This window comes from Schistocerca serialis, chromosome 11 (assembly GCF_023864345.2).
Source record: "Schistocerca serialis cubense isolate TAMUIC-IGC-003099 chromosome 11, iqSchSeri2.2, whole genome shotgun sequence".
Classification (NCBI taxonomy): Eukaryota; Metazoa; Arthropoda; class Insecta; order Orthoptera; family Acrididae; genus Schistocerca; species Schistocerca serialis.
The window spans coordinates 74,973,174-75,037,782 of NC_064648.1; the positions used below are offsets into that span (position 1 = coordinate 74,973,174).

Below are 64,609 nucleotides of genomic sequence, written 5' to 3' on the forward strand. Positions count from 1 at the left end.
ACACCATTTGCAAAGTATCTGAAATCCATTAATATTACATTGCTTTCCAAGTGAGGAGCGATGACTCAAAAAAAAAAGTGGCTCAAATGCCTCTGAGCACTATGGAACTTAACTTCTGAGGTCACCAGTCACTTAGAACTACTTAAACCTAACGAACCTAACGACATCACGCACATCCATGCCCGAGGCAGGATTCGAACCTGCAACCGTAGCGGTCGCGCGGTTCCACAGTGTAGCGCCTAGAACCGCTCGGCCACCCCGGGCCGGCGCGATGACCCAGTCAGGATCATCCCGACTCACGCGTAGTTGTAATATTATTGCTTTCATCAATCAAATTGCTAGAATTCTTTACAATAGATTTCATATATGACATTAGGCAAAGTGGTTGACATAAAGAATAACAGGTAAATATATTCGTACGACTGAAATTGATGGTAAATTGTTCATGCAGTAATTACATGACTATTGAGCCGGACTCCTTCTAATGTATTATACAAGGATAACAGGTGTTCATTTCTCGGTAAGAGACAATGAAATTAGGCTAAAGATACACATACATAGATACATTATACATGGCATAATAAATATTAAAATATAACAAAGAAATAAATAATTTGACTTCGCAGGAAGTCTGGGAGCAGTGTGAACTCTTGGAAAAATATATTACAAAGAACTGACATTCTTGTTATACAGTGACATTTACAGGGCCAGCTGGGGTGGCGGAGCGGTTCTAGGCGCAACAGTCTGGAACCGCGCGACCGCTACAGCGGCATGTTCGAATCCTGCCTCGGGCATGGATGTGTGTGATGGCTTTACGTTAGTTAGGTTTAAGTAGTTCTCAGTTCTAGGGGACTGATGACCTCAGAAGTTAAGTCCCATAGTGCTCAGAGCCATTTGAACCATTTATAGGAATATTTTTGTCGTGGTCTGGACGTAGATTTCTTGCGCTAAGCTCATAGCACTTTACTGATTTATGGCTTTCATGACATGCAAAAAAAAAAAAAAAGTTTCACTGCGCTTTGGGTAAGTATGACTTGCACTGGGAGTGGTAGAACTTCAGGTATAAATGGCAGCACTACACTTGAGTGAGGGAAACTGATTGCACTTTCATAGTGGAGGAAACGTAGGGCATCAGTTTCACTGTGGAGGTTGAAGTGTTTGTCTGGATATGATGGTGCGTTGGAAATTTGTCGTGGATTAGGAACTGGAAGACTGGTTCTGCAACGTGTTGAGCCGTTTGGTGGCGGTCTCTATTTCACTTGATGCATGTTCGAGCTTCCTATCATGTTCTCGTACATGAAAAATACAGAGAAAATCTGTATTAGAATGTCCTTATTTACTAATAACTTAGTCTAAAAGAAAAGTGGATTAGGTAAGGATAACAATAATGTTTATGTACATAAGGTCTCATTCTCTTAGGAGTGCTTAGTTATCGTATTAATTTATTTTTCTGGTTTTATTTGGGTCGACAAGTTTTCGTCATTACTTGGCCTGGTCTATTAGTCCGGTAGCAATTGTCAAAGTCGAGATTGAGACATTTCAGATTAGTGTCTTGGTGATTTTATAAGATATATAAGTGCTTAACTCATGGTTTTTATCAGATTTTATATTGTAAGTATTTCAAACACATTTGGAGTCCGCGATCGTTGTGCAAAGGAAACTGGATTGTTGAGCGTAGCGTACTCTGTGTTACGTCCGTTTGTCATAGTCACGTGATAGTAACTTGAAGGCTTCACAACGCTAGCAGCAGTGTTCCGAGAGAGGCAGAACGTTTGGTGCCTACTAGCCGTGTCGTCACTTTTTACAGTTTCCATCGACTCGGAATTACGGAAGCAGTCAGATGCGGCAACTCCCGTAGCTGTGTCGAAGAATGTGTCTGTGGAAAGGCGTACAATACCGGTTGCGATAAGTACAACACTTGTTCACTTGCACACTTCGGTTTTCTACATAGTGGTTTCGTGGTGCAAGTACTTATAACATTACTTCACACATGGAATTCTACACGTGTCCGTGGAGTTATCACCTTTTCAGTTCAGACGTTATTATTATTTCGTGTGCACATGTATTTCGTCGTCATGTGAAAGTCCACACGCATAAGTTTTATACGTGTCTGTTTATTGCTTGTCTATAGTCGCTTCACACGCAGCAGCATATACGTGTCCATTAACTGATGACTGCATTATTACTACAAAGTGGAGTTGTAGTTGTTGTTGTTGTGGTCTTCAGTCCTGAGACTGGTTTGATGCAGTTCTCCATTCTACTTTGTCCTGTGCAAGCTTCTTCATCTCCCAGTACCTACTGCAACCTACATCCTTCTCAATCTGCTTGGTGTATTCATCTCTTGGTCTCCCTCTACGATTTTTACCCTCCACGCTGCCCTCCAATACTAAATGGGTGATCCCTTGATGCCTCAGAACATGTCCTACCAACCGATCCCTTCTTCTAGTCAAGTTGTGCCACAAACTTCTCTTCTTCCCAACCCTATACAATACCTCCTCATTAGTTATGTGATCTACCTATCTAATCTTCAGCATTCTTCTGCAGCACCATGTTTCAAAAGCTTCTATTCTCTTCCTGTCCAAAATATTTATCGTCCATGTTTCACTTCCATACATGGCTACACTCCATACAAATACTTTCAGGAAACACTTCCTGACACTTAAATCTATACTCGGTGTTAACAAATTTCTCTTCTTCAGAAAGGCTTTCCTTGCCATTGCCAGTCTACATTTTATATCCTCTCTACTTCGGCCATCATCAGTTATTTTGCTCCCGAAATAGCAAAACTCCTTTACTACTTTAAGTGTCTCATTTCCTACTATAATTCCCTCAGCATCCACCGACTTAATTCGACCACATTCCATTATCCTCGTTTTGCTTTTGTTGATGTTCATCTTATATCCTCCCTTCAAGACACTATCCATTCCGTTGAACTGCTCTTCCAAGTCCTTTGCTGTCTCTGACAGAATTACAATGTCATCGGCGACCCTCAAAGTTTTTATTTCTTCTCCATGGATTTTAATTTTTCTTTTGTTTCCTTTACTGCTTGCTCAATATACAGATTGAATAACATCAGGGAGAGGCTACAAATCTTTCTCACTCCCTTCCAAACCACTGCCTCCCTTTCATGTCCCTCGACTCTTATAACTGCAGTCTGGTTTCTGTACAAATTGTAAAGAGCGTTTCGCTCCCCGTATTTTACCCCTGCCACCTTCAGAATTTGAAAGAGAGTATTCCAGTCAACATTGTCAAAAGCTTTCTCTAAGTCTACAAATCCTAGAAAAGTAGGTTTGCCTTTCATTAATCTAGCTTATAAGATAAGTCGTAGGGTCAGTATTGCCACACGTGTTCCAGTATTTCTACGGAATCCAAACTGATCTTCCCCGAGGTCGGCTTCTACTAGTTTTTCCATTCGTCTGTAAAGAACTCGTGTTAGTATTTTGCAGCAGTGACTTATTAATCTGACAGTTCGGTAATTTTCACATCTGTCAACACCTGCTTTCTCTGGGATTGGAATTATTACATTCTTCTTGAAGTCTGAGGGTATTTCATCTGTCTCATATATCTTGCTCATCAGATGGTAGAGTTTTGTCAGGACTGGCTCTGCCAAGGCTGTCAGTAGTTCTAAGGGAAGGTTGTCTACTCCCGGGGACTTGTTTCGACTCAGGTCTTTTGGTGCTCTGGCAAACTCTTTACGTAGAATCATATCTCCCATTTCATCTTCATCTACATCCTGTTCCATTTCCATAATATTGTCCTCAAGTACATTGCCCTTGTATAGACCGTCTATATACTCCTTCCACCTTTCTGCTTTCCCTTCTATCCTCAGAACTGGGTTTCCATCTGAGCTCTTGATATTCAAACAAGTGGTTCTTTTTCCTCCAAACGTCTCTTTACTTTTCCTGTAGGTAGTATCTATCTTACCCCCCCCCCCCCCCCCCCGAGAGATTAGCCTCTACATCCTTACACTGGTCCTCTAGCCATGTCTGCTTAGCCATTTTGCACTTCCTGTCAATCTCATTTTTTAGATGTTTGTATTCCTTTTTGGTTGCTTCATTTACTGCATTTTTATATTTTCTCGTTTCATCAATTAAATTCAATATTTCTTCTGTTAGCCAAAGATTTTTACTAGCCCTCGTCTTTTTTCCTATTTGATCCTCTGCTACCTTCACTACTTCATCCCTCAAAGCAACCCATTCTTCCTCTGCTGTATTTCTTTCCCCCATTCCTGTCAATTGTTCCCTTATGCTCTCCTTGAAACTCTGTACAACTGGTTCTTTCAGTTTATCCAGGTCCCATCTCCTTAAAGTCCCACCTTTTGGCAGTTTCCTCAGTTTTAATCTACAGTTCGTGACTAATAGATTGTGGTCAGAGTCCACATCTGGCCCTGGAAATGTCTTACACTTTGAAACCTGGTTGTTAAATCTCTGTCTTACCATTATATAATCTATCTGAAACCGATCAGTATCTCCAGGCTTCTTCCATGCATACAACCTTCTTTTATGATTGTTGAACCAATGATTAAGTTGTGCTCTGTGTAAAATTCTACCAGGCGGTTTCCTCTTTCATTTCTTACCCACAATCCATAGTCACCTACTACCGAATTAACATTCGGTATACATATTATGTCTAAATATTATTTACAAAGAAAAATTAATCTCAATGATACAAGGCCTGACGAAAAAAAGTGTCTCTTTTTCATAGTTTGTGCTTCCAAAGTACTTTAGGTTTAGGGCATACACCTTGTTCGAAAACTTGTTACTCTTCTCTTTTTACAATAATTACTCTTTTCTCAAGTTCAGCTCTTATTTTTTTTCTGTTAATTACGTCGTTTGTTTGAAGACATAGTCATTATGGCTTCGCTTATGGGATGAACAGTTCATGTTCAAGTTTCCATTAGGGAACTTGGGAAGCTTAGTGTTCTCTGTCGTGCTGTTGCACATAACAAACATCAATTGAATTCGCGGTTCGCGGAGAATAGGCATATTCTGTCAACAACTAAAGTGTCACGACCATCCATACGTACTATATAAGGTAGGAAGATAAGGATACTGATTAGAGGAAAACACAATAGACTTTTGTGGGGTGAAAAGATATTAAGACAAACTTTCAATGACGTATGAAATGATGAGCGTGACATAAATTGTGCCTCATCACGCTAGTTTTCTATGATAAGTAGTTAGCGTAATTAAATCGATACAGTAGTCTCAGTATCGTCCGATCCAGCTCTCCAAGCATTTCTCTATACATATCTAAAATTACTTATACCATGCATTAGCAGTGAACAGTGTCTGTTAGCTATCTTCTGTTCTGGGTATCGTAAAATTGGGTTCCCAAAAAAAAAAAAATTTAAAAAAATATAAAGAAATAATTCTGGTACTAAATTATTTTACTTATAATTGATCTTTGCAAGTATTTCAGCTGCACTCTGCCGTAAAATTCCTACGAGCACATACGGTTTTCTCGGTACTGTAATAAGAGTAATTGAGTTGCACACTTCTTTCCTGCTACCTGGATCGTTATTGATTTATTTGACACATATATGCTAAGCTGCGATCTGTATCAACTGATTTTCACAGGTGGTCTCATAAAAATTGTTATCAAACACTCCTTATACGTAACAAAACGTTTCCCTCCTAAGAGTAAGAGACCTTAATCAACTCTTATTTACGAGATATCATTCTGGTCCGAATGATCATTTTTATTTATTTCACTCAAGAGGAGAGAGATTTGTTATACTTAAAACTAGTGGTATCAGGTGGCACTTAGCACGTCCCTCCTATATTATTTGTTTTTCAGCTCTTTGGCTGTGGCTGCTCATGGCTCAGTTAACTTAACACTTATGTCTAAGGCAAATCTTACTGTCCTACAATAAATCTATTTTATTTCAGGCACACACATAAATAACTTCTCTTGTGGAGGCAGGTGGACAGGGTGTTAGTCCTGTGCAATATTCTTATGTACACTTATGTATGTATATATATATATATATATATATATATATATATATATATATATATATATATAAAAGTCTGCGTGATGAAACAATCCTTTTATTCATCCAGACACAGGGTCAGCTAATAGGTAGCAACCAATGTGCGGCTTTCTTAGTATAATAAATGGTCCTTCATACAAGTACTGCCACTTGCAATTCTTATGATAAGTCAAAAATGGTTTGAAGTCGGTCTTTAAAAGTACTCGTTCATTTACATGATACGATAAGACTTTCGTAATGTGTTTGTCATGCGCCTTTTTTCTTAGGTTGGCATGAGTGATTAAAGATACGAGAGCTTGTCTTAACTTGTCGTCTAATGTTACTTCAGGGTGTTGTAATTTTGTTCCGCAGCGTCCCTGTGGAGGCATAAAGAAGCTGCTACTACTTTTCCGACTTAGGTGGAGTTGAAATGTCAGTTAATTTTACTTGAGTAGTAGGCTCAAAACTTGCGTTCGTATACCATACGAAATGTGCATCACTTAATTGCGTGTCATTTGACATTGCGTTTGATGCTTGGTTCGCCTGCATGTAAAAAATTGTCGGGTTTCCTTGGCTATTGTGACTGGCGGTGTTAAGAAAAGCTTGCAACGGATTGTCCTGATTATTGTTCCTGAACTGTTGGTTGAGTTGGAGAGAAAGTGTCGCATTTCGAGGCTGCAAAGAATTCTTTTGATGTGAGAGAGTGAAGTGACTTGGCTGACAATACTGTTGTGGCCCGATATTATTGTTCCATTTCTTTCCCTTGTGACGCTTTCCATTACATTTCCAGTAGTTCGGATGCTTGTAATTACAGCTGTGATTTATTGGTGAGTTACCGTATTGTCGCTGTGTGTTTTGATAAATCAGGTTGTATCTATTCTGGTTTGGATATTTGCTATGTAGTTTTCCATTGCGTCGGTTGAAATTATTATGACTGCTGTAACGCTGAGCGTTTGGTTGTCCCCTGTTATGCTGGTACTACATTCCGTTGACACAGTTTGCTACGTGCTGTTGCGAAGCGTGTGGTCCATTATTGTAATTATTCCGCGCACTCACACGCACGTCCTCATAGATCATATCCAAATTGTCAATTTAAATGGAATTTAGCCTCGTGACTAAGCTCTAAGTGTGGAAGAGAACTGTCATCCTCCATCTTTCCAGGAACGAGATTACAGAACTCCACACGTTGTCGTTTGTTACCTTCACGAAAAGCTTGCCGTAGCAGAATTTTGTACGGTTTCGTGTGTAAACGTCTACGCAACAAACGCCAAGGCGGACATCGGGGACACGTTGAGCTGTCGTGCTGTGCGGCCAACGGATTGCTGCGGACTCCTTGTGGAACTATGGCGGATGCGCTCGACATCTTCGTCAGACACTCGGGGACCGCCCGGCGATTTGCCCTTACACACACAACCTGTTTCTTGGAATTGTTCATCCCATTGTCTAACGATCTCTGCTATAGGATGTTCCACACGAAAATCGCGCTGAACGGTTATTACTGACCCGCAGTGCGCAAAACTTTGAACACAAAGCGCTTTCTGTTGTCCCGACACCATTTTTACTGGAACTGAAACGGGCGCACACTGCTGCTGACTGGCTGAAATGGTGTAAAACTCGGGCCTGCTCTTTCCACAAGTAAGTTGTTCAAACACATATGTCAAATAACATAACAGTCACGATAGTTTTGAAATCGGATGACGCATTTTGATTCACCCTATGTTTCTTGGAGCACAGTTCCCGCCAGCACCACACTCGGAAGCACACGCTGGGGTGTCCTTAGCCGCCTGAGGTTCGTCTAGCTGGCTAACGCCATTGCTGTAGGCGAGAACTGCATACCAGGTCACCACGTAAAGACATATACTATGGTTTCATTTGAAATAGCGATGTTGATCCCCGTCTCCTGCAATTAATATGAGTATCACAACGGACTATACTCGTTCATACAGCAGTTTCTCCCAATTAATAGGGTGCAAACATTATAACGATCTTTTAAATTGTTTCGACAGTATTTGTCTTAAACAGTGGAGCTGATCAGCCAGTATACATGGTGGTTCCTGAACATACTCAAATATTTTAGTATGTTATCCTACAAGTACAACTAAAGAAAAAGTTCATATAAACATCGGTCCGCAAATGTTTAGTTACGAAGTTCTGGCTAATAAAGGATTTTGCCCGAAATCTAGCAACTTCACTAATATGAAGCCATCGCAAAACTGTACGAGGTTAAAGTAAAGCATGATTTCCATTTACTTCGTCGTCATTGATATGATGAATCTAATAAAATATTTTCCCAGCACGTCAAACTGACGAGACATACTTTTAATTCCTTCAAGAAGAAAACCCCGCTTGCTCGAAGATGTTTCACTTGCTACGCGATTGCAAATGTGTTTTCTACAGGACGGCGCGCCTCCACATTTCGCCAGCCCGTCACTACACATTTAAATGAACATTTTCGCCATAAACGGATTGGTCGAGGTGCTACACGTCTGTGGCCACTCAGATCGCCCGATTTAACACCAATGCATTTTTTTGTATGCAGATGGCTGAAAGACATAGTTTATAAGGACAAAGTCAATACACGTGAGGCATTACTTGCTCGCGTTGTGAATGCAATAGGCAAAATTAAGAACAACTCTGTGGAACTGAAACGAGCAACAGAATTAGTTCATACATGTGTAGCTAAATTCATTGAACTCAGTGGACACGGTTTTGAACATTTATTGTGAATGTATTGTGAAACTGTATGCCCACTGCACAACTTCCTTAACACTGAGCTTTGTTATATCCGCTGTAACATGAATTCACGTGTGATATGGTATTAATAATAGCAGATTATCTGACAAATTCATACAGTTTCAGTTAAAGTTATTAGCATCATTATTTCAAAGTAAAATTTTCTACAACTTCTGCTGAAAACTTTGTGCAGTCGCCTCGAATTTAAAAAACAAATTGGGCCAAGAAATAAATTAAAATTTTTACGAAATTACTTCTTTGCTTCACTGGATGTTCTGAAAAACTACTGCAGATACGCGCCTGGAGCATCTCTTATTAGTTTCACCAGATGAATAACAACGAAATAAATGGAAATCATGCTTTTCTGTAACCTCGTACAGTTTTGCGATGGCTTCATATTACCGAAGTTGGTAAATTTCAGGCCAAATCTCTCACTAGCCGTAACTCCGCAGATGAACATTTGCGGACCTGTGTTCACACGAACTTTTTTCTTTAGTTTTACTTGTAGAATAACAAATGAAAACTTTTGCATACTTTCGTGAATCACCCTGTATATTCGGAACAAAGGAGTGGCATCCATCTTGTGAAATGGTGTAATTCAGATTAATTTACGTTTCTTTATTTTCTATACAGGTAGCTGCAAAAGAAAAGTGCGTTTTGCAATTACAATTTTTCGTAAAATTTCAGGTTGTTCAGCAGACTGCAAGTTCGGTGAAGTTATTTTGAGGGAAAAGTTTTTTACTTTGCCCGACACCTGCCACCTTCCGTGATGTTCCGCAGAAACGCTTGTTGGTTCATCCGCATTTTTGTGGCGGTGGTCATATGTAGTGGCTACAGTCGCCCAGTTTCCGTTACAGGTAAAAATTAATTTTTTTTTCGATTCCTATGAGGCTGGGTATGATAATGGACAGCAATTTTTTGTGAAGTAAATGTTTAAGTTTTGCACTGAGATCTTTACGAATTTATTTTCCGGAATCGTATACAGAAGTTACCGGACATAGTTTAACAGCCGACAACTCAGGTAAGTGTTTATCCGTTACTCATGGTCCAAGTGGTACTTTTGGTGCTAGTTTATTTAATCACGGTAGCCTTATCTCTGGTTTGAAACGTCCTCGCCGGCGCAGTGGGGAGGCGAGCGCGTGCGAGCTTCCCTGCAGCTGCCTGCGCCACCTGTTCCCTGCTTGTCTTATTCAAACACACTAGACTGATAGCCTACTTGAATATATCGAGGTTCTACTTTTAGAACAGCGAGAGAAGATATAAAATAAATATACATCAATTGGTCAGAAATCTCTCTTGTCCTAGGTCACACAAACTTGTATTCAGTACAGTTCGTTGCTCCTGCATGATAGGCAATACGTACGTCAGACGTTATTGCTATGCAAGTAACATAATTGGCAGAGATGGGCGTGACCCACCCGTGGTACACACAGGCGTGAACTTGTTGGAGTAAGAGCTTTGGGTCACAGGGCAGTCATAGGAATACTGCGAGGGAACTGCGCAACATCGTTGGGTATCAGTGTATCATTGCCTTTGGTACTGTAGAAAGCTCCAGTTGGAATGCCATTTGGTCATCATGTTGCGTATACAGGGTGTTTTTTTACCACAGTGTACAAACTCTAGGGATTGATCGATTACAGCATGCGGAACAAGAAAGGTCAAACGAACTTACGTCCGGAAATGAATGATTTCCACGCTAGAGACCATTTATTCAATCACACACTGTTACGAAGACTGCAGTCTAATAGTCGCTGTACCACGCAGTGACAGTTACAGTATGTACTGAAAATGCTTTCCATGTGCCTCAATCCATGCGTGTATACGCGCCGTAGAGTGCTCTGTCTCCCACGCTCACACCGGCCAGGCTGCATACGAACAGCGTCGAGGGCAGGATGAATACGCTGCTCCAGTGTCTCCACATCTGGAATTGGCTACGTGTGCACGATACTTCTTGAGCTCGCCCCATAACCAGAAATCGCAACTGGACCACCTTCTCCAATCCATCAACCAGGGAAGACACCATTGAGATGCGTCTGGACGTCAACGGCAAAGTGTAGCAGCCACATAACCATTAGAATCATCAATAGCACTTCTTCCAGAAAGACGCCCGCAAGAAGTGCCGATAGTTCAGGCCTATTAGGCGATGTGGAAGGAAGGCTGGTCCCAAAATACGGCCGACAATTATCCCGGCCCACACATTCCGGCTGCACCGATGCTGATGATTCGCTGTCACCATACCATGGGCGTTCTGCGTACTATCCCACAGATGCCTGTTACGAGAGTTGAAGATACCACTCCACGTAAAGGTGCCGTCATCTGTGAACAGGATGGATAACACAGATCCCGGAATCGTGGTTGCCTGGTGAACAAATCAGTGACAGAACTGTTCCCTATGTGGAAAGTCTGTCGCTAGTACGCCCTGTACACACTGTAAATGATAACGGTAGTAACAATCGTCATGGAGAATGCCCCACACGGTCGTCTGGCTTACCCTGTACAGGCCGGTCCACTGCCTGCTACTGAGATGGCGGTCGCCTTCCACACTGCTGATTACATTTTCTTCCAACTGTAGTCTCTGATCATTTTGGGTACGTCCTTCACGACCTCCTGCATCCTAGGTCATGATGTGCGATAAACAGTACCACCCTCTATGAGGATATCATGCATACTGTAAATGTAGCTGCATGGTATTACACTGCAGCTTCTGTAACAAAGTATGATTGAATAAATGGTCTCTGGCATACGGATCATGCGTTTCTGGGCACCATCAGACATTTTTTGTTCCTTATTCTCTCACTGATAAATCACTAGAGTTTTTACATGGTTGAAAAAATCATCTTGTATATTCCATAGACCCTTACAGCGGTAAAAGTAATCTGTCTGTGTAACGTATCGGTAGAATTTTCGCAAAGGTTTACTTACCTGTGTTATGTTCCACACCGTAAATTTTTTTTAGAGACATACTGATGTTACAGAGTTCATCTTGGACACGCAAGTTCAAAATGTAACAACCGACTTGCTCTATTTCCTTGGTGTCCAAGTAAAATCAGATATGACAGATAAATTCTTCTCTAAGAGTCACGTCCTAAAACTTCACATGAATTTTAAACATTTTTCGTGTTAACTGTATTTAAATCCTGCTTGAATTGTAATATATTCCGTTTTCGTACGCTATGTACCATCAGGTACGTATTTTGCGCTGCAAAATCAGCTGCGATCAACATTTATCCTCCATAAAAATTATCGGAGTAGCAGCCTCATTCAAAGAAACATTTATCCAATCTTTAATTGTGTATCAAAGTGAATAGACGTAAATTTTTTAAAATTTTCCTAAGTTACCAGTGATGTGTAGTACGTGTGTCGCATAAAATCAGTGTTTCTGTAGCGCTTGTTGTAAGTAACATGTACCCAATTGTCTGCATTTACTGTAAACTAACGACAATTTTCATTTGGTTTTCGACTACAACCTCTAAAAATTTCACGAGATTAGTAGCGTTTATAGAAGATGCTACTGCACTATAAAGGAAACATCGATTTGCGAACGGACTGCTTCAGATCTTAACGGTAACTAGCTGTACTTGGAGCTTAACTGGCCCAGAACATAAGAAAGGATCTGCAGGCTTACTTCAATGATACTTGTTTACTGTTCTGAAAAACATTACACCAGCCACACTGCAGCCGTACTGTGAACACCGTCCTCGAACGTGGGAAGAGTTAGCTGACGTTCATGAGTTAAGATCAGTCGCCTGGAAGCTGCTGTATATGGGTGTTTCTGGAGAGTTACCAGCAGTAATGTATCAGATATGCCACAGATACCTGAGTTACTACCATCTCCTGCTGTCGCTTCTACACGGAGAACATGATCTGTCCCCGCTGATGCACTTGGCTGTCATCAGCTTCTACAGGAAGTACATAATGTGTCACTACTCATCCACTTGGCTGTAAGAAGCTTGTACAGGAAGTACATGATATATCACCAATCATCCACTTGGCTGTCGGCAGCTTCTACAGGGAATACATGATCCATCAAAACTCACCCACTTGGCTGTAAGAAGCTTGCACAGGAAGTTCATGATCTATCACCGCTCATCCTTCTTGGCTGTCAGCAGCTTCTACAGATAGTACATGATCTGTCACCGCCCATCCACTTGGCTGTGAGTGGTCTGCCATTGGTAGGACTAGGCTGCATGGACAGTGGAGCAGGGACCAGGGAGGACTCAGCATGCGGTACGTATCACCCTAACCAACAAATAGGAGGTGCAGGCTTCCACTGAAATCGAAACTGAGTCAGTGAGACTAACTTCAACTTCCTAACAGTAGGAAGTTCAAATTTACGGCAAGTGAATGTATCTGTTAGGTAAATGCAAGAAACGATGTGAGGGAAGACTAAGTGTACTCACTGTCTATGGCTGGAAGCCTTATTCAGCCTGCTGAAGAGGCCATTCCCTCAATTGCTGAGGGAACGTGGTGCAACCGGCAGCTGACCGCGCTCTTCCGCCACACTTGGATCATTCAACTGTCAGAGCAGGTTGATAGTGGTGGTCTCACTCATCTAACTTCAGTGAGACAACTTGCTGCAGTGCAAAACTGGTCGTGCCCCCCACGTTCTGAATCGAATGTAACTACTGACTCAGAGTTCGAAGGTTCTCTGACAAAGCAGCCTGAAATGTCTTGGACCTGCGTCAAGGGGTTGAGTAGACACCGTAAATGGGTCAGGTGTTTGGTACACATCAGAGGCTGCTGCTCAGGTAGCTGTTTGGGTTTGGAGTGGACACAACGGTTTTCAGATTAGACTACTCTTCATCCAGTCCAGATAACGACAGGGACCTGAAAGTGTCAGTAATAGTTCCAAAGAAGAGTTACATACTGGCGAGAGTATTACAGTTCAAGTGATCAACTTCTGAATCACCGATAACGACGTGCCAGGGTTTGAAGCAGGCCCAGTAGAGCTCACATAATACCCGGTACAGAAGGCTGGTGGAAACGCGGAACTGACAACAGTGACATACTGATAAAAATTACAGCGTGTATCGAAAATATACATGGAGATAGTAGGGCATTTGTCCCAGGTCACAAACAAAGTGTACCAACCAAAACAGAAACATAAACTGCGTGTGAGGCTGTCTGGAAAAGATTCAGTATCATTGGTGGGCATTAATTTGGAAACAGGTCCCTATGTCAACTTCTAGATCTACTCCAGATGCAACAAAATATTATAGAGAAAACCGAAGCACTGTTACATAAGTTTCCAAGTCACACTCTAATTGTTGAAGTTGATGTTAATTGTGCAACAATCGACTGAGAAAATGACAGTTTAGTAAGAGGTGGGGGTGACAAGACGTCTGGTGAAACACCTCTAAATGAGTTGTCTGAGAATTACCTAAAACAGGCTGTTTGGGAGCCCACTAGTGATATTGCAACTGATAGTTTCAAAATGACCATAACTCTTTGAGGAAGCTCACACAGAAACTAGTATCAATGACCATGAAGCAACAATGATTTACAACGTACAAATGGCAACTAAAACATGTAGCAGAATACATATATGTTCAGCAAACCAGATACAGAAGCAGTTGTGACCTATTTCAATACAAAACTCGAAATATTTAGCTCTGGAGAAAAACATGTAGAAGAATTGCGGTTCAGGTTTATAAGAACAGTCAACTGTGCACTTTGTACATATGTAGAGCAGTTCATGATAAGAGGGACACTCCAGAGTCTGCAGTCATTTTAAAGAAACATCTAAAGAAAAAGAGACAACTGGTCAATAAATGCTAGGCAAAACGTGGGGCTACATGTAGGAAGATGTAAATGAGATGTATTTGGCTAATGAAAGAGAATTTCGTCTAACCTACTAAGATTACCGAGTCGCAGATAGGCTCAACAAAAGGACTCATAATTAAAGCTTTCGGTCATTAAGGCTGCAGTCAACAATAGACAACAAGCACACACACACACACACACGTACTCACGCAAACGAAACTCACACACACGACTGCACTCCCAGGTAATTGAAACCACACTGCATGATGGGAGTGGCGACAGGGTGGGGGTGAAGAGGAGGTTGGGGTGGGGAGGGGTAGGGGTAGTATGTGTGGGCGGCGGACAGTGAAGTGCTGCCTGTTAGATGGTGGGAATGGGAATGGTGGGGAGGGGGAGGGAAGTAGCAGAAAAGGAGGGAAATAGAAAGACTGTCTTTGGTGGTGGAATGACGGTTATGTTGTGATGGAATGGGAATAGGGTAGGAGCTGTATGGGTGAGGGCAGTGACTGACAAAGGTTCCCACAACCCACCTGGCGTCTTCCTTTGATAGTCACTGCCCTCACGCATCCAGTAAGGTGCCCTGTTCCCATCCCAGCACTACACAGCCGTCATTCCACCACCACCCCCAGTCCTTCTATTTCTCTGCGTTTCTGCTACTTCCCCTCCCTCCTCACCTTTCCGCTGCCCTCTGTCTAACCTGTAGCACTTCACTGTCCACCACCCCACCATACCGTCGCTCCCCTCCCTGCCACAGTCTCCTCCTCTCCCCACACACAGTCGCCACTCCCACCATGCACTCGTGCTGCTGCTCACAATGTGGTTTCAGTTGCCTGAGACTTCAGTCATGTGTGTGAGTTGCGTGCGTGTGTGTGTGTGTGTGTGTGTGTGTGTGTGTGTGCGTGTCTACGGTTGACGAAGGCGTCATTGGCCAAAAGCTTTAACTCTGAGACTTTTTTGTTGTGCCTATCTGCAACTCAGCATTTCGTCTCAGTGGTGAGTTGCAACTTTCCTTTTCGTAATATTGTCACATTCCATCCTGGATTTTTCGTAATTTCACTCCTACTAAGACTACTGTAGCAGAATAGGAAGGATCTCTCACAAAACCAAGGAAATGCCAGTATTGTGTAAAGCTGGTACAAAATGTAGTGTTCAGACACTCGCAGATCAGGTAATGACAGCAATTAAGCATAGCAAAGCAAAATCAGAAACTTTGAATTAGTATCCCGAAATGTTTCTTTAGATGTGGTATTGTGGGGTATTGCTCTAATTTGTGACGATGACAGATATAGATGTACCATTAGTGTCATTAGTGTTGAGAAACAGCTGAGATTTAACAAGGCTCCAAGCCCGATGGAATCTCTGTCAGATCATACACCGAATTTGCGTCTGATTTAGCCTCTCTCTTAACCAAAATCTATTGTAAATCTCCAGTACAAATAACAGTGCCCCGTAATTGGAAGAAGTTCGAGGAGACACCCATCTAGTAGAAGAGCAGCAGGAGTCATTCACAAAACTACCGTGCAATATCCTTGCCATCCATTTCTTATAGGGTTCTTCATCATATTCTCAGCTCAAACGTAATGAGGTTCCTTGAATAGAAGGACCTCATTGCCAATCAGTATGGATTTAGAAAACTGTCACATGCCACATTTCCTTCATGACATCCTTAAAGCTATAATCAAGGCAGTAAGGTAAATGCAGTAATTTCGATTTTCGATAAAATCATTTGACTCACTGCCATAACCACACTTATTACTAAAAGTATGATTATATGGGGTATGATGCGAAATTTGTGACTTAACTAAGGATTTATTTGTTAGGGAGGACTCAGCGTGTTGCTTTAATGCAGAGAAATTAGTGTGTACAACGTAAGTGTATTGCTACTCGAATTTGATGTAATTCTAAAATTAATAGTCTGTGAAAGAATTGAAACGTTAGAACTTCAGTTGAAACACTGGTTCATGCAAGTGGGAAGTAGGTGTGTAATCGTCTGAAACTTGAAAGAAAGGCTCCTTTGCACGTACAGTAAATTGGTGGCTAGCACGCAAAGTGATCACACCTTGTGAACTGAACGACGCAAGAAGAGCGGCAAAATTATTTTATGTAGCCTCGGGTGTCGAAAAACGTAGGCTCATTTTTCAAGGTATTTACTGTTTAGCACTGAAATACCGTACCAAGAAGAGAATATACAGCTAGAGCCATGGATATTTTTGGCACATTTTTTGAATAGCCACATGAGATCGACACTGCCACCACCTGCATCCCACAGAATCATTTGAGTACTGACTAATTGCATAGACCACTTATCTGTTCTATTAATGAATAATAAGTTTTTGTTCCCTAAACAATGGGTTGGGCACTCCTATTTTATGTGCAATCATTTACTTAAACAAGGTCCTATTCCAAGTGCTGCAATAATCCCAGCATTGAACTGAAAATTAATTACCTCCCATAAAAAAAACAAAAAAAAACAGTAATTTGTGTGGAGTAGTTGACACTATAAGTATTCAGTCAGGCCAAGTTTTGACGTACTCCACGTTTTTTTCGTACAAGGATAGTTGGTTTTTTATTAAAGTGTAATTGCCAAGAATTGATTTCAAGTATCGAACTTAAAGATTGTTCGTCTTAAAATCTTAGTACAGTGTAACAGTTATCTGTAAAAACTAAATTCATAACAGTGACTGGTTAGGATTGAAGGGCAAGCTTAATGATGATTGTGCAGGTCTGAAGTTAAAGTGTTTATGATGTCATGTATACATAGTTAATAGTGTATCTCATATCGTGTTATGACTAAAATGTTCAGCCTTCAGCTGAGTCTACTGATGGACTAGTCTCAGAGTCCTCATGCTAACAGCTGAAGCAAATTTAAGTTTCGTATAACAATTACAGCATTAGTGATGTGCGCGTGCTAGTTTTCTAATATTTGTGTGCTATAATAAGCAACTGTATACAACTATTGAAATTATATTACATCCAGGCACCATATATCCCATTTGTGATAAATAGTATAAAGAAGCAAATGCTATTTGAATACTGAAATAATAGTAAGGTTGTTGTTATTATGGTCTTCAGTACAAAGACTGATTTCACGCAGCTCACCACGATACTCTATGCTGTGCGGGCCTCTTCGTCTCCAAGTAACTGCTGCAACCTACATCCCTCTCAACCTGTTTACTGTATTCATTACTTGATCTCCCTGAATGTCTTTAATCCCCGCCCCCCACCCTCCCCCTCATCGCGCTTCCCTCCAGTACTAAATTCGTGATGTCCTGATGTCTCAGCGTGTGTCCTATCAACTGATCCCTTCTTGTAACTAGGTTGTACCACCAGTTTCTTTTCTCTCCAGTTCTATTCGTACTTCCTCATTGGCTATGTGTTGTGGAACAGTGAGGCTTCGTGCGAGCGATGTTCAGTAGGAGAAGTGAAGTTTGCTAAGAAAGTCCCGGACGTCACTCGCACTGAAAATGTACCTAAGGGCCAGTCTAAAACTGAGTTTGAGGAATATTACAAGGGGGGAATATAAGCAGTATGTTAACGTCGGCCTCGACTGTTCTGTCCGCGCAATGACACGTCGGACACGGTTGGCTCTGTAAAAAGAAAACTTGACACATAGAAAGTAAATGATTAAGCAAACACAAATTTAGGGTAATTGACACTATAATTACGAGCTTGGACTTAACGTACATATAACATGTTAACAATTACGTCAATAACAATGACAGAACTTGAGTGGTTTGAAAAGTTCACAAATCACGTAGAAATGTCCATTCATTAACCAATCTGCGTTTTTCACACATGCTAGTCCCACATGCAACAAAATGACAGTATTTATCTGTAGGGTTTAACAAATGACAATTCTAATAACGACCCCTATGTAATGGTGCGTCCATATTATACAGGATATAAAAAGAGACTGATATCGTTCGGCAGTGGTCGATGGTTTGCGCGCTTGATTTTTTTACTATTCAACTGTCTTCAGAGTCTGTCTTTAATATCGATGTTTTTACATGCGCGCTGAGTAAGTCTATAGTTTCTTAGGCGCGTCAGTGGTACTGGATTCATTTGTACATTGGTACATAAATGGCTCTTGGCCTCTTTCATTACTCAGATCAGTGTTTTCTGTGACGAGATGTGGCAGTGTGAAAATACATCACATCGTCTCCCATGTGGAGAATGAGAACTACAGGATTCTCGTGATCCATGCGTAATTCCAGTGATGTAGTTGCACACAGTACATGCATTCATCTAAATTGTCAAAATCGCACTCTCAAATTAATTAACATAACACATATATCATAATATCCACAATATTTATCAAATAAGTGCGTAGAAGTGTTTATGCTTTGAACTTAAAGTCCATTGTTTTCGCACTATTATGCTTCAGTTCACTGTGGTCAGTGCCACAGTTATTTGAGTTCCTCTGTCTATGCACAGGCGGTGACCTTCACTCTTGAAAAGTAACTGTTCAACACTTTGATCTAGCTTCCATATTAATTAATAAATTCAGTCCTGCTGAAAAGAGAGAGACCATAATATCTGCAATAGTTTCCAGTAAAATAAAATCAGTTTGTTCAATCAGAACATTAGAGGGTTGAAAAGTAAGACAATGTGCTTATTGCATGCCTAGAACACGTGGAAAATTCTGAATGGATAGATGTTATGTGCCTTTTTTAACACCATGTAAATAACATGGAGAAAGGAGGAGTTGCAAATCTAAAAAGTCAAAAATATTAAAACAAATAGTTATTGTTTAGATTATAATCTAGAACATGTGGTTGTGACATGTTACTGCAGAATACTTCTCTCGGTGACTGTAACAGTCTACAGATCCCCTCCAGGAAACTTTCAGCAGTTTATGAGAAATATAGATGTATTATTGAGCTACCTGTTAGACAAGAAGAAACATTTAGTGCTCTGTGGTATTTTCAATGTAGATTTCTTAAACAATACGGAAAGGAAAAGGAGCTAGAATTATTAACTGGGTGTTTCAATCTAATTTCAGTAGTCTATTTCCCAACTCATGTGCAGCAAAATAGTAGGACACTGGTTGATATCATTTTTATAGACAGAACTCAAGAGCCTCCCGCTTCGTCACAGAGTACGACCTCTCGCACACCGTGAGCGTGCGGCTCGCAAAACTTATCGATTTGACGATTGTCTGGCGTTACAAGACAATCTGTCCTGTCACGGTCGCCAGTTGTAGTGGTTAATACAAAAGAAGAAAAAGAAGAGAAGAAAAGAAAAGGTTGAAAATGTGGGAAGGAATGGTGAATAAAAAGAGGGTTCTAAAATCGTAAATGACCGTGAAAAAGGGAAAGAATGAAATGCAAATCGGACAGCGTATTAGAGAAAAAGCTATCGGACTTCGTGATTCGGAAAAGCTATTGTTGGGTGGGTCCCTGTGGCGTTTTTGAGCAAAAGATCAACCAATTTCCACTACAAAAATTATTGCAAAAGAACAGAGAATAACTAAATGTAACTGACAGGAGGAAATGGCATAGATAAGAGTTCATCTTTCACCATGTTAACATGACTTCTTTCGTGCAGCTTCCAGGTCTTCAAAAATCTCCTACTTTATTTCTGCGTGAAAAGTCTGCTCCGAAATCTTGCAATCGTCCAGGAATCACTAATTGATGCCAATTAAAATCATCTTGATACTGAATGCAATTTAATTTACTTTGCTACTTCCATCCTCCGAATTTCATAACTGTCTCAATATGTCTACACATTAAAATCAGATCAAGACTAGCTAATAAGTTTTTTACATCTGCATTAAGCTTCTGCGCTCGAGAGACAATAGACGGATAGAAACCAAAAAAAGAGTTACAATTTTAGTATTTTCTCTGCCGGCGAGCGCTCATACCGCTGCGACGGTATAATTTATGTCTGAGGGAACGAGTGTAGCGCAGCGAAATCCAAAGTCCCGCTACAGTTACGTGGGCAACACAAGGACATTAAGAAGCTGGAGTCTCATTATGTTAAATGTTCATCCATGTGGATAAATGTCCGTGACTTCTGTTCCTTTTGGTGCCTATTTTCTATCATGAAACAATAAAAAAATTGTGGTTTAGGTAATGCTTAACACTACGTTTACACCACTAATACGGCAAGGGATAAGGATGTGAACATCAGATTTACAAACGTAGCGTCAGTACTCGCTCACTACATTTATACATTGTTCAGTAATATCTTATTTCCGCTCCGAAATCACTACACCAGCCGATCGTTGTGGCCGAGCGGTTCTAGGCGCTTCAGAGCGGAGCAGCCCGAATTCTGCCTCCGGCATGGATGAGGTTAGTTAGGTTTAAATGGTTCTAAGTCTAGGGGACTGATGACCTCAGATGTTAAGTCCCATAATACTGAGAGCCATTGTGTTGTTCAAGCAAAACTTCTGTTACATTGCTTGATAAATTGAGCTACTGCTTGGTGTCTTATTTCCAAAACATAATTTCAGTACCAAGTAAAGTCGATCCCAATAGTTAACTCCCTTTATCAACAATGCTCGCTCTTGATACCACTTTTCCTAATTAGGCTGGCGACCGTTTCCTTGCGTGTTATCGCAATTTACTTTATTATTAATAAAACCGGGATTCTAGGTTCAAATGGTTCAAATGGCTCTGAGCACTATGGGACTTAACAGCTGTGGTCATCAGTCCCCTAGAACTTAGAACTACTTAAACCTAACTAACCTAAGGACATCACACACATCCATGCCCGAGGCAGGATTCGAACCTGCCACCGTAGCACGGGATTATAGTCTCGTTTATTCTGTTATTGCCTCCTTTCAATAGGATTGCTTAGAGAAACGAAAATAGTCCCATACCTTGACCATTAGACACAGTCACGGTCAAATTAAAATCCTTTGTCAGGACGAACATTAGGGTATATTACTAATTGAGAAAGAACCGGTAGTGTTATGAAGCTTAGGTTGCCTCTATAATCGTGTAGAAATTTCTGACGTTTTCGTCACTGGCGAACCAGTGCATCAGCAGGTGTGGCGATTCGTACAAGGCGACGGTTCCACCTTGCTTAAAATGCTCTGGTCAGCGCTCAGTTTCAGGTGGGCTATGTGTGGTATCTCTCCATCAACAAGAGCTATAACGTACAAGGGCCTACGCCACGTCGGGAAGGGTAACTGGTAGCTCACAGTACACGCACTCAGATCGTGTACGGCAGCCTCCCACTTCACTAATATGCCCGGATATTCCGCCACTAACTCCAAGGTTTGCGGCATAACCGCCCATCGCTAAAAAAAAACTATTCCACAAGACCGTCACCACCGCCACTGGCATCCCAGTTGGAAAGAGACAGCCACCTGCCACTTTACAAATACGTCCCATATGACAATTCTTAGACAACATATGTGTATGGAGATAAACAGCGATTAATTTACTTATAATCAATTATTCAAAATGACAGTCACAATCACATTATTTATTATGCCTCCAACCGGTTTCAACTCGCTTTGGGGTCATCTTCAGGGCAATTTACACCATTTGGTTGCTTGCCGCCAACCGGGTCGAAACCGGTTGGCGGCAAAATAAATAATGCGATTGTGACTATCATTTTGAATAATTGACAATGATTAACGCCCCTCCCAACTACTAGCGGCTATGACAGGATTTAGGGTACAACAATGGAATGCGCTATCTGCGCTCACCAACGAGGATGTACTCACACAAGACCTTTGGACGTGGAAAACAGCACTGGCAACCATCTCTGATACAAGTTCTCAACCTGACACTGCAGCCCCTTTGGGGATATCAGGTATACTGAAAAGACTGAGAGGGAGACCGAGGAGGAGTTGCGCTCTTCATCAGTGGTGTGCTGTGCCACACACCGGTACTGATGTACCACGACGCTACCGCAGCTTTCAAGCGGTAGCGGTCAGGTTCTCGTCTCCAGTTGGTCGAATCACCATTGTGGCTGTCTGCTGTCGTATATTTCCACCGACGAGTCATATGCATTGCACAGCAGCTGGAACCTCCTTTCCTACTCTGTGACGATTTTAACGAGCGCAACACATTTTGGGCCTGCGTGTTGCATGATAAGCTGGGTGCCGAGATTATGAAGATGCTTGAGGAGTTCAATCTTGTCGTTCTCAGTGACGATTCGACTACATTACTCCTGTTACTGGGTCAGCGACCCTCAGCCGCCTACCTTGTTTCCTATTCCTTCGTTTCTTGCACGGACTGCTATTCTCATCCCGTGGGATCGAGACACGACACTATAATTGTATCAGTGTTCACACAGATCCCTGTAACGGTCAACAGGTCACGTCTGAAACGGCTCCTCCTGAAGGCGGATGGGTCATGGTACTGTGCAGCAATGGATGCACCATTTCCCTCGTTCCCCAGCGAGAAGTCACAGCATGTAAGGTATTTTATCAGATTAGAATGGTGGTAAAAAAACCAGGAAATGCTCCCCCAGACGCAATACGGATTTTCTAAGGGTAGAGGTATTTTTAACAACTTCACATCCCGTGCAATGGACGCTGAAAAAAATCTTTCTGACTTTCAAGTACCTTATGGCTTAATTTCTTGATTTTTCAGGAGCTTATGATTGTACTACTGCTGCACCTCGCACTCTTACGATTTATCTATGATTTACTAGCCTGTCGTACCGTTTACATCAGTGACCAGAAAGAAGTGTCATATGGGCCTCTCGTGATGTCTTGTGGCATTCCACAAGATGCGATACTGAGTCCCTTACCATACACCCTTCATGTCACCCACCTGAAGACCACTTATCCCCAACGCCAAAGTTTTTCAGTACGTGGATGATTTTGTATCCATGCCCATTCACCATGTCACTAACATGAACAAGTGTTCTGACAATTCAACATTCAATCGCATTTCATCCTCTTCATCAACAACTTCATGGCAACAGATTGGTTACAGTTCTCTGAACATCATCTACGGAAAGTGCAAAGTGATCTGGCGTACCTACGCTAAATTGTGTTAAAAGATAAACATCGTTTTAAACCATGGGCAAGCCAATCTTTGCAATGTGTACTAATCGTCAGTTGAACTTCCACGCTAACTCAAAAAAACAAGTAAACTGCCCTCTTGCTACATTAACGTTTGATGGGTGTTTCTCAAGACCTACGTTTTACTCATTTGCGTCTAACTACACTCAACTAAGTTGATAAGCTGCTGCCCACAAATACTGGAACACATTCTACTGAAAACAAGGCAATCAGTGTGGTACCAACACGACAGATGTCCCTCCCATTGTGGACGCACACTGAAGAGCCAAAGAGACTCGTACACGTGCCCATCATCGTGTAGGGCCCCCATGAGCACGCAGAAGTGCCACGAGACGACATATCAGGGACTCGACTAATGTCGAGTCGTGCAGTCGGTCGTGCACCGAGTGTAACACCACGTTCAAACTCACTTAAATCTTGATAACCTGCCATTGTACCATCAGTAACCGATCCAACAACTGCGACAGACACTTGTTGTCTTATATAGGCGCTGCCGATCGCAGTGCCGTGTTCTGCCTGTTTGCATGTCTCTGTGTTTGAATACGCATGCCTATGACAGGTTTCTTTAGCTCATCAGTGAATAATGACACACGTTCCTAAGAGAATATTTGGAGAGCATCGGAACGGTAGCTCAGGAAACGCAAATTGGCCTGCGCACCCACCGAACTTCTATAGACTTATCTGTGGCAAAAATTAGAGCGAAACGTCTGTGATGAAACCCCGACATCTCCCGAAAATATGAAATGCTTAATGACATGGATCCATACTGCCGCTAACTCCAGATGAAATTCTACGTGCTGTATTGTTTCTCCATAATCACTTTATTACGTATAATGAGCTCAAGGCCCGTCTTAGCAACTTCTCCCTGTCTAGAGGAGATATCTCAATTCCTAACGCCCGACCAAGTTACCTGCGTCGACCGACTGCCCATGCGTTCGCTTCCAAGTAGCACGAAAAGGCGAAGCTCCCTTAGATCGTTCAGTCGGTTCGCAACAATAAAGCATATTTTGTTGCGTTTTGTTGCCAATCGCGGCAGAATAAAGTTCCTAGAGACTCTCAAACCTCTCTACCTGAAGAGTTTGTCTTGCAAACTCTCTGCACAATTCCTTTGAATAAGCTGGCGGGATTGCTAAACGTCTGTAAGAAAGATTGTGGACTGTGGTTACCACACTGATAGAGAAGGAAGAATGGGGAAGATACCTTCAAGTCCGTCGAGAACCAGTAATTTCTGCAACTACGTAGAACTCTTTTGCTGTTGTCGCATGTGGTAGCTTAATGTGGTTCGAACTGTGCAATGTTCGACATATTAGTGGCTGATGTATTCCATCACGCCAAAACACCTTAAAAATGAGCAGCGGATGCAATCATAAATCTGACAGAATGGCAATGGCCAAGCACTTTCGTAATACGCAATTGGAGGGACGAGATCATAGGAGACGTGGTGCACAAATGTGGCTATTCATCCAAGTAGCTTTCCATACCCGAAAACGGCGGTTCAGCTTTACGTAACCTGATTGATGCGCATATTCGTCAACTGCTTCGGTGGCACATATTACAAAACAAGAAAACGCAACACAAGAACTGTAATATATATATAAATGTTTCTTTATTTGTCCCTCCTTCTATTCTATACTACTCGATCATTTGCGATTAAACATTGCTGATTTGTTGTGTGTCAACAAACGGAGATTTCTGGATTGTACTAAAGTTGTTGAAGAAAAATCTAGAAACTGGAAGTGTCGAGAAAAAAACACGCCAAGAAAAAAACCTGAGCAATTAATGAAAAAAATTAAGCAAACATTTTAGCAGCCGTTAACACACATTGGGAATGTAACTGAGAGGCATCTCGGTAGCTGCCAACTTTCAACTGAATGCAAGTGGTGGCAGGCGAAAACGCAATCCGTGTCTACAGGTGCGTCAACATTGAGGCGTTACCATAGACATGTACCCTAATTTTATTTTCGAATAGGTGGTGCGCGTGGCCTTTTAACATATTTGTGTGTGTCACATTCTTCAGCTGCAGTTCATGCGTTTCAGTGTGTATGAAGTATGTGAAGTGAGTTAAACACAGATAATGACATTTCAGTTCGTGTGTGACGTTATAAGTGGTGTTAATTATAAACTTCAGACTGCAACTCGACATAACACAACCGACACAATTTTCTGTTCTTTTTACAAACTAATTGTAATAGTTGCCACGAAGTAATACTTTCGCTATCAAGCGGTCCAGATGATGCAGTCGTTACCAAATTGTTTTCTTATTAGGGAATATGAAGATTTCGAATCTGTGCATCCAGATTTCAGTTTTCGTGATTACCTTGACGCTCTAAGAAAATACTGGAGAGGTTCCTTTGAAAAGGAACTGCGGATTGAAACATTCCGACCGTGTGCTCCGTCTCTAATGACCGAGATCTCTTCGGGTTTGCGCCCCAATTTGCTCCCTTCCTCCTTTAAATCAGTTACGCCATCTTTACAACGAGCTGTTGGTCAATGTAGACCTCTAGCACGGAAGAAAAAGGCATCACGAACCGCAGAAACAAACGAGCAACGTGAAGTAAGACTGGAAAGCGATCGACTACGCGCTTTTCGATTCAGACGAGCACTGCATACCGATCTATATCTTGGTGCATTACACTGGGGCGCTAATTATGATTTGAGGCATCACACAGATGTGGTTATTGTAAAAACTGATAATTAAACTTGTAGTGCCCTCTAAAATGGTAGACCAGCAATGCACTGAGCAGGTGGATAAGAGAAGTAGACGAAATTACATTCATCATCCTCAACATTATCAACGTTAGTACCAGGTGACATAAACCTATCGATTATTTGTTTTTGCAGAAATGGTCACTCGGGTTATTTTAACATACCCACATGCAGCCATTCATGGGATGAAGTAAAACAACTTAGGGGCACTAGAGGGTCATCAACTGAATGCCATAATAGTTTCTACGCCTGACTTTATAGAAACATTAGTACAACTCACGTTTCCAAATGACATTACCCGGTGCAACATGTATCATGTGTGAAACTTCTATCACAATATTCATAGTACAAGGGAAAATATGTCATCTTACAGGATCTCTACTAGCGTAGACAATTAAAGATACTAATTATTTAGAATTTACTTCATGGCAAACACTCATGAATATGTTGGTTAACGTTCAGTTCAGTATAGGTGCTAAAGGAGAAATTTTCACTGCATTCCAAATTTTATTCGATCTAGAAACGAATGAAAACTATAGTTCACATCTGGCCTTGAATAAATGCCTGCTGATGCGTACAAAGTTGTAGCTAGAGCTGGCGGAAAACCTGTCAGCCAACGCGAAACAGAAGACTAAACTCCCACAATTAATGAAATGATGACAGTTACAGCCGGCGCAGAGTTAAACTCGCATGTTGGCAAAGAATTTAACTAACTTGATGTAATTCTTCTTCGTAGATATGGCGATGTTCATCGAGTATCCAAGTCTCATCTCTCATACGAAGGACTGCAGTATCGGACTGTATTTTGATGAAGAGAACATGGATGTCTTCACAACATGAAACTAAGAAATTCAGGGAGTGCTAAGGAAACAAATAAGGAAATTAGAGCTACGAATTACTATTCACATCGATTGATGATCGGTGAAAAAGCTGCAAATCAGATGTTAAAATGTCGACAATTGTTCCAGTACTACATTCGATTAAATTCAACCAAACGGCGTTCCAGATATAGTCTGTCGGTAAACTGAAGAGCGAGCGAGTGAGTCCCCACTCTGACAATCCAGCTACGTCACAGGGCGCTTCTACAGGCTGTTTCACAACGTAGTACCGGCCGTGCTGTTGCGCGCGCTTTAAATCTGTGGCGACGCCGTGTACAGAATTACGTCTCGGCTGCGGTCATTTTTATACAAATGCATTAAGACCATAAGGAATACAAAAAAAGATAGCTTCTTCCGAAACACAACATTATAGAGTAAATATTATTTACATAAGAACGGAAGTCACTATTAGACTACAAACATAGAACCGAATGGCTGTTCATGTGAATGTATGTTCCGCTGTTGCTATTCGTAAAACGAATCCCATATAATGCAATCAATCTGTAGAATTAAAGGCTTGTTATTATTTTGTGTTTCTATTAATAGGTAGAAGTTTTCTTTGAAGAGCTGCATTGAAACTTAACAGTTCTTGCAACACCAAGAGTATTTAAAAAATAAGCAGAAATTTATGATTTTCTGTGTTGTATTAGTCCGACTTGCACTACTTTTTTGTCACTGTCTTTGTAAACATGCCTCAAAAGTATGTTTACAATGTTAAGCATACTGGGTATTTACTGTGTTGTCAGCTGTCAGAAAGGTTACATGTGTTTTGGTAGCATCAACCATTATTTGTTTTGTATAAAAATTAATTAGAGAATCTGTATTAAATTTGGTTATAAGAATGGAATAAAGTGTATCAAACTTTTAGAAATGATAAATATTGCTGTTCGTGAGACTGTTATGAGTAAACCAAGGGCAGACAAGTGGTATAAACATTTCAAAGCAGGCCTTAAAGGACAGCGGTTTTACAAGCATGGATGAGAATAAAAATGCACAGTTAAGAGACGTATAAACTGTCCCGAAGAAAGAGCTGCTGAAGTGTTTTGGAAATTGGAAAAAGCACTGGCATAACTGTATAGTACGTATTGGGGAATATTTTGAAGAGGATAACATTGCTGTAGATTAACAAATGAAGTTCTTACCAAAAAATAAAAATGAATATGTGAACGCACCTCGAATGTCAAGATTTTTGCCCAGAAGTCCAGAATCGGTGTACATGTTTCGAATGAAATTTCAGCAGGGTTTGGAATAGCTATTGCGCACTTGCTTTAAGCAATATGTCTTAGACTCAGGCGAATAGTGATCGAGATACAGATTTAGTGTTCCATAAGCATCAAAGGTTTTGCGTGATTTTGAAACTGTCTATAACGATGGCTTTCCTCCTAAAATTATTAGTTTTTCTTCGTGGCGATTCCAGTAAACCATGCAGCTTATTTTTCCGTTCCTTACTTATGTGTCCTACTGGGTGAGGCTGACGTTCGCATATATTGCAGCCCTATAATTGGGACTGGTAATGTTAGCCAACAGTTCTCTTTGGGTCGCCTCTTTAATACACGCAGTAATAACATTAGAGACGATCGAACGCTCGTTACTCCGCAAATACCTCCACTTCTTCGTATTCTGCATATTTTCTCGCAATGCTAGACTACTATCCATCACTTCCAGATATCGAAGTACATCAGTAAGTATACAAAGTTAACTCATTGATGCTAACATGCTAACAACTAAGATCCCACGAACAGAAACGACGTACATCACTGCTCGCCGATCTACACCGCTAGACCGATAACGGGCAACAGAGTTTGGGTGCCCCTGTAGGACGGTGTCAGCGTTCTTCCGGGAAAGGCCACTTCCACCACCAAAAGCGCTGCTCGCTCTTGAGTTTACAGACTATAATTCCCTTATTTACGTCACTCAGTTGTTAATGATGTCAACGGAATGCCAATGAGCTGGGAAAAACAGTTATATTAGTGACAAGGCTTTCCACAGCACATGAATGATACATGCAAGTTACAAAGACATTTGTTTGCACAAATGGCCACTCAGGTTATTTTAACGTATTCACATGCAACCATTCATGGGATGAAGCAAAACAACTTAGGTTCACCGCAGGGTCATCAGCTGAATCTCGTATTATTTTCTGCGCCTGACTTAATACAAGCACTGAAATTTTGAATAATTTTCTTTGCCGATCATCATGGTTTTCGAGAGACACGCTGCTGGATGTATTCCGTTGAGCGGCAAAGTAGAGGAGTATCATAATAATACAGTTTGATTTTATTGACCACAAAATCCAGGCCACTTCAAACTCATCAGCAGAAGCACAAATACCAGAAATCGACATTGACCCATATCTAGTGGAAGTCTTCAACGAAAACTGGTTCTCCTTACATGCCCGTCGGGAAATGCAGGAAAAGTAACGAAAGGTGACTGTCGGCGAGACTACACCTGGCAATGACGGATACCAATTTTGTCGTCGACCATTGACTAAAGATACCAGAAAATCGATCACTTTAAAACTATGAAACAATAATACTGAAATAGTTAATCATTAGGATAGATTTTTATTTTCCGAGATAATTCTTAGTTACAGTTTTACGAAGTGTAAATTTAAAAAAGAATATCAATGACTCTATACAATGCGAGTTTTACAAATTTAATGAAAATTTAAGTTAAAATATATAGTAGACGGTTCTAACCGTACTTAAATAGTTGAATCTTATTCTAATTCGTGGGTTAAGCCCACTACTTAAATATTGGAAGACCGCGTTAGGCGCGGATGCTTAAGTATATTACCTTAAGATTAATCCCGCGATAGGCGCGGCCTTAGATATTTCAGACCGGGGAAGGTTTGGAGCTGGTTTTAGGATCTATTTTGTTTATTGCATTCATCTCCATGCCCTGACAGCACACTGCACATGCACGGCTGCCAGCGGCTGGTGTGCCACGCACGCAGGCGGGTCACACACAGCCGGACTCCTCCCCTCTGTCCGCCTTGCGGCAGACGTCACCGGGGTGTCGTGGCAGGAGGGCGTTGCTTCCCACGCTGGCTGGAGACTGCCGGGCAGTAGGCACACGTTTGGCGCCGCCTAGCACCGCGCCAGCCGAGGTGGGGGCCATATTCGGCGGACACCACGGAGGGAGGGGCACCAGGCAGCACCGCACGCACCGCTACTGACTCGGCACTGCTGCAGTGCGGCGCGAAGATGGTGTAGCGCCGCGGTCCCGCGTCGTGGAGGAGAATCTCGACGCCGACGTCACGAAGGCACCGACCTCGAAGTTCTCCGACGACTGCAGTCTCGAGGGTCTCGCAGCCTGACGTCAGAGAATGCCACAGTCTAGGGGGACACATACTGGCGGTGGCCAGTAATGTGTTCCACGTAAATGTCGCGGGACCACTTGATGGTGTCAGACACCATCAGCCGCCGCATCAGTTGGCAGTAGCGGCTAGCGATGCCTAGGTGCCGAAGCACTGCATCGTTCTGGCGGTCCCACGCACCCAGACTGCCGACAACCAGGGCGTCGACAGTGACGGAATAGCCGCGAGCGGCTAATCCGCGCGCAACGTCGGCGTACTTTATCCTCTTCAGTTGCCGAGCGTTGTCGAGCGCAATCCGCCTATTCTCGAAGGGGATTGTCACATCGACGATGGTCGCAGTCTTCGCGGCCTCGTCGGTTATTACGAGGTCCGGACGCAGCCCACTGCTGTCCCCTATGACGGCTTGGTTAATCCTGATGTCAGGAACAGCAGCGTTTCCTCTCCTTGGCCGCCCAGCGACTGCTGTCGCGAGGCGGTTGAGGACCGCGTTGTGGCGATACTGCAGGGCTGCTGAGTGCACCATCACGTGCGGGAGCGTCTCGTTGTTGTGGCCACAGCGTCGGCAGGCTTTGTTGTTGTTTGCCCGCCCATCAAAGCGGCGACATCCGTTCAGAGGCACGACTCCGAGCCTGGCGCGATGGATAAAGCGCCAGTCTGCGAAGCGGGTGTATTTGCCTCCCGCTATGAAGTGGTTGGACGCTGTGGACTCCCTGGTACACTCGAACACCTTCCCCTGGTCAGGTTTCCTGAGTAGGAGGTTGCGCAGGCGCTGCCTCAGACACTCGCGGAGCGTCCGCGAGAGGAGACGTTTGGCGCCCCCTCCCACCCGGACATGCTCGACGCCAGTGTTGACGATGCGTCCCACGCTGTCATCATCGTGTTGCGGTCCATCGCCGCCATCATCGAGGTGTCGTGTAGTCACAGGCGCCGCCCCCTCCGTGGCCGGCTGCGTCACCCCTCCGATGCCGCCGTGTTCCGCGTCGTCAGCGATGGCGGGCCGGCCGCCGACCTCCACCTGCAACTCAGAAAGCAGTTCACTCCAGCGCCAGGTAACGCCTCGCGGCGCTAGGTGCCTTGTGGCGTTCCTGACGCGTGTCCACAGTGACTGAATGTCGCCTCCGTCTCGTGCGAGGTCGCCCTCAGTGCTGCCGCTAAGGTAGGTGGCCAAGTCGGGTCGACTCGGCTCCCTCCCCAGCCGGCGGCGCGCGGCCGTGGATAGAGTGGCCCAGGCGATGTCTCGGACGGTGGCGTCGTCGCAGTGCAGCATGCGGAAGCCGTGGACGATCGTCGAGATGTCCGCAGCGTCCGCGAGCGGCGTCAGGCCGCATCCTCCCTCTCCCAGCGCGAGGTAGAGCTGTTCAGTGGACGCACGCTGTGGGAGGAACAGCCAAGATTTAACAGCCGCTTTCACTGCCTTGTCGAGTGCAGATAGCGGCCCCTTGCGTACCGCTCCGCCCCGCATGACAAAGTCAAGCCTAGGGAGGAGGAAGACACGCACAGCGTCAATCTTCTGCCAGGGAGCCAGCAGGGAAGCGTCCAGGTGCTGCAAGTCGCGTCGAATTGCCGCGATCGCATCCGTTGGCGTCTGCGTGACTTTGTACCCGGTGGGGACGCCAAGATGGAGGTAGGCGTCACCCGCACCGAGCACGGCTGGTTCTCCCCCTTGCAGGGCGAATACCGAGCCTAGTGTCTGCCGACGGCGGATGTGAAGCGTGGCACACTTCGACGGCTTGAAGGTAAGCCCGGCCCACGTCGCCGCCTCACCCACAACATTGAGGAGCGTCTGCATCGCCTCTGAATCCCGCGCCAGAAGCACGATATCGTCCGCATACGCCAGTGCACTCACACTGACGCCGTCCTCGAAAACGTGCAAACCTCACACCAACAGCGAGAAGTGGAATTTGGCAAAATGGATCATTTACATTTGCGAACCAGGCCACAAAAGGAGTGATAGGGCAGTGGAAAGCGTATATCAATAAAATCGACCAATGTTAACTGGTACCCTGTAGCACTGAAGTTGTATGGTGCATTTTTTTTCTCTTCCAAGCCACGGTCGACATAGTTTTTCCTTTGACAGTTTACATTCAAAATGGACAAAGCGTGTCTTTCACATACAGAAAATGCAGTGCAGGGGCATTGTCACCACCTCGAACTGTGTTACCTGAATTTTTCTCACTATGCATGGCCGTTACTTTTGATAAGCCGCAATTTTACTCTCACGTGTCAACATACTACACATGGAAAATCTTAAATCCAGCCTAGTCGTCAAATACGGGGTGTGTAGACAACCTGCTTTCTCAGATCGCTAGGCAACACTCAGGCAAATCGTATTCGTGAGTTTTATTACAATAGGAAAATATAATAAAACTTTGTCAATTACACAGATGCGTCGCAAGCAAAGGGCGACATGCAAAATAAGCAACGATCTTCACTATAAACGCCAACTGCTGTGGACGAGTGGTTCTAGGCGCTTCAGTCCAGAACCGCGCTGCTGCTACGGTCGTAGGTTCGAATCCTGCCTCGTGCATAGATGTGTGCGATGTCCTTAGGTTTAGTTACGTTTAAGTAGTTCCAAGTCAAGGGACTGACCTGAGATGTAAGTCCCATAGTTCTCAGAGCCATCTGAACCATTTTTTTCAGTATAAACAATCCTAAGTTGCTGATGTGCAAGTGCCTAACCTGCAAGCTGCTACAGAACTCGATGCTCTTGAAGCTACCACTTAACTGGGCCGCGACCAGTCGGCCGCGGCGCTAATGTCGTCTTCGCGTAGGGGCCGCCACTCTCGCGTTGTCATCCTGGCAAAGCGTCGGCCAGCGTGCGATTGGCCGACGTCTTCTCGCAGCCATCTCCTCTCTATCGTTCACGACTGGTATACCGGCGCTTGACTGTAACAGAAAACATCAGCGAACAAGTTGCAACGTCGCCAACAACGTACAGCAGTTGCAGGACGTCCTAGTTTGTAGTCGTACGACGGTTTAGGCCGCTGGTATACTGGTCACCCAAACAATGCACAATGCTTCTGTTTACGGTTACCGTTAATCAGCGTACGTAGACCGATATCCTTCCAACAACTAAGCAGAGAAAACGGTGAGGCAGGCTATGTTTCACCTATTTTGGAGCCCTTAAGGGATATAATCGCCTTTAAAACGAGACACATAGGGACACTTCACTCGTGATGCAGTGAATATTGCTCAACCATAGCAAAAACACACCTTATCTGCAGCAAAGTTCACGTCATGCTTAACCGGAATCGTGGGTCATTTTGGACACGCCGGCAACAATAAAACAGTCTAACAACGGAAACGCATGGGGTTTGCTTCATGCGCTACCCCCCCCCCCTTCCTTAGTTTACTCAAAAAAACGCCAATATTGGAAGAATACCCGCTTTTGAAACCCCGTGCCACAAAATAGTCGCGCACTGCGCTTCGTTGACGTAGTGAACGCTATGGAGAAATGAGGCTGCAACAAATAGCTGTGCCCTGCGGCGGGGTGTCTACCCCCCCAGACTCACTATGTGTGCAACGGAAGTGAGTGCAAACTTGCCAACCGTTGCGGAATTCCACTACGCGTATTGGAGTTTTTTGGCCTTCGTGGCGTAGCGGCGAAATTCTGAAATTGTTAAAAATGTAACGTAATTCAACTTTCTATGGCGAAATGTAAAACCCTCGTAAATTTTCACTGACAAGTACAAAACATGTAATATATGCACGGGAATGCAGGTACTTTCTCCATGATGACATACACTCCTGGAAATTGAAATAAGAACACCGTGAATTCATTGTCCCAGGAAGGGGAAACTTTATTGACACATAACTGGGGTCAGATACATCACATGATCACACTGACAGAACCACAGGCACATAGACACAGGCAACAGAGCATGCACAATGTCGGCACTAGTACAGTGTATATCCACCTTTCGCAGCAATGCAGGCTGCTATTCTCCCATGGAGACGATCGTAGAGATGCTGGATGTAGTCCTGTGGAACGGCTTGCCATGCCATTTCCACCTGGTGCCTCAGTTGGACCAGCGTTCGTGCTGGACGTGCAGACCGCGTGAGACGACGCTTCATCCAGTCCCAAACATGCTCAATGGGGGACAGATCCGGAGATCTTGCTGGCCAGGGTAGTTGACTTACACCTTCTAGAGCACGTTGGGTGGCACGGGATACATGCGGACGTGCATTGTCCTGTTGGAACAGCAAGTTCCCTTGCCGGTCTAGGAATGGTAGAACGATGGGTTCGATGACGGTTTGGATGTACCGTGCACTATTCAGTGTCCCCTCGACGATCACCAGTGGTGTACGGCCAGTGTAGGCGATCGCTCCCCACACCATGATGCCGGGTGTTGGCCCTGTGTGCCTCGGTCGTATGCAGTCCTGGTTGTGGCGCTCACCTGCACGGCGCCAAACACCCATACGACCATCATTGGCACCAAGGCAGAAGCGACTCTCATCGCTGAAGACGACACGTCTCCATTCGTCCCTCCATTCACGCCTGTCGCGACACCACTGGATGCGGGCTGCACGATGTTGGGGCGTGAGCGGAAGACGGCCTAACGGTGTGCGGGACCGTAGCCCACCTTCATGGAGACGGTTGCGAATTGTCCTCGCCGATACCCCAGGAGCAACAGTGTCCCTAATTTGCTGGGAAGTGGCGGTGCGGTCCCCTACGGCACTGCGTAGGATCCTACGGTCTTGGCGTGCATCCTCGCGTCGCTGCGGTCCGGTCCCAGGTCGACGGGCACGTGCACCTTCCGCCGACCACTGGCGACAACATCGATGTACTTTGGAGACCTCACGCTCCACGTGTTGAGCAATTCGGCGGTACGTCCACCCGGCCTCCCGCATGCCCACTATACGCCCTCGCTCAAAGTCCGTCAACTGCACATACGGTTCACGTCCACGCTGTCGCGGCATGCTACCAGTGTTAAAGACTGCGATGGAGCTCCGTATGCCACGGCAAACTGGCTGACACTGACGGCGGCGGTGCACAAATGCTGCGCTGCTAGCGCCATTCGACGGCCAACACCGCGGTTCCTGGTGTGTCCGCTGTGCCGTGCATGTGATCATTGCTTGTACAGCCCTCTCGCAGTGTCCGGAGCAAGTATGGTGGGTCTGACACAACGGTGTCAATGTGTTCTTTTTTCCATTTCCAGGAGTGTACATTAAAAGTGAAAGACTTACTAAGCTACTCGCAGAAACGTTAAGTGACTTGTTGAAAGTATGACTAGACATCCAAAAAAAGAACCGTTATTGATCATCATTATGTTTCGTACACAATTACGGAGGGACATTCCCGTAAGTTTGAAAAACATATCAATTATTATCTGAGAAATGAAGGTGATCAAAATACTGCTGCATCAACAAATTCATATATTTCACTGTGATTTTAATAAACATTGAAACGTTTCACACACACACAATGCTAAAATAAATCTTATAAATTAACTCCTTACGCCTTAGTCAGTTCAGATTCCATATAGAGAAGAAAATTACCTGTCGGATCAAACTACAATTACTACATTAACAGCAACTATTTGAATGAAGCACGATATTCAGGTCCATCACTGGGCACTGTCGTCCTAGCTGTCGCTGATCGTTAAATGCCCCAGCTGGAAAGATATGGAATATATTTGTTTATAGCTTAAATTATTTATTTAGCCTGTATATCGTCAGGATTTATGTAGACAATATCATAAATTACATTTGAAACTGTAGTGGAATTTGGATGTGTTGATAGCGGAATTAACTTATTTTTGGCTGGCAACATTGAACGGAATCAATCCAATGTGTTCTGTAGCTTCCCCTTGGGCAGTCACAATTAGAGTGGCGAAGTTTCGGGCGTAGTGTGTTAAGCCAGCTTAAACTGTGCGTGCGTGTGTTTAGTTGTTAAAACAGTCGCGTTTAAACAAAAAAAAACTATGAAACGGACAAGACAGAAATCCCTTTTGGTTATTTTTTCTAAAAAAGAGACACAGAATTCGGATGCACTTGTTTCGAAAGATAGTGGAATGTCACCACGTGATGCGGAATCTCAGCATGAAGAAGCGGGCCCATCCAGGAAAACTGAGGAAGAAACAAAGAAGGGTGAGTCTCCTATTTACCATTATAAAAAGGGTTATATGATTTTGAGCCACAGTTTTGCTAAAATTAAGAATAACCTTCCAGTTTAACATTTCATCACAAGTGAACAAATGGGCCTATCGCAAAATACGTTATACCAATTTTTTCTAGTTTAATTCTGCGTTAGGCTATTATATGAGAGAATTTGGTTATAATGTTTAATACCTATTTTCTACTTATATTTATAGTAACAATTGCCTGGATTATGGGGGCTTTCCCTAGGACCTACTCACTTCAAAACAATTGAAACGTGTTAGTGTCATCTTAATGAAATTTCATGTGGTTACAGGCACATGTATTGGCAGAGTAAATCTCAAATTAATAAATTATTCAATCACTTATTGAAAGTTTCTTATACTTTTCCTAAAATAAGTTTTCCATGAACAATATAAACATAGAAAGCGTGTGATTGTTTTGGAGCTCTCCTTTTGTGGTACCTAATCTTGAAACTACAATCACTGAGGCTGTACAGTGTGATATAATTTTATGAAGTTTAATAATGAATAATAGTTGCAACTTTGTCCATGTTGAAGTAGCTTTTTTGCCAGCAAAAATGGTGGATTGTTCATTGGCTGAAAAGTAAATGTGACAAACAGTTGCAGATAAAACAATTTTGCACCCCTGTCGGTGCAACTGGATTGTGAAGAAATTATTAGTAAATTAGCAGCAAGACGTAAAAGGCTAAATATAATACCATAAATTAAAGTTATTAATGTTTATTTTTAAATTAACTTACGACCTGGAGTTACAGCAAAATGCCAAAGTGTCACAATTTAAATACAAAGACTAATGTAATAATATTATCGCTTAATATAAATGATTAATAATGATATTCAAAAATACGTAATTACCTCCAATGTTAGCTTAGAATTAGTTGCTTTTTCATAAATAAATACCTCAACAGCTACAATACATATGTTTTATTTAAAGACGCTTGCATCAATTAATGTTTCTCTACAGTTATACCCGCATGTAATATGGATGCTAACGTATTTGTGGGTTTTTAAATTTCTACTTGATTGACTATTAGCGTTAACAGCAAAATCTTTTTATGTGGTGGGGCGTAGACAGGTTTACCTTCTTAAATGACAGTCTTACACCCCCCCCCCCCCCTCCATGCAAAAGCTGTAGGTACGTTCCTGTCTCAGTTTATTGTGAGGTGCACCAGGGACGGGGAGCTCGCTACTTGAAATTTACTGAAAGTCCAATCTGACTCACGATTCCTGATAAGGGCTTCTTTTAGGGTATATTCAATTATTTTGTGGGTTTCAGGCACTTTATTCCCAGAATGCAGCACAGTATCACTGAAAAAGAAATCTGTGAACTGTTATTAGTCGAAAATTATTCAGATACAGAACCTTTAAGCGATTTTGAACCTTGTGATTAAAAGAACGTAAGTGATGACGACATAAGTGACGATGAAAACACACAACAAGAAATTTGTTCTGATTCAAGTAATCCATCGTCTGGTGGTTTAGTAGAGGGAGTTAGTTGGCTCTCAAGTAGTTCATATTTTTGACGTAAAAATCGATTAAAGTGGTCTAGTCATCTACCAGCTAGGTCCAGAGTCAGAAGCCACACCATCATCACTCACCTGCCTGGTCTCATCGATACAGTTCGTCAAAAACGGAGCATGTCACCAATTCCGTCATGGCATTTGCTGATATCAGATGACATAATCGCACATACACTCCTGGAAATTGAAATAAGAACACCGTGAATTCATTGTCCCAGGAAGGGGAAACTTTATTGACACATTCCTGGGGTCAGATACATCACATGGTCACACTGACCGAATCACAGGCACATAGACACAGGCAACAGAGCATGCACAATGTCGGCACTAGTACAGTGTATATCCACCTTTCGCAGCAATGCAGGCTGCTATTCTCCCATGGAGACGATCGTAGAGATGCTGCATGTAGTCCTGTGGAGCGGCTTGCCATGCCATTTCCACCTGGCGCCTCAGTTGGACCAGCGTTCGTGCTGGACGTGCAGACCGCGTGAAACGACGCTTCATCCAGTCCCAAACATGCTCAATGGGGGACAGATCCGGAGATCTTGCTGGCCAGGGTAGTTGACTTACACCTTCTAGAGCACGTTGGGTGGCACGGGATACATGCGGACGTGCATTGTCCTGTTGGAACAGCAAGTTCCCTTGCCGGTCTAGGAATGGTAGAACGATGGGTTCGATGAGGGTTTGGATGTACCGTGCACTATTCAGTGTCCCCTCGACGATCACCAGTGGTGTACGGCCAGTGTAGGCGATCGCTCCCCACACCATGATGCCGGGTGTTGGCCCTGTGTGCCTCGGTCGTATGCAGTCCTGATTGTGGCGCTCACCTGCACGGCGCCAAACACGCATACGAGCATCATTGGCACCAAGGCAGAAGCGACTCTCATCGCTGAAGACGACACGTCTCCATTCGTCCCTCCATTCACGCCTGTCGCGACACCACTGGAGGCGGGCTGCACGATGTTGGGGCGTGAGCGGAAGACGGCCTAACGGTGTGCGGGACCGTAGCCCAGCTTCATGGAGACGGTTGCGAATGGTCCTCGCCGATAGTCCAGGAGCAACAGTGCCCCTAATTTGCTGGGAAGTGGCGGTGCGGTCCCCTACGGCACTGCGTAGGATCCTACGGTCTTGGCGTGCATCCGTGCGTCGCTGCGGTCCGGTCCCAGGTCGACGGGCACGTGCACCTTCCGCCGACCACTGGCGACAACATCGATGTACTGTGGAGACCTCACGCCCCACGTGTTGAGCAATTCGGCGGTACGTCCACCCGGCCTCCCGCATGCCCACTATACGCCCTCGCTCAAAGTCCGTCAACTGCACATACGGTTCACGTCCACGCTGTCGCGGCATGCTACCAGTGTTAAAGACTGCGATGGAGCTCCGTATGCCACGGCAAACTGGCTGACACTGACGGCGGCGGTGCACAAATGCTGCGTAGCTAGAGCCATTCGACGGCAAACACCGCGGTTCCTGGTGTGTCCGCCGTGCCGTGCGTGTGATCATTGCTTGTACAGCCCTCTCGCAGTGTCCGGAGCAAGTATGGTGGGTCTGACACACCGGTGTCAATGTGTTCTTTTTTCCATTTCCAGGAGTGTATTTGCACTCACACTAATCATAAAATAACAGAATAATCAGAAAAGTATTAAAATAATGCTACTTACACTAACCATTTGAGTATTACGGAAATGAAAGCAACCTTTGGTTTGTTACTATCATCAAGTGTATTGAAATCTGGCCATGAAGACATACAGAGTTTATGGGCAACTGATGTAACAAGCCAAGATATATTCAGAATAACGATGTCAGTAAAGAGATTTATGTTCCTGTTATCTGTTTTGAGAGTTCAATATGTGAATTTCTGGGAAGAAAGAAGAGCTAATGAACGCGCTACTCTCACTCAGAAATATTTGGAGATTTCATTCTGAACTGTCAAAAAAAAAAAATTATAATAGCTGCTCAGAATATTTGACAGTTGATGAACTGCTTCGCCCTTTTAGAGGGAAATGTTTTTTCAAGCTTTATATGAACTCGAAGTCTGCTAAACATGGCAGCAAGATTAAGTGCCTTTGCGACGCTAAAACACACTGTCTATACAATGCTTTTATGCTATACAGGCAAAGCAATTACTTATAAAACAAGCCAACTTTCCGTTCCAATACACAATGTACTGCAGCTTGCAGAACCTTTATTTGGAACAAATAGAAATATAACTGCCGTTAATGGGTTTTCTCCTGTGGAGCTCGTTGACAGACAGATGGACAATGGTTTGACCTTCATTGGAACGATGAACGAAATTAAAAGGAAAATACCACCATAATTTTTATCCAATAAACAACGGGTAGTAGGATCTACGTTATTTGGTTTCATGAAGGATAAAACGTTGACATCTTATGTCCAGAAAAAGGATCGAAGCGCAGTGGTGATCTCATCAATGCACCATGAGAATTCAGTCAATGAAAATAGTGGTAAACCTGACATAATTGAATTTTGCAAGAGAATGAAAGGTGGTGTTGATACATGAGATCAGAAATTCGCCAATTATTCAGTCCTAGAAGAACATTGAATATTGCGAGTGCAAGTGGATTCGTATTATGGAAGGCATCAAATGGTGTAAAGCGTATGAAAAGTAATCAGTACATAAAAGAAATTGGACTAAATTTGATGAGGCCCTTTATCACATAAAGAAAGATTATTCATCTTCAGTAGATTTGAGAGCAGGATAGATAATTTTCTAGGGGCAGCTGATGAGCCACAAAATGACCAATGACCAGAAAATTCACCTTGTAATCAATGTGGATCACGAAAAAAAGGAAAACGTTATTTATGTGGTCCTAAAACTGACAGCAAAATATCACAAAAATGCGACACTTGTTTTAAATTCATCTGTAAACGGCATGCAGGAAAAGCAGTGTTGTGTACCAAGTGCCGTTCTTCGTTCAGGTACTGATATAGATAACATTTGGACACCTCCATGTTTCGTTTTCATTGTTTTTGTTTATGACTGGTGGCATGTAGAGTCGTTGTTTAATGTTAAGCGGAGGTTATGAGAACCGCATAGTATATCTAGGTTTTTTTATGTAAGCAATCATGTAGCAATCCAAAGTAATATACTAAAATTTCTTGAAAAATATGAAACATAGGACTTAAAGTTGAACAAATAACACAATGTAAAATTTTTACTCAATAAAAGTTTATTTATATTAGAAATAAAATTTATTTTAATACAATCATTATGCATTTACATATGAATTATATCTTTTATGGGGATTGTGTTGAATTTCTATTCAAGGGTCCATCTGGACCAGCGATTTTAGTTATGTTCGTTAAACTATCACTTCCATTTAAGGGTTAACATCCATGCATTCTAATAATCAATATCCAAACATTCGATTCACGCAAAACCTCTACAATGAGGTACTGGTTTTGATGGACGACATATGCTTATCAGTCCCTAACAAACTATTGAGAATGGCTGCCCCAAATCAAGCCTCAAACAACGTTTTAGTTCACAATAAGCAATGGGAAATACTCTATGACGTTGACTAATTGGGCACATCTGTTCAAACGAATCTTCTGGGATTGGTTCCAGAACAACATATAGGCTATGACACAACCATGCATACAACTACAAGTCAATGTCGTTGACAGTATATCCTACATGCCCCAGGAGGCAAAATCAGAACGTTGTCCGTTTCATTTATTTAGAAAACATATGGTGGGTATCAAGTAGTACCCTTGCAGCTGCATCATCTGGAACTGTAGCAACTCTTTTCGATAGTGGCCAAGCATTGCTTTCAGCAACTAAATTACTGTCGCCTGTTCAATCACTGTGATATCTCTATCCAGTACCCACAAAACTGCCGTAATGGGTACAGAACTCCAATCGCGTCAGCTCATTATGAGGGACGAATGCACTACAGAGCAAAAAAGAGTTCATTGTACTCTCAGAGTAGAGAGATAATGAAGAGCACTTTGGTGGCCCACTCGTCTTCTTGTCTGCTGCTTCTTGACGAAGCTCTTTCAGCTGTACCTCATTCAGAAGCCATTGATGAAGTGAAAGCACTTCCCAAATTACCGGTATTATAGAAATATGTGCAAAACTGACTTTGGAGACGAATATCGGTGAGAAACAGCTACATGATGCATTTGCTGAACGTTATGCAACACAATTGTTCTATATTTGGAATGGAAGATTGACAACCAATAAATCAACACAAAGCATCACATTGGCAACGAACTTCCGTAAAGCCACAGCAATCACATACAAAATGATGCTAAAATTTTTCAAAATATCCCACAGAATTACAAAAGTTGTGAGAGATGGGCGATGCAGTGCTTTGTACACAACTACGCCTTTAGAGGTATTTCTTCTTATTAGTTGGATGAAGTAGTTCAAATGAGCAAAAAACAAGAGCAGTAATAAAAACCCACAAACAAATAATTAGAAAAAATGTGTTCAGATGTGTGTGAATTCCTAAGGGACCAAACTAAGGTCATCGGTCCCTAGACTTACACACTACTTAAACTAACTTATGGTAAGTACAACACACACATGATGCCCGAGGGACGACTCGAACCTCCAGCGAGACAGGCCACGCAGTCCATGACATGGCGCCTAAACCTCGTGGCCACTCCATGCCGCAATAATTAGAATGTAAAATTTAATAATTTCATTGCCTACAAAACTGAATACATTGATGATGCTTGTGGATAGGCCAGGAGCCTCTCCTGTGTGGAGTCCAGCCACTTGTTGCAAGGTTTTTCAGGTAAAGTCACCTCGGCGCCTGCGTGTCGATTGGGATGAAATGATGTTGAAGTCAACACAACGCCCAGTCCCTGAGTGGAGAAAATGTCAGCTATGCCTCACTGACCACTTTTTTTTTTTCCATGTTTCTAACATTCTTGACTATACCTAGGCACACAAAGGAAAAGAAGAAGATAATGCCATCGCCAGCCACTCTTATCGTAAATGAAGCACCCCCCCCCCCCCAAAAATAAAAATGATCTCCTCAACTTCATGTGTAGCCCCAGTTAATAAGACACCATTAACGTTTACCAAAGGGAAAGGAGGATACAACGGAGATCTTTTTTAATTGTGTTTTTAAGCCATCTTGGCTGCACCAGCACTTCCCCACAAAGACTGGCAATAGCCTTCAGCATCATCGGGAGAGAATCTGGGTGGTAGGGATGCGTTAGTAATTCACTGACGCACATCTTTTCACAAGTGCGTATGAATATCTGTTCAGGGGATAGATTCTGTAAAACGGAGGAAAGGAATGTATGTTGCTGTTCCTAGCATGTATGATCCATTTGCGGAGGTGGTTACAGAAAGCACCCATAAATATTGTTGGGTCTTAGAATTCTTGACAACTGCTCAATGACAGTCATTAATGTACTGCCACAAATCGAGGGACCACCACCAAACAGGTAGTAGGCAGCATGTCCGCTAATTCAAGCTCCTGATTGAGTCTTAGTCCACAGGAAACAGTTCATGCCTGGGAAGAGAAGCTTTGGGACTGTAGTGATGTCAGGAGTCATGTGTGAGATGAATGCCCACATCTGCTCGACCAAAGGGCAAACATCATTCACCTCGCCTCCACAGATATCGTTGTAGGCCACATGTGGTATGTAATGGCGATGCTGTGAGGTGTATCCTGCGTAGAAGCGACTTTAATATCTGCTTTCTATTAACCATCGTGTATCAGGTGGATTGGACAACTGACGCAATAGTCAGGGCCTGCACTTCCCTCCATACAGCATTCCACGAGAAAAGGGGCTGTTTTTCCTCAATCACATTCAGCAGAAGCTGCAATTGCAGTGAGACATACACTACCTTGGCCGTCGGTAGACGTGGAGGGAGAAGCGGGGTCCAGATGTAGTTGTATTTATGAAAGAAATAGTTCCAGCAGGAAAAGGACGTTGGGACCTTTGTCAGTGGCGCTGGGGCAACGACAGAGACTAGTCAATAGGCTAATTAGACAAGTCGAAATACATTGCCACATCTTGACATCCAAGAATTTAAAAAGGGCAGTTGTTTGATGTTGAAGATGACAAAAGCTGAGAACTCCTTTGCGCTTCACGAGGGTGGGGGACTCATAACGGACCTTCAACAACATGCCAGCTCGGCTAACACGTGTCTATCTATTGACGGCGGGATGTGAAAAGTTTGGGCCATGTGCAGGATTTGCGATGCAAGACAAACGTTTGCATACTGCGTCCATTGTATATGTGCAGGGTTCAGAGTCAATGGAAAAGGGGCTCGGCCTGGATCCAGCATAATAAGCGCCTATTGTTAAGGGCGACAAATCGCACCAAGTTGGCAGTAAAATTCAATGCCTAGACATGTTATCACGTAACGGACCTGCAGCAGAGTAATGCATTCAGCAGACAGCCCACGTCCTATAGGCAACGCGCGAGATTTGCAAATGTTAATGACACTGCCTGAAGCAATTCCCTAGTACTCCACCCACTTCACTGCTGCTTGAACATCGTTTCTGTTGCGCAGGACAAGGACCAAGTCGCCCAAAGACTCACTGAGGAGTTGATGGAGGCCGCAAAATAACGGTTCCAGGGCGAGAACGCACAAGACTTTGGAAAGAACATCTACCACACCAATCCTTATACCAGGATGGACAGCATAAGTCGACCATCATATAGGATCCCAGATGTGAACCTCAGCTGTCTGGGAATTCCATATTTGGCGTCACTGCTGCCAGATAAGAGCGATGAACCCTTTCCAAGGCCTAGCTGAAATCAAGGGAAGCGAAAACTCCCATCAGACACAGTGTCTGCCTAAGCACAGTAATGTTACAGTACCGACATAAGGCAGTGCAGATGTTGTGACAGCCTCCTAAAGACGCCTGATTGTGGGACACTACAAAACAAGCAACCCTTCTCAGGTGTGGTGTAAAAAGTCAAGTGAAGATCCTCATGTCAGAATTCTGGAGCATCAGGGATCAATAGACACTGATGCTTCCACTCTTCAAGGAAGCAGAGAGGGTGTCGGATTTCCATATTGCCTCCATGAGCTGTCGGCATTCAGGCAAATGGAGAGTTACGTTCAGTTTCCAGGGGTATCGTGAGGTGAAAGTGCCTATCTAGGCTGCATGGTCTGAAAAACCAATGAACCATATTTCAGCTGCTCATATTCCCCAAACAATTGGGCTTGAGAGAGAGATGACGTGTATATATATGGGAATTGCTGGTATGGTGTGTGAAACCCTCCCTGTCACCATGTACTTATTTCCACGTGTCAACAAATCGAAAGTTCGCCCCCGGTAGCTGAGTGGTCAGCTCGACAGAATGCCAGTACTAAGGGCCTGGGTTCGATTCCCAGCTGGGTCGGAGATTTTCTCCTCTCAGGAGTTGTCCTCATCATCATCATTTCATCCCTATCGACCCGCAAGTCGCCGAAGTTGCGTCAAATCGAAAGACTTGCACCTGGCGAATGGTCTACCTGAGGGAGGTACTAGTCACACTACATTTACATTTTAATGAATCGTGGAGAGGGCTTCACATATGGTGTCTATTTGGCAGATGGTGTAGATGTTTACAGTTCTGATGCCATGAAGAGTGAGCGCCATGCCGCTTCTGTCAAGGAGAAAAGTGAAATCTTTTGCAATCAAGCCTTCACAGAGAAGGACGTCATGCCACAGCCAATGGCAGATGCATGTAAATCGTGAGTGGTGTATCTGAAAGAGCTGACGAAATACATGATATAGATCTCCTGAAGGAGGGGTATGTCTGCACCTGCTGTGTTCTGTGAGCCTTGTAACATCGTTAGTATATGGCGCGCATTGATGTTACTGAAATTGAGCATGGCCTGTATTATTTAGTCCCCATGCCCACCTGGAAAGTTACGGGCACTCTGTCAGTGGCTGTGCATGGTATACCAGCTGGGCTTCTGTAGCATTGTCAGTCACTGTGTTGTAGCTCTACCCCATACCACCATCTGAACACTCCCTTCGGTAGCACAAGGCAGTAGTGTTGTGTCATCCTCTACCTCATATTCCCAGAAGCTCATTACTATAGATGTTGTGCCATCTGCTGTGCACACAAGTGGAGTCGTTACCAAAAGAGTTATGCCACCTGGGATGCACGCAAAAAGGGTTGGCACGACTGTGTCACTATGACATTAAGCAATCATGAGACAAGGTGTTAGAGGACTTGGCGTCATCAGACATTTGGTCTTCATCAGGCACCATTTGTTAAAGGTAGTCATCCAATGGTCACAGTGCCATTTCTGGCGCTTCCATTGCCAACATGCTTTTCAGAGTTGTGGCAGCAATTGTCCATTGGCTCAATGGCTGACAGAAGGAAGGCAGAAGTCGGTACAATACTAGCAGCCATTTCTGTGTTGTTGTCATCGGTGCTAGGCAGGAGAGTATCTCCTCCCGTTAACAGCTGCGGTTCCAGTGACGTGATAAGTGCCAGATCAGTCTCTGCGATGGCAGTCATCGTTTGTAATGGATCATGTGAGTAGTGCTGAAGATCTGCAGTTCACGCAGTGACCACAGCATCGATGACAGGATGGACAGTAGACGTCGCAATGTGGGCAGCGTCGTTGAGCGGTGTCTCTCCAAGCCAGAGCCAGCGGCTGTTTTTGAGGAATGTCCTTCACAGTTGCAACAGGCACAGGTATGGAGCTGCATGTCATATGTGACGATGGCCCTGCATTCTCCTATAGCCAGGTATATTTATTTATTTTACTTATGCATTTATTTTAGCTGGCAAGATTAGGGCCTTCAGGCTCTCTCTCACACCTAACCAGGTATACTCAGATAGAACGAATTTCAGTTTGTACAGAACATCGTGGACATACCACTTGTTATACTGTATTAATATTAAAGAAAAAAATAGAGATTATAACAGTAGTTCAAGGATAATTATAACAATCAAAAAATAGTTATAACAATCAAGAATAATAATAATAGTAATGCCTATGTATATGAAAGTAAACATATTTTTCTTTTATGAATGTCAGTCCTATCCCTAGTTGGAAATTTTCTCGTTATGTTCTTGCAGCTTGGAGGTATTCACATCGAGCAGTGGCATAAGACGATAGAATGGGGTGAAAGAGATATAGAAGAGGAGCTAGGTTAGAGGAAGAAAAATAAAATGGTAAACTTTGAAGCTATGATGGAGAAGAGAAAGAAAGAGATGAGAGGGGCACAACAATGGTGGCTATACCGTCCCTAATATGTAAGTTTTGAGTTCCCTCCTGAATGTTGAGTGGTTCTGGATAAGATGCAGATCACAGGGGAACGCGTTCCATAGTCGTATGGCTGAGATGGAGCATCACACGGAGAAAGATTTTGTGTTATGTAAGGGTAAAGCCAAAATGCTAGACGTATCCGATCTGGTATTGCGGTTGTGGAATGACGATAGGTGTTTAATGTGAGAAGATAAGTATTGGGGGCACCAATGACTAAGAAGTCGCTGAAGTAAGCACATCGTGCAGAGATCGCGTACCTTATGTGGGCGTATCCAATCTAGCTGGGAGTGTGAAGGAGTGATTTGATAATACAACCGTATATTGCATACGCATCTAACGCAAGCATTCATCACTAGCTCGAGGCATCTCGAATTTTCACTATTTGTGCCGTGTTGAACTACATCACAGTAGTATAGATTAGGCGCGATTAGTGTTTGGACAAATTTTTGTTTAACGTGGGTTGGAAATATTTTTTCTAAATTTTTGGATTGCATGTATGGAGGAGAGTGATTCCCAGCACGCTGTGACAGTTTGTTCTTCCCAGTTTAGGTGTTCATCCAAGATTATTCCAAGTTATTTTACTGTTTTTTGGTAGGGTAGTTGGGTAACATTGAGGAGTATTTGAGGGACTGTTTCGCGAAAGTACCTGCTGATTATCTTTTAATAAGATATAAGAATGACCTGCGATTTCTTGGGGTTTAGTTTCAGACCTAGATTCTGTGCCCATCGAGAAAAAGACCAAAGATCTGCGTTCATACTCGCTACTGCGTCAGCAATGTTCTTGGGGCTTGCACTTGTGTACAGTTGGATGTCGTCGGAATATAGATGGTAGTTGCAGGAGTAAATCACGGAAGAAATATCATTAATGTACAGTGAGATGAATAGTGGACCAAGGACGGAGTCCACAGCGCACGTTTTTCCATGATGACTCCTCCGACCCATTGGCTTATGTTTTTGAGGTAGCTGTCGAACCAGTGCATTGCGCTGTTTGAGAAATTCAGCTGTTTCATTTTAGTTAGTAATATATCAAAGTCAACAGTATCAAAAGCCTTGCTAAAGTCAAGCAGTGTGAGGATGGTAGCTTCACGTCTGTCCATAGCGTGTTTAATGTCATTAGTTACTTTGATTAATGCAGTTGCTGTACTATGGTGCTTTCGGAATAATGGCACATGCTTCTCTAATTCAACTTTCGGTTGACGGACAATGTTGAGAACAGGATAGGTATCAAAGATTTTCCATCTGTCGGCCTGGTGACTGTGTACATTGCCATATGGCTTGGAAGACGACATGACGATATGTGGTGGGACCTCAATTGGGAGCTCAAAGACCCTAATTGAATGGAGGCCCCACCATGTCCGTCAGGGTCCTTAAACTTGACGTTTGGCACGTGATGGATCTCAATGTCGGTACACAATTCTTTGGTGCGCATATTGACACCTTCAACGTTACCAGTAATAGAAAAGTGAATGTATAGTTACAACCTGTGGGTCCAGGCGAAGATCATCCCGTACAACTCATTTTCGAAAGGTCGTAGTCGTGCACATTCAACTCGAAATCTGATCCTGGTCGCCATCCGGCGTTCAGTGTGCGCCACGGCTCGCACGTAACAGGGAGCAGTGCACGGAGCCGCGGTGGGGAGTAAACAGAGAAACCGCGCGTGTGCTCTCCACGACGGGCAGGACGCGATCAGTCATCCGCGTGCCATGGCTATGCGAGCCGAACTATCACTCAGTCATGGAGGCGGACTATGAAACTGAATGACCTTTAAAAACAAATCAGTCTGCATATTTCTATGATTTTTCTACATGCAGTCTTTTTGGCACAATGGACTGTGCGTTTTCAGTTTTAACCTAGATATTTAGTTAGAAACCCGGCAAGTGGGAAGCACTAACAATGAAATTATTCTCCTTGTCGCCAAAGCGATTACCTGCAATCTAATTTTCTATCTGACAAGATCGAGAAATAGGAAAACTCGCTCTTATTAAGTATTTCGCAAAAATTAAGTCTTAACATGAGAAGGAAATATTTAGATACAGGTACTGTAGACTGAGGTGAACTAAGCCTACAAATGGAATGGCTTCTCTCTTCTACCCGACGCAGTTCGCACAGTTCAGAACTGGAGCCTGAACTTAAGTAAGAGGACATGTGACGGGACATCCTCCTCTAGCACTACTTTTCCATAACAGTACTTGTCGATAGCAGTATTATTTTCGGAATCTTGGACCAGTCAATATTATCTCAGCTACTTTTCTGAAAACTTTCATATAATTTCAGACATAGCATGTAATATTTCGAACTAAAATTTATGAAATGGAATTACTTTATAAAATATTTTTTTTAAATGTCACAATCGATAACTACTACTTCTGAATGTATAGTTAAAATAATTTTTTTACAAACATTTGAAATTACGACTTATTGTCACCCTTAAAATTTCTGTAATTAATTATGCAATCCTGTACTGTTTTCTTTGTTGATTTCTGGATTCATTTATGAAACAATAATCGAAATTAATTATGTAAATAAATCTAGTAAGAATTCATTTGTTAACCAAAATTGTAAACCCTTTCGAATATTATTACTTCTGCAGAGTGAGAGAGTCGTAAGCATGTCTGTGATCGGACGTATTTTTGTGCGAACACTTTAATTTCGGCTTTGTTAATGCGAAAAATCAAAATGCTGTTGGTATACTACAAAATGAGAAAATATATTTGTGTAAAAAACTTGCTGCAACCACAATCTTCAAATGTATTTGGCTTAAACCAAGTGCGAGGAGCTGATGTGACATTTATATCTTCAAAGAATCAGACCTCCTGAAAAGGAGAACTGCAGAAAACAAAAACTGACAAGCTAAGTAATCTAGAAAGTTAACAGTAATCTTCGCTCCTCTCAAATCATCATAGAAACTTTTGCCTTATGTTGACAACAGATGGAAGGTGGAAGGCGGAATGAGACTACAAACTGACAGAACGGTTTCAGTCTTCTAATCAGAGGCAGTCCGCACATTCCCCCATTAGGAGGCCAGAACGAAGGACATTTACTTCCTGGGAATCGGCTGTACTCACTCTCAAGGGAGGAAAATTCGTTCACACGGATTCTAACTTCCAATATGTACGGGAAACAAGAAGCAAACGAACTATATTTTACTAAGAGAAAGTCCACATCAAACAGTTCCTTTCCCAGAACAGTTCATTTCAAGTAGTTCGTTCGTGAAACACACATACTTAAACATACCTATTCATATGCATATAAACCAAAACTATCGGGCGAAGGGACTGTATATCTACGCACTGGTACTGCAATAAATCAGAATGAGCTCCTAAAAATTCAACCAAATTCCTTAATTCACTTCATTTGTCAGGCCTTCCGCTGGAAATTTGACTGGGTGTCATTCTTCTTCGAATCATAAAGCCACCACGATTTTCCAATGGTACCACTTTTTTTGCAAAAAAAGAGGATAATATCATTGAAACCACAATGTTAAACGGGGACATTGCAGGATAAGATATACTAATGCATCAAAATCCAATGATTCCAGCAGATATGCCACTCGAGTTGAAACGTTTGCTGTTCCCACTTGCGACTCACATTTTTAGAAACCAGCAGCAAAGCACAGGAACTTTCGCTGAAAGTGTGATTACTAAATTAGGCTAATACATCGTTCTCACATGCTGCATATGGCCTGATGACACGTTGGAAAACCTTCTGATTTATTCGTGTCCGCGCCAGATGGAGAAATAAAAAATACTGTGTATTCAAAAATATTTCACTACACAGAACTTATATACAAACACTTCGTTTGTTTGAATGGTAATGGAACGCATGCACAGTACTCGACACGACTCGAAAATCGAACCTTAAGTGCTTAACGTGGCTGAAATAAAAGTAGTGCATTGGTCTGCGGATATCCAACAATAATTATGAAAGGAAGACAATTGACTGTGCTTTTAAAGGAGTACGTGTGCGTTCAAGGGGAAGACATATGACAAGAACATTTACTGATTAAGACTAGTAAGTTATGTCTGGATATATGTACAAACTACATAACCACAGATACGTTTTCCGTGTTGTTACAAACGTATGGAAGGCAAAGTTAACAGGAAATACGCAAAGAACGTGTATGTCTGTGTATACAGTGAGATTTATGATGAGTCATCTACACTGGAGTGCCAAAGAAACTGGTATAGGCCTGTGTATTCAAATACGTAGATATGTAAACAGGCAGAACACGGCGCTGCGGTCGGTAACGCTTGTATAAGGCAACAAGTGTCTGGGGTAGTTGTTAGATCGGTTATGCTGCTTTTAATGGCAGATTATCAAGATGTAAGTGGGTTTGCACGTGGTGCTATAATCGCTGCAGGAGCGATGGGACACAGCATCTCCGAGGTAGCGATGAAGTGGGGAATTTCCCGTACAAACATTTCGCTCAACGTAACTGAAGTGCCATCCTTCCGCAAATTGCTGTAGATTTTAATGCTGGGCCAGCAACAAGAGTCAGGCTGCAAACCATTCATCATCGATAACGGACTTGCGTACCCTTGATGACAACATGACACAAGTCTTCACGCCTCGCGTGATCCAGTCAACAACGGCATTGGACTGTTGATGTCTCTAAACATATTGCTTGGTTGGGCGAGTCTAGTTTCAAATTGTATCGAGTGGACGGAAGTATGGAGACAACCTCAGGAATCCATCGACCCTGTATGTCAGCAGGAGATTGTTCAATTTGGTCGATGCGCTGTAATGGTGTGGCGCTTGTGCTGTTGGAGCGATATGGCACCTCTAATACGTCTGGACACGACTCTGACAGGTGACACGTACATAAGTTTCCTGTCTGCATCCATTTGTGTCCATTGTACATTCCGACGGATTTTGGCTATTTCAGAACGACAATACGACACCCCACACGTCCAAAACTGCTACAGACTGGCTCCAGGAACACTCTTCTGAGTTTAGACGCTTCCACTGGTCACCATACTCCCCAGACATGAACATTGTTGAGCATAAGTGAGATTCCTTGTAACGTGCTGCTCAGAAGAAATCTCCACCCCTTCGTACTCCTACGGATTTATGGACAGCCGGACAGCCCTGCAGGATTCATAGTGTCAGTTCCCTCGGCACTACTTCAGACATTAGTCGAGTCGATGCCACGTCGTGTTGCGGCACTTCTGCGTGCTCGCGGGGGCCCTACACGAAATTTCTTTGGTTCTTCTGTATATTCTAATGTTGATGCATTAATTTGTTCTGAAAGCGGTGCTGATATTCAAGACAATAAAAGCGGGTTAAAAGCTGTGAGCTATATGGGGAAGTTAACCTTGCATTACTGAGCCACTGTTTCACCAGGTGTCCAGTCTAGCTTACCAAATTCCCAACCATACTAACATTAATTATAATATTTTAGCAGTCATCTTACGATAACCAGTGATATATGTATAAAAAGACAATTTAAATAAAAAGAAATAAATCAGTTTATATTTGGACATTTATTTTAACATTGATCATTGTTCCGTTAAAATTTTAGCATATTAAACTTGATTCATAACTAAACTGGTGCCTTATTTAGGATTGTGAAAATGTGAGTTTGTAGTCTTACGGAACACATCAAATATGGAGCCAAGATTGGGAGACTGCATACAACACTGCATTCATAAAATAACACCCAAAGAACGTTGAAACATATGCAAGAGGAAATTGACCACAACCAACCGATTCAATTTTCACCCAAAGAAGTTATGTTCGTAGTGCAATCCTGTCCATCATGAAATTACCACACACTGGTATACTAAATTCATACTAACTCTCTGTGAAATATTCCCGAAAAAAATAGCTGAGGGCTACTTTGATGATTACACTACATGCTTCACGTGGTCAGCTTGGTTTACACAAAGAGTGTAACTCCGCAGTAATTTTGATATTTAAAATAAATTACCTGGAAACACAAATTACAAAAAAGAAAAAACCTTGAACTGGCTACTATCGTCTTACTATTTACCTGATAGGTCAAACAATTGTATATGCACGTGGTACTGGTCTCACAAAGTACACCCCACGTGGGTTGAACATAAAGAACAGTTGCTATATTGAAAAATATTGTCAAGACGAGATGTTATAATCTCACGCACATTCGTATTTTACATTGATGATCTTAGTTAGAGTTACAGATCATCCACATGTGGTTCCACTTTACTCACAAAGTAGTGACAAAGCAACTACTGGAAGATATTCTGAACTTCACACTCGAATTACACTGCATTGCAATTTAAGATAACATTAGGTATTTTAGATCTAAACCTGAAATAAAGGTGATTAAATTTTCAGTTAGGCTGAACTTAAGAAATCCATTGTCCAACAGACTTAGCAGACATGCGCTTAGCCAGAGATCTTACCACTTCAGATGCTCGCCGCAGACAGACTGCCGTGGGTCCCTCCTCAAGGGTGCCTCACAAATACAAACGGAAGTGACCAGAGAGGCAGCTTCCTATACCAACATGACAAGGGACGGAGAGGTCCATACTAAGAATAGAAACCTCTTTGCTTTTAGAAAGCGTAGCTACTTGTTCCGACGTTGGCCCTACTGTTCTCTAGCAGACGGGCTTGTCTGCAACCATCAAGCATGCAACTAGAAATACATTTGCTCATTCATCCCTTCACACAGAAGGGAAGGGGGATGACAGTATCTTATCACATACAGTATATAAAAGAAAGCGGATGTAGGTTCCGTATGAGACTGTGTGACATGAATTACATATAAACTGTGTTTGAAAGTGTAGTAGTGTGACAGATCGTTCTTGATTATGTGTAAAAGTAACACGTTCCACTGCTCAGTCTGCTCCCAGATAGAGTCAGAAACACCACAGTAAATTTTGAAGTGGAATGTATGCTGTAAATGACAATAGATTTAAGAAATTAACATGAAAGGAATCCAACAGAGACCTTTCAGCGTATAACATTCAAATGCTTAGTGTGTGTAGTTAGTTATACGTACAGATCGGACACCATCCTACATGTAGACATACATGGTGTAATGGGTATACGTGCAAATATTTCTATTTGTGAGTGAGAACAGAGTACTAAACAATATTATATTAGTACTTGCGTCATTTGCAGACTAATAATTATTATTTGCAAGTACATACGGAAAAAGCAAAAAATTGAAAATGTACCTTTCTATAGGCAGCAGATAAAGTATTGAAGGGTAGATGCGTACAAGCAAACTGAAAGTCTAGTGACAGGCGTACTCAATTTTTACGTACAATTACGACGGTGAAGTACACAAGATATATAAAAACTGAAAAAAGTATATATGGTTGCTAAATACTAAAGTGCCTATACAATTTAAGTTAATCATATTAATCTTTAATTTCTGTCTCAGAAATCTTTAATTTTTGTGTTAGAAAAATCTGGTAACAAACAGATGTAAAATGCATACAGGATAGACGTCTTTCGTTATTCTGAAGTTAGACCAGACATTATAGATAAATCCTAGTGAATTAACAAAATACACACAACAGTATAATGTTCACTGACGAAAGAAAGATACTGAAGCAATGGCCCGTTCTCTGTTGACCACACAGGGGAAGTAAGAGAAGAAATGTGAAAACATCACCGAGTTTTTTAGCATCGAGGAACAGAGTGTGTAGTCTCGAGACGGACTTGCATTTAGAGCAAAACATCTTTTAAACCCTGATTCCCTGGCCACCAAGTTGTCTTGGCGTGGAATTCGACGACCACGGTGAGGTACAGCTCTCTGTCCTCTGCAGGGATCAGCCTGCCAGCTCTCCTGTAGGCGTGGCGGCCACAGGGAGACATACGACAACAACATTTAATGAGTAAGCACTGAAAGTCGTGTGTGGATGTACGTACAAAGTGACATAACTACCGAAATGTTTTGTGTGTGGTTACAAATGTGTGAAAGGGAAAGCCAACAGGCAATGCACGAACGATATGTATACGTGTATGCAGTGATTCTGTATACCTGTTTCAAAATGGTTCAAATGGCTCTGAGCACTATGGGACTTAACATCTGTGGTCATCAGTCCCCTAGAACTTAGAACTGCTTAAACCTAACTAACCTAAAGACATCACACACATCCATGCCCGAGGCAGGATTCGAACCTACGACTGTAGCTATACCAGTTTCAATACTGCCTATATGTGAAAGGCAAGTTCATGGTGTCAGCTGTTCTGAATCAGCAACTTAAATGTCCAAACGCCACCTTTAGTAACGCTTTAGCGGGAGGTAGACGAGAATGCATTTTTCGTCCAAGCAACCCCTTTCCAATGTCTTAAGACGTGGCGCACGGTCCACCTCCAGAAACATGTGTTCCTCCTGCAGCAGTGCGACTCTGCGGCTTATCACTGGCACTGAGGAGAGTTGACACTGAAAATGGACAGCGACAGGTCATATGTAAAGCACACCTGTGCCAAGACGCAATCAATAATTCCACTGCCTGATAACGGTGAACTCATTGATAACAATGCCACCACAGCAGACTTATTAAACACGTTTTCCGAAACGAATTCACCAAAGAAGAAAAAGTAAATATTCCTGAATTCCAATTAAGGACAACTGCCAAGATGAGAATCGTAGTAGACATCCACGGTGTAGCAAGTAGGTTAAATCACTTAATAAAGGTAAGGCCTCCAGTCCAGATTGTATCCCACTCAGGATCCCTTCCGATTATGCTGATGCTATAGCTCCATGTTTAGGAATTATAAACAACCACCCGCCCACAGAAAGTTCTGTACCTAAAGACTGGAAAATTGCCCAGGTCACACCAATACCAAAAAATGGAAGTAGGAGTAATCCGCTAAATTACAGGCCCACGTCACTAACGTCGGTTTGTAGTAGGGTTTTGGAACATATACTGTGTTCGAACACTATCAATTTCCTCGAAGAAAACGATTTATTGACACATAGTCATCACGGATGCAGAAAACATCGTTGTTGCGAAACACAACTACTCAAGACGTAATGAGTGCTATCTACAGGGGATGTCCAATTGATTCCATGTCTTTAGATTTCTAGAAGACTTTCGACACCGTTCCTCACAAGCGTCTTCTAACCAAACTGCATGATTATGGAAAATAGCCTCAATTGTGCTGCTGGGTTCGTTATTTCCTCTCAGTAAGATCTCAGTCTGTAGAAATAGACGGAAAGTCATCGATTAAAACAGAAGCAATATCCTGCGTTCCACAAGGAAGTGTTGTAGGCTATCTGTAGTTCCCGTGCCGGGTAGCCGAGCGGTTTGGGCCGCCTTGTCACGCTCCGCGCGGCTCCCTCGTTGGAGGTTCGAGTCCTTCCTCGGGCATTGGTCTGAGATTTTTATGAGATATTGAAGCATATGTGATCTATATGTCTCGATTTCTCCATCATGGTACAAAGTGAAAACTATTGTGTGCAGCAGGAGGATTATGTGTGGAAGATGAAGTTCATACATTCGTTTGACAAGCTGTAGCATGCACCACATTGTCATTCATTACTTCTATTATTTGAAAATAAAAATTTATTGATGATAAATTATGTAATAGCTACAAATTGTTGCGAAATAGTCATTATATACATGATCTTTTAGAAATAATTTAGTATTGTGAGCGAAACGCAGTTAGGCACAGTTATTTGTACTCCTCATAAAATTTAATTTTATCCATTGGGGCGTTGTGCCACTACCCTACAAAATGTTGGGTGTTGTCATATTGGAATATGTCAGAAGTTGCCATCTAGCTATGCCCACCACCTCTATGTCACGTTTCTAGAAAGTCATTCCTGACTGTGACAGCAGTTACTTGCTCCCCTGTATCAGTTCCTGGAGAGAAACATGCTGGTACAGCAGTTAAGGGCAGAGGGATACAGATTTCAGGCATGAAATATCATTGTTTTCTTCAATAACTGCAGAAATCCGTACTGGGTGTTGAATAATGTATGCTCTTAGTTTTGTGCTAGATATTCATTGTGATACTTTGAGCAGGTAATTGTAGAAAGAGGCCTCTATTCGTTCTGTGGCATTTTGTACAAGCAAATAGGGAAGTTTTAAGAGGAGTTGTATTAGATTTTCAAAAGTATTATTTCCTTCATCTACACACTATAATCTATGTTGGGTGTAAATTTTATCCTGATAGCAGCTTTAGAAATGCCTTTAAATTGTGGCATTGATTAACTCTGCACTGACAGCCACTCACACTTTTTCCAACACTTGGGAAACTGTGTTCCAGAATCGCTGACAGTGGGACTCGTTCAGGAGGCTGAGGAGGACACGGCCGTGAATCTCGGAGCCCTGCTGGACGCCGGGGACGGCGCTGTGGTGACTCTGCTGGCTGGGGACACGCGGCTTGTGGCTCATAGGGCTGTCTTGGCCGCCAGGAGTCCCGTGTTTGCGGACATGCTCCGTCGCGTCACTGTAGAGGGCAGCAGCAGCCAGCTCGTACTCTCGGACACAGAGGGTCCTGTGCTGCGCCAGGTGCTGGCATACCTCTACACCCTGCAGGTGCCGCAGCTGCCCAGCATGGCCCCAAAGCTGCTGGTCGCCGCCGACGTATACGGCCTGTCGGTACTGAAAGCGCACTGTGAGCAACAGGTGGTCGCCCAGCTGTCTGTCGAGACTGCGGCAGCTGCAGGTGTTATCGCGATTAGGCATTCCGCCAACAGGCTGAAGCAGGCCGCCGTCGCCTTCATAAAGGCCCACTTGCTCCATGTGATGGCGACGCAGGGCTGGGCTGAGGCTGTAGTCAACGACCCACAAACTGTTGTGGAGTTGGTTCACCTGATTGCAGAGACACCGACAGACACCAGGTAAGCGTGAGACAAGTCACAATTCCACGTTACACAGCGATAAGTGTGTGTACTACTGCCAGGCCTACAATGTCCACCACAAAGTTTAATTAGATGTGCATGCGCAGTAAAATACAGTACTACTGATATCCATTTTCTTGTATACACTCTGTGATCAAATGTATCCAGACGCCTGGATGAATTTGACTTACAAATTCAATGAAGCCCTCCATCGGTAATGCTGAAATACACTGTGGTGTTGGTTCACCCTTAGCCTTGATCTCAGCTTCCACTCTCGCAGCCATTCGTTCAATCAGGTGCTGGATGGTTTGTTGGGGAATGGCAGCTCATTCTACACGGAGTGCTGCACTGAAGAGAGGTATCGGTGTTGGTCGGTGAGACCTGGCACGAAGCTGGCGTTCCAATATATCCCAGATGTGTTCTGTAGCGTACAGGTCAGGACCCTGTGTGGGCCAGTCCTTCACAAAGAGGTTACTGTCATGCAACCACTCGGCCACAGCCCATGCATTATGAACAGGTGCTCGATCATGTTGAAAGATGTAATCACCATCCTCCAACTGCTCTTGAACAGTTGGAAACAAGAAGGCGCTTAAAACATGAATGTAGGTCTGTGTTGTGATAGTGCCACGCGAAACAACAAGGGGTGCAAGCATCCTCCATGACAAATACGACCATATCATAAAACCACCGCCTCTGAATTTTACTGTTGTCACTACACACGCTGGCAGAGAGCGTTCACAGCACATTCGCCATACCCACACCCTGCCATCCTATTGACACATTGTGTACCATGATTGGTCACTCCACACAATGTTTTTCCACTGCTCAATCGTCCAATGCTTTCGCTTCTTACACCAGGCACATATCTTCGTGATGTGTGGCTTAAGAGCAGCCGTTAGACCATGAAATCTTAGTTTTGTCACCTTCTGCCTAACTGTCATTGTACTTGTAGTGGATACAGTGACGAATCACGGTACAAAATGTTGCCATCCGATGGCAGGGAGTGGGTGTGGCGAATCCTTGGTGTACGTCATTTGCCAGTGTGTGTAGTGCCAACAGTAAAATTCGGAGGCGGTTATGATGAAGAGCAATTCGTGGACGGAGATTGCATCTTTCAACCTGATCAAGCACCTGATAATAACGCATGGCCTGTGCCGGAGTGGATACACAGCATAAACATCCCTGTAATGGACTGGCCTGCACAGAGTCCTGACCTGAATCCTACAGAACACCTTGTGATGTTTTGGAACACCAACTTCGTGCCAGGCCTTGCCGACTGACAACGACACCTCTCCTCAGTGCACCCTCCATGAAATATGGGCTGCCATTCCCCAAGAAGCCTCCCAGCACCTGATTCAACGTATGCCTGCGTGAGTAGGAGCTGTCATCAAGGCTAATGTTCGGCTGATCCCATATTATATTCTAGCATTACCTATAGAGTGCGCCACGAACTTGTAATTCAATTTCAGCCAGGTGTCTGGATACTTTAGATCACGTAGTGTACCTTAGAATGCTGCAGCACAGTTCAAGGTGGGCAGCAACGTATTTTAAATTCCCCATTCGTGATTTTCTCATTCTGTAAAACTTGAAATATTCGTGGTAGTGGAGTAGTCAGTCACATTAGTCGCTACACCCATATCAGTACAACAGTTTTTTGTGTTGTGTATCTCCATTTTACGTTCTAGATATATATTTGGGATTCGCTGACAAGTTCTGTAACAAAATCCATTAACTCTAACGAAGTATTCGAGGGGTATTAGAAATAAGATTTTTGAAGTTTACTATGCTCTAAGGAAAATGTTGTCATTCTCAATCGGAGCATATATGGAACATCTCTCTTAAAGAAGGTGATATAAAAACACAATTCTTAAACACCACATGACCACCTCACAAGAAAGACGACAGGGTTTCACAACAGCTCTGCCGCTTCAGGCAGTTCCGCATAATGCTCTGTCTTCCTTCACATTTCCTTCCCACTTCTAGTCTGTTGTTTCTCGTGATATTGCCATACTTCAGTGCACTAGCTTGTGCAACACACAAAGGAAGGCGCTTTTTGTGTGAAATCTCCGTTCTTGGCTCTTAGAGAAGGGTCTGTCAAATATCTACTGACCAGTCTTTGCTTAATTTTCCCTGTGGCTTTAGTAAAGATTAGTCCTGAAGTGTTTTCTTCTGCTAGAGCTTAGGGGTTTCCTTATCTGACCTGTTCCAGTTATTGGTCCATTCCTAACCACGTCAAAATGAGAGAGATCTTTAGATCCTTCTATTCTTCGTTATCAATATATCCCGTTATAAATACTCACTACAATGCTAGTGATAAGTAATTATCATAAGTTACTTTTATTGTTAGATATGTCTGAATATTTATGCACTACTTACTGAGCTGCTTCAAAAACTGGAATTCATATCCTTCAGATAATAATCCGTACACTCAGTGATTCATTTCTCATTTATTTATAAACGAAAATTAATGTTGAATGAAACTGCTTATCGCCACAGCTATGTTTTTAAGATGCCTATTATTTACAAATTAACTCTAAATATGTAATTCTATCTGAATTATTTAGAAGCAAAGTTGGGAAACGCCCTTCTTAACTTAAATAGGGTGCATGTCACAAAACCTAACCAGTATCTTCTTCATTGCGTCAAGCTATGTACACTATTGCATTGCTTACCATGACAACCACTTCACACAAGTATCCATCCACGTTACATGCATATACATAATGCCTCTCTTTTTATGTCAATGGTAAATTCATTGCCCAGTTTCTTCATGAGAAATCACAAACGTTAACCAACACACAAACACACATACACACACACACACACACACACACACACACACACAGAGAACAAAACTACAACTGGCAAAACTAGAAACTGCCACATCTTCAGTAGTTCTCATTTGATACACAGATCTCCCAACAGTTACTGCCATTAAATACCACTGCTACCTGCAGCATGGTTTGCACGGCTCTTGAAATACTTGTCTTTTTCCATCACAACACTTGCTTCATAAGCACCACTTGTAAATTCCACATTGTCCAAACACCAGCCACAACTTTTTCACAGGTTATCACACTGCATACAAACTTCCATCAACTGGCATATGTAGCATAGTTCCTTTGTCTGTGCATTGCACTTATATTTAAATTATTAAGCACTAATATAACACACACACACACACACACACACACACACACACACACACACACACACACACACACACACACTCACACACACACACACACCCACACACACACACACACACACACACACACATACACACACACTAATCACAGTCTGATAAATATCATTACACTGAACACAGTAACGAAAGAAAATTCTTGATTTCAGTGAGTGACAACCTGTGATCAGCACTTAGGCGTAAATATATATTATATAATTAATGTGTCTGCTTATTTTACTGATCATACTCATAGACTCGTTCAGCCTCCCAGTCAGGTACTATTCAATGTTCACCTGTTTCGTGTGGGTGCTCATTGGCCAGTGTGAATCAAATAAATCTATTGGCCGAAGTTTCAATTCTGTGATAAAGGTTTTAATGTAAGTTAAATTTTTACTGCAGTAGCTTCGTAATATGACAAATATTGTGCTCCATTTTTCTCTAAATTTCCTTCCCCAGTCATTTCAGAAGTATCTGTCATCATTGCTGCATTAGAAAATTGTAGCGAAATACAGGAAGATCTGCAGCGGATAGGCACTTGGTGCAGGGAGTGGCAACTGACCCTTAACATAGACAAATGTAATGTATTGCGAATACATAGAAAGAAGGATCCCTTATTGTATGATTATATGATAGCAGAACAAACACTGGTAGCAGTTACTTCTGTAAAATATCTGGGAGTATGCGTACGGAACGATTTGAAGTGGAATGATCATATAAAATTAATTGTTGGTAAGGCGGGTACCAGGTTGAGATTCATTGGGAGAGTGCTTAGAAAATGTAGTCCATCAACAAAGGAGGTGGCTTACAAAACACTCGTTCGACCTATACTTGAGTATTGCTCATCAGTGTGGGATCCGTACCAGGTCAGGTTGACGGAGGAGATAGAAAAGATCCAAAGAAGAGCGGCGCATTTCGTCACCGGGTTATTTGGTAACCGTGATAGCGTTACGGAGATGTTTAATAAACTCAAGTGGCAGACTCTGCAAGAGAGGCGCTCTGCATCGCGGTGTAGCTTGCTCGCCAGGTTTCGAGAGGGTGCGTTTCTGGATGAGGTATCGAATATATTGCTTCCCCCTACTTATACCTCCCGAGGAGATCACGAATATAAAATTAGAGAGATTAGAGCGCGCACGGAGGCTTTCAGACAGTCGTTCTTCCCGCGAACCATACGCGACTGGAACAGGAAAGGGAGGTAATGACAGTGGCACGTAAAGTGCCCTCCGCCACACACCGTTGGGTGGCTTGCGGAGTATCAATGTAGATGTAGATGTAGATATTTACCATATGTTCCCCCTACCGCCCAGTCTATAGCATATGACCTACGAACACCATCTGATAGACATAGTAGCAAATTAAGTACATTTAAAAGTTTTGCCAATCTAACTTCTGAGTGACTGTAGCTCGGTATGTTAAACTGCTAGTATGAGGAACTCAGGAGAAGCAGCGTGTAAACTGATTGTCTCACTAGTAAGTCATTTATCTTAGTGGGTTAGTGGACCAACTGTTGCCTTTGGCTGTATTGGTCCCATTATCTGTGGAATGACAGCTGCCCAGTGGTCTCTGTCTTAATACATGTATCAGAACAGTCTACATCTGCACTGTGGGCCAGCCACTGACACAGCAGGACCAACCCCCAATATACAGCCACACAGTGAGCACAGCGGCTGTGGCTGGACCCTCACCACAGCTGTGCAGACCACAGGTCCCCACTCAACCCCGGTCTGTGGCATGTCGTGATTTCTGTCACTACATAAGCTTATATTTAAACAACTTAGAGGAAGGTGGCGTTAGCGAAGTGTTATGGCGAAAAAATCGAATTTTAGTTTCTAAAAAGCAGAGATGGCAATGGTTAACAGTAAACTTATTGTTTTAATTGATATCAACATCTTTCTTTGTATTATGTTCATTCAGTGTGGTAGTATGGGGATTGTTTCCTAAGCTAAAATTCTTTTCCAAAGTTTCTGTATATATTAATGTAGTGGATGGAGTTTCTAGTTTCATTGTTGGTTATATATCTCCCAAATTAATCTGGAAGGGAATGGATGAGGAAGTAGGCTGCTGGTGCATTGCTATATGAGTATCATACACGAACATAAATTTATGGACTTTAAGAGCTTCAAAAGAGAAAGGTAGAGTCTGGAGAAAGTGAAGCATGTAAGACTGGAAAGATAACCTCCACGTAACACTATGAACATCGCTTGATATAGAGTTTATGTTTAAATATACACTGCATCAACAAGAACTGAAGTATTCGGAAAAGCTGACGAAACGAAATGATACTTCACATGTTGATGCAGTATGTGACATTATATCAGTCATTGAAAAACCGAGTCAAATTTACACAGAACTTGGTGGTATGAACCCATTTATAGTTTGGCATTGCAACCACACTTACCTGGACAAATGCGTTGGTTCTGTTGGGAAGTAAATCTTCATTTTATCCTCTCCTGAGGGAAAGTGGGCCATAACCGTTGCAACTCGTCCTTGATATCGCAGTTACTAGCACTGCTGTGGATTGACACCCGACATGTTAGATCTGGATGTCTTTCGGGACATGGGGGTATTTCAACATCACACAGACAATTTATGGAAATACATCCCATGTGTGGGTGAGCATTTTCCTGTAGATTGTTGATGTCACAATACTGTTGCATGAGAGGTAGCAAACAGGGACATGGAATGGCAGTGGCATACCATTGTGCCGACAGCGTCCGCAGTCACTATGAGTCTTGAGCTCAGGTCATACCCAGTGGATCCACATACCATCACCCCAGAAGTAACACTGCTGCATGTCTCCAGAAAACAGGAAGAATGCGACAAAGGTCGCCGCCATAGTGCCCGACTGGGCCAGTACAAAATGTGATTCATTGCTGTAATGCGAGTAGTCTATGCATTATATTGACAGAACCACTCCAACAGAAGTCTTTTCTGTGTTGATAGTAAAGACAGCTACACGTGACTGAATAATTCCATAGCCCATCTGCTAGTGGCCTCTGACACCAATGCAGGGACGTGGAAGACATGCTCATTGTCTTAGGGACTGTGAACAAAACAATACATTACTACGATTGGCTGGTTCAATAACAAAAGTGTTAAGGGAGTTGACCTCGAGTGTATCTAAGAAGAGTAGAAAAATGAGTGAAATACAAGTGATACACTTTGATTGGTTGCAATGCTGTCTCGAGGCAGTAAGATATTGCCGGACATGATACCGTGGCCAATATGGCTCCAAACCTAGAGAGACCTTAGATACTTCTGTTAGTACAGGGTGGAGCAAATGAAAGTGGCCTGGGAGATTGGATACGATTGCACGTGAATACATGCATATAGCCAAACCCTGTGACATGCACGCCATGTGATCCACCACGAGATCCACATCAGTTCAGACTGTAGTGCGGGCTGTGCCAGTGTGAGT

At 43.0% G+C, this 64,609-nt stretch overlaps 1 protein-coding gene across 1 annotated transcript; it reads left to right on the plus strand.

Annotated features, from left to right (window-relative positions):
* The first annotated feature begins 36,349 nt into the window (after positions 1–36,349).
* Positions 36,350–58,011, plus strand: LOC126426461 (speckle-type POZ protein-like). The gene is made up of 2 exons (XM_050088374.1): positions 36,350–36,452; positions 57,431–58,011. Exons 1-2 carry the CDS (start codon positions 36,377–36,379, stop codon positions 58,009–58,011), a joined length of 657 nt encoding a protein of 218 aa, XP_049944331.1. The 5' UTR covers positions 36,350–36,376.
* The last annotated feature ends 6,598 nt before the right edge of the window (positions 58,012–64,609 follow it).

Excerpts from the sequence above, each read along its gene's own strand:
- LOC126426461 (XM_050088374.1), top strand. The coding sequence starts at position 36,377 with ATGTCACCACGTGATGCGGAATCTCAGCATGAAGAAGCGGGCCCATCC. Across the intron at positions 36,453-57,430 it reads TGAGGAAGAAACAAAGAAGG|AATCGCTGACAGTGGGACTC; the intron begins GTGAGTCTCCTA and ends ACTGTGTTCCAG.